Source organism: Mobula birostris, chromosome 19, assembly GCF_030028105.1.
Source record: "Mobula birostris isolate sMobBir1 chromosome 19, sMobBir1.hap1, whole genome shotgun sequence".
In the NCBI taxonomy this organism is placed as follows: domain Eukaryota; kingdom Metazoa; phylum Chordata; class Chondrichthyes; order Myliobatiformes; family Myliobatidae; genus Mobula; species Mobula birostris.
Window position 1 is genome coordinate 7172818 of NC_092388.1, and position 72089 is coordinate 7244906.

A 72089-nucleotide genomic window follows, 5' to 3' on the forward strand; every position below is an offset into this window, starting at 1 on the left:
ATTTGCATAATTTTTTCCTCAATCTTTGATCAAGCTTTACATCTCTTTGGTGAATGAACAAGTTGGATTACTCCAGTGAGGGAATTTGCCCAAAAAGACATCCAAAAATACCGTGGTTTTTTTTTCTAGATAAATCCTGCTCTAAATAAATTGATGGAGATATTTATTATTTTCTTTTCATTTTTAATTTTAAGGTTTTCCAGAGCTTGGAATGATAAACAGTAAATCAAAATAATGGATCTTTTTGATAAAGGATCGTATGCAGACAAGGTGTGGATTCAGTGTGAATATGAAGATTGCTTGAAATGGAGGCTTTTGACAAAGGAAGGTGCTGCATGTGTGGATTTAAGTTTGCCCTGGTACTGTGACATGAATAGTGATTCTAGCTTTAATTGCTGTTCTGTGCTTGAAGAGAGTTTCCCCAAGAAAAATGTATTCCACCAACATGGATTGAAACTTGTCTACTCACAACTTCCTGTGGGAAGTCTGGTTATAACAAAAGTGCCAGGATGGCCCAGGTGAGACACACCTCTGGAGTCAGGAGGTATTTTTCAAATTGCATACTTTTATTCAAAATTATACAGTGCTTCATGGTATACGCACAGTATTGAATGTTTCCTTTTAAAAGTCTGTCAACAATGTCAAAGCAACAAATCCTGAAACTGACTATATGGTTATTTCAGAAATGAAATTCATGGAAAATGGTTTGGGAAAGTTATGTGAAATTTGTAAAATAACATTTATCGAATTGTTGCTTTCTTACATAACATTGGGAGTAGTTTTTAAAGAGCTGTAGTTCTGATATATAAAAACAGTATTTCTACGAAAGCCGTAGGTTCAGTTTACAGATTTGTTGATGAGATGTGAGTTGTTAAGTTCGATGTAGATTTATAAATGGCTTAAAATGACATTGAGTTATAAATTCAGCTTGAACCTTGTCAAGTGATGCATTGGCACCAATGATGGCATAAATAAATTTAAAGTTTAGTTTATGGTTGGGTTGAGTTGTTCACCAATCTTGAGAATCAGAATCAGGTTTAATATCACTGGCATATGTTGTGAAGTTTGTTAACTTTGAGGCAGTAGTACAATGCAATACACAATAATATAGGAATGAAACTGTGAATTACACTGTATAAATATGTATATTAAATAGTTAAATTAAAATAAGCAGTACAAAAACATAAATAAAAAAAGTAGAGAGTTAGTGTTCATGATTTAAATGTCTATTGAGAAATCAGATAGCAGAAGGAAAGAAGCGTTCTTGAGTCACTGAGTATGTGACTTCAAGCTTCTGTACCTCCTTCCTAATGGTAACAGTGAGAAGAGGGCATGTCCTGGGTGGTGCGGGTCCTTAATATTCGGATGCCGCCTTTTTAAGGTACCGCTTCTTGAAGCTGTCTTGGATACTAGCTATGATGGAGATGACTAATTTTATCACTCGCTACAGCTTACGTCAATCCTGTGCAATAACCCTCCCATATCAGATGGTGATACAGACAGCTATAATGCTCTTCATGGTACATCTGTAGAAACTTTTAAGTGTTTCAGGTGACATTTCAAATCTCCTCAAACTCCAAATGAAATATAGCCACTGTCTTGCTTTCATTTTAGCTGCATTGGTATGTTGGGACCAGGTTAGGTCTTCAGAGATGTTAACACCCGGGACCTTGAAACTGCTCACTGTCTCCACTTCTGCTCCCTCTATAAGGATTGGTGTGTGTTCCCTCCTCTTACCCTTTCTGAAGTCCACATTCAGCTCCTTGGTCTTACTGATGTTGAGTGTGAGTACTGATGTTGTTGCTGTGACAACACTCAACTAGCTGGTATATCTCACTTCTGTATGCCCTCTCATCACCATCTGAGATTCTGCCAACAATTGTATCATCAGCAAATTTATAGATGGTATTTGAGCACTTAAGTAAATTGGAGAACTAACCATCAATTACCCGAGCTACTCATTTTCCAAATTATTTCTAGTTTAGTTAAATGGATATGAGGTTTAGACCAGTGATGTATTTTGGAAAAATAAGGCCATGGAGAAATTTGTAAAGAGGAGAATTTTAAAATTGAGACGCTTGTGTGGAGCCAAATGTTGATATTCAGCATGGATAGTGGCAGAATCAAATTTTGTTACAAGGGTGGAAATAGGTGTTCATAAGTGTTGGCACAGACATGTGAACCAGGAGCACAAAATAATCTGCAGATGCTGGGGTCGAAGCAACACTTACAACACGCTGGAGGAACTCAGCAGGTCGGGCAGCATCTGTGGAAAAGATCAGTCGACGTTTCGGGCCGGAACCCTTCGTCAGGACTGTAGAGGGAAGGGGCAGAGGCCCTATAAAGAACGTGGGGGGAGGGTGGGAAGGAGAAGACTGGTCAGTTCCAGGTGAAAAACCAGTAAGGGGAAAGATAAAGGGGTGGGGGAGGGGAAGCAGGGAGGTGATAGGCAGGAAAGATGAAGAAAGAATACGGGAAAACACAATGGGTAGTAGAAGGAGGTGGAACCAAGAGGGAGGTGGTAGGCAGCTGGGAGAGGGGGCAGAGTGAAATAGGGATAGAGGAAGGGAGGGGGAGGGAATTACCAGAAGTTGGAGAATTCTATGTTCATACCAAGGGGCTGGAGACTACCTAGACGGTATATAAGGTGTTGCTCCTCCAACCTGAGTTTAGCCTCATCATGGCAGTAGAAGAGGCCATGTATGGACATATCTGAATGGGAGTGGGAAGCAGAGTTGAAGTGGGTGGCTACTGGGAGATACTGTCTGTTTTGGCGGACGGAGCGGAGGTGCTCGATGAAGCGGTCCCCCAATCTGCGACGGGTTGGCGGACGGAGCGGAGCTGCTCAACGAAGCGGTCCCCCAATCTGCGTTGGGTTAGGCAGAGTTATCTTGAACATTGGCAGCAAAGCTGCAAAGAGGCTGGTTCCAATTCTCATGTTTGCTGGGGATAGAAGGGAGTATGATAGAATAGCTGGCCAGGCTTGTCTACTGGATCAAAGGCAATGGCTTTTTCGTTATTTATTTGGAGGATATTTCTAAATTTCCAGCACTTGAGGGCAGGTGAGCCGTATGTCTATTTTGAAAGAGTGCAAGAAACAACAGGGGTGATAATGCATCTTTACAACAAAACAGGTCATATTAGATTTAGTAATGACTAATTAACACTATTCATTTAACAAATAGTTCACAATTATTTATTTAATCTATGATTGAATTCAGTTTCATATTTGAAAGGAGAAAATGTGACAGTCACTAAGATTGGATAAGACTGACTAACATAATCAGACTGGACAAATTTGTAATGGGTAAAATGACAATAGTTCAGTGAGAGAGAGGCAAAAGAGATCCTCATGTTCATTAAAATCAGCTTACCCTGTAAAGAAGCTGTTCAGAGTTGCAAAAGGCAAGATTATACTTTTTAAAAATTGGCACTGGATTGTTTTGGGCAGTCTTGATGTAGGATCTTCAACCTGAAAAGTTAACTGTTTTTTTCCATAGATGCTACATGATGTACAAGTGTTTATGATATCTGTCGTCTGTTGTTCTTTAATTTGCAAGGTAGATTTAGTTTGGAGTTGAAACTTGCTGCATTTGAATTTCTCAGCTATTTTGTTCGGAGAGAAAAGTTGGTTAAAATTAAGTGCAATATATTTCAAGGATTTTTAGACTATATTCTTGACATACTTAGCAGATTTTTTTCCCCAGTGCAAGCAATTCATACTTGCTGTGGTTACCCACAAGGAAATGAATTTCAGTGTTGTATATGGTGACATATACATTTTTTGATCATAAATTTACTTTCAACTTTGAACTATATAAAATCAAGCTTACTTCACAGGTTGGTTAGAGTAAGGATGGCAACAGGTGTGTATGCAAAATAGGTTTTTTAATGAAGAGCTTAAAGGCTCAAATTCTACCTCAACTTTTAAAATAAAATTGAGGAAGAAGATGAGTACTACTATTTCATTTACTGAACAAGTTAATCACTTAAATAGTGCAAGGATAAGACAGCGTGAGGGAAAGCAGGTTCAGCATTGCCTACTCATAGATGAAATTTTAGGTCTCCTGGAGAGAAACAAAATCTATTTTGAATTAAATATATATTCAGATGAATATGCTTGCAAAATCGAACTTTATTCATTATTTTTATTGGCTACGTAGCATCAGAAAAAATGAACATAGTTCGTACCAATGGTGCAGTGCTAGCCAGAGCGCACCGGAGTGCATCCGGTACATCTTTAAGAAAAAAGCCGAAATAAACAAGCTAATTAATTAGGTGCCGCCCAGGGTGATTTGAGTATCTCAGAAACTGCTGATCTCCTGGGATTTTTACGCACAACTGACTCTGGAGTTTACAAAGAATGGTGCCAAAAACAAAAAAAAATCCAGCGAGTGAATGTTCTGTGAGCGAAAACATCTTGTTAAATCCACTCGCTGGATTTTTTTTTGTTTTTGGCACCATTCTTTGTAAACTTCAGAGTCTGTTGTGCGTAAAAATCCCAGGAGATCAGCAGATCCTGAGATACTCAAATCACCCTGGGCGGCACCTAATTAATTAGCTTGTTTATTTCAGCTTTTTCTTAAAGATGTGCCGGACGCACTCCGGTGCGCTCTGGCTAGCACTGCACCACTGGTTTGCAGTGATTATGCATTATACAAATATTTTCCTGTAAAGATTTGGACTCGAGTAATTTGCATCCTTTTCCAAAATATTATTGCTTCAATTTGGCACATCAAACTGAAAATTGCTTTGATACCATTGCCACAAGCTGGTCTCAACCATAATTCGAGGAGCATAATCTATTTCTTTACTTCATTCTAAGATGCAGAGTGAATGATAAATATTTGGTTGTCTTTCTGAAGTGTGAATTTACTCATTCATCCATATACAAAGCTTGATGTTGGAAGTGTTTGGTTGCATGCAATGTCAACCTTATTTGCTCACAATTAACTCTTATTGAAAGAACTGATCCATGTTATTAGTTGGAGAGATACATTGTTACAAGGCAGGAACCATTTGAAAAGAATAAGTCTCAAAATTGGGAGTGAATCATAATTTGAAATAGCAAATAAGAAAGAGAGAGTCATCGTTGCAAGGCAGAAGCCATTTGAAAAGAATAAGTCTTGTTGGGAGTGAGTCCATAAGACATAGGAGCAGAATAGGCCATTTGGCCCATTGAGTCTGCTGTGCCATTCTCTCACCGCTAATTTATTATTTCTCTCAAACCCATTCTCCTGCCTGCTCACCGTAACCTTTGATGCCCTGTTTAATCAAAAACCGATCAACCTCTACCTTCAATATACCCGAAGAACTGGACTGCACAACTGTGTGTGACAATGAATTCCTCTGATTCACAACCCACTGGGTTAAGAAACTTTACCTCATCTCTGTTCTTAATGGATGTACCTCAATTCTGAGGTTGTGCCCTCTGGTCCTGGATTCCTCCACTATAGAAAACATTCTCTTCACATCCACTCTATGCCTTATAATATTCGATGTTTCAATGAAATCCCCTCTCAATGAGTTTCCCCAATCTTCCTGTCCTTCTGCAGATACACTGCTTCCTCAATACTACCTGCCCCTCCACTATCTTCATATCATTTGCCAACCTGACCACAAAACTATCAATTCCATTATCCAAATCATTGACATATAACATGAGAAGAAACGGTCTCAACACCAACCCTTGCAGCACACCACTAATCACTGGCATTCAGAAAAAGCGCTCTTTATTCCCACCTTTTGCCTCCTGCCAGTCAGCCAATTTTCTATCCATGCTAGTATCTTTCCTGTAATACCACGGACTCTTATCTTGTGAAACAAGATCATGTGTAGCACTTGTTAAAGGACTTCTGAAAACAAAATAAGCAAATCCCACTGACTCTCCATTGTCTATCCTGTCTGTTATTTCTTCAAAGAATTCGAACAGATTTGTCAGGCAAGATTTCCCCTTTAAAAAACCATGCTGACTTTGGCCTATTTTGTCATGTGCCTCCAAGTACCCTGAAACCTCATCCTTAATAATAGATTCCTACATCTTCTCAACAACTGATGTCAGGCTAACTAGCCTATAATTTCCTTTCTTCTGCCTACCTCTATTCTTATAGAGTAAAATGATATTAGTGACTTTTCAGTCTAAAGGCAGGAATTTCGCAGGAGAATGGGATTGAGAAGAATAATAAACTAACCATGATGGAGTGGCAGAGCAGATTCAATGGGCCAAATACATTAATTCTGATCCTATGTCTTATGGGCATTAATTCTGATCCTATGTCTTACGATCCTATATCTTGTGTGGGCCCGTGGCCAAGTGGTTAAGGCATTGGACTAGCAAGTTCGAGCCCCAGCCGAGGAAATGTGTTGTGTCCTTGAGCAAGGCACTTAATCACGCATTGCTCTGCGACGACACTGGTGCCAAGCTGTATGGGTCCTAATGCCCTTCTCTTGGACAACATTGGTGTCGTAGAGAGGGGAGACTTGCAGCATGGGCAACTGCTAGTGTTCCATACAACCTTGCCCAGGCCTGTGCCCTGGAGAGTGAAGACTTTCCAGATGCAGATCCATGGTCTCGCAAGACTAACGGATGCCTTTTTTATGTCTTATGGTCTTATGTTTACAAAATGAGGTATAACATTTTTCTAAAGAGGAGAAAGACCTCATTACAGCATGATATGCAGGCTGGGGTCAGGAAAGCAGTAGGATGGTGTGAGATTCCCCTTTTCAGATGATGCCCTGTTTATATATTGAGGAAAAAATGTCATGCTGAAAAAAGAGAGGAACAGTATAATAGTAAGTAGCTTAACTTTACTTGGGCATTTAAAATGTTTATTAAATAAATGTAAAGATTGTCAGAGGAACAAATATTGCCTCCCAGGTGCCAGGGTCAGGGACGTCTCGGATCATGTCCACAACATTTTGGAGGAGGAGAGGGTGCAAAGATAGCATGCAGTCAGACTATCAGGAAGGGCAAGCAGATGATAGACAAATTTGCAGCCAGCAGGGGTGTATCAGTGCATTAGGGATACAGAATCAAAAAGGGTAGCAAGTACGGTACTCAAACTATTATATCTCAATGCACATTGTAGAAGAAATAAGGTGGATGATCTTGTTACACATACTGATTGTTAGGTATGATATTGTGGCCATCACTGAATCATGGCAAAATGGTTCCGGAGGACTGGAAAATTGCAAATGTCACTCCACTCTTTAAGAAAGGAGGGAGGCAGAAGAAAGGAAATTATAGACCATTTAGGAATGACTCAATGGTTGGGAAGATGTTGGAGTCAATTGTTAAAGATGAAGTTATGGAGTATTTGGTGAAACAGGGCAAGATAGGAGAAAATCAGCACAGTTTCCTTAAGGGAAAATCTTGCCTGACCAACCTGTTGGAATTCTTTGAGGAGATTACAAGTAGGATAGATAAAGGGGATGTAGTGGATGTTGTATATTTGGATGTTCAGAAGGCCTTTGACCAGGTGCTACAGATGATGCTACTTACCAAGTTAAGAGCCCATGATATTACAGGAAATTTACTAGCATGGTTAGAGCATTGGCTGATTAATAGGAGGCAGCAAGTGGGAATGAAAGGATCCTTTGCTGGTTGGCTGCCAGTGACTAGTGGTGTTCCACAGGAGTCAGTGTTGGGACTGCTTCTTTTTATGCTGTATGACAATGACTTAGATGATAGAATAGATGGTTTTGTTGCCAAGTTTGCAGATGATACAAAGATTGGTGAAAGGGCAGGTGGTGTTGAGGAAACAGGAAGGCTGCAGAAGTACTTAGGCAGATTAGGAGAATGGGTAAGAAAGTGGCAAATGAAATACAATGTTGGAAAATGCATGGTTATGCTCTTTGGTAGAATAAATAAATGTTCAGATTATTTTCTAAAAGGGGAGAAAATCCAAAAAATTGAGATGCAAAGGGACTTGGAGTCCTTGTGCAGAATATTCTAAAGGTTCACTTGCAGGTTGAGTCACTGGTAAGGAAGGCAACTGCAATGTTAGCATTTGTTTCAAGAGATCTAGAATATAAGAGCAGGGATGTGATGCTAAGGCTTTATAAGGCACTGGTGAAGCCTCACTTTGAGAATTGTGAACAGCTTGGCCTCCTCATTTAAGAAAAGATGTGCTGGCATTGGAGAGGATTTAGCAGAAGTTCACAAAGATGATTCTGGGAATGAAAGGGTTATCATATGAGAAATGTTTGATGGCTCTGGGCCTGTACTTGCTGGAATTTAGAGGAATGAGAGAGGATCTCATTGAAACTTTTCAAATGTTGATAGGCCTAGACAGAGCAGATGTGGAAAGGATTTTTTCCTATGGTGGGGGATTCAAGGACAAGAGGGCACAGCTTCAGGAAAGAGGGGCGTTCATTTAAAACAGAGATGAGAAGATATTTCTTTAGCCACAGGGTGGTGAATTTGTGGAATTTATTACCACAGGCAGCTGTGGAGGCCAGGTCGTCGGATGTATTTAAGGCAGAGGTTGATAGGTTCTTGATTGGCCACAGCATCAAAGGTTACGGGGTGAAGGCCAGGGAGGGAGCTGAAGAGGCAATAAAAGGATCAGCCGTGATTGAATGGTGGAGTAGACTGGATGGGTCAAATGGCCTAATTCTGCTTCTATATGTTATGGTCTTATTTGTATTGTTATTGTTTACCACCAAGCCGAGTTATATTGGATTTCTTATGATTAACAGGAATTTATGTCTCAATGGGTTTTTTAAATTTCCATGATTATAAACTTATGTTATTGACCATTAAACCATTATTGAACGTACTTCTGTGAATATAGTTGGTCTTCAGGCTTTAGTTTCCCTATACCACAGTACTATTTAGTTCTACTTGTATAATTTCATGTTGTTAAATAGTTAACTTTACTTCATCAGATGGCCTTCCATCCTCTGTACCGAAGGTTTGACTGGAGAATATGTAATATATGACAAAGATGGTTATGTGGAACAATATCATACAGAATTCTTGGGAAAGCCACATACCAGGTCTTGGATTTCAGTGGGACAAGTTGAGCCTTATTACACAAGAGGCAAATTGGTAAGCGAATGTCTGAAATAAATTTAAATTGTAGAAACCTCAAAGATTTACTTTGTTTGGACAGTTATCTTACCAAATTTCAGTATCAGTTATATTGTGTACTAACTTTGGCATCCAAGACTTACACAGATTAAAATTTTGGAGTTAATATCTTTCAAAGTTGTTTGTATTGTTCAAATTGAATAGAATGGATGTTGGAAATCCAAAACAAAACAAAAAATGTTGTAAGTGCTCAAGATGCCAAGCAACATCTTTGGAACTCTAGCTAAGTGTTTACTTCTTTACTTCTGCTCTGTTACTTTATATCAAATATCAGAAGAGATTTCAGAGATGCTATTTAAAATATGTAAAGTTCATGCAATATCTCACCATTTTTATTGGAATTAATTTTGACATTAAAATACATATTTTAATGTCAAGTTACAATTTTTATTTTCATTTGCTATTTTGGATAAAGATTCAAGGCAGGTTTGTTTGTTTATTTATTTAGTGAGTGATTGAAATACAATGTGGAATAGGCCTGGCCCTTTGAGCCATGCTGCCTGGCAACCCCCGCTTTCACCCTAGCCTATTCACAGACAATTCACAATAACCAATTAACCTGCTAACTGGTATGCCTTTGGAATGTGAGAGTAAACCGGAGCATCTGAAGGAAACCCATGCACGCCACAGGGAGGATATATAAACTCCTTACAGATGATGTTGGAATTGAACTCCCACGCCCCTTGTTGTAATAGCATTGCACTAACCACTACGCTATTGTGGCATTCGGTAAATACGAATTGGAAAGAAGAGAAAATGGTTAAATCTTTAAACATGGTTAACAGCTATACTAGTCAGGACAAAAAAATCTTTCAGTGTTCATCTGTATGAATATTAAAATGCCACATCAAAAAGGGAAAGTCAGTAAGGAAACGGGTATCCTTGGTGCTTAAGAATGTCGACGTGCACTTATTGCCAAACAAAGAACTGTATTACTCTTGATGATCCATTGTCCATATTCCTTATGCATCTTTGAAAGGAAAAGTGCAAAGAATATTTTCCAAAACAGTTTATTGATTATAAAAAAGAACAATCCCTCATACTCCTGATCAAATGTTAAGTAATTTATCAGCTTTATATATGGAGACCTTTGCTGTAGGAAGATTCTTTTGCAGTAGACACCTGTTGGATGATTTGCGCCCATATCCTCATACCCCCATGTGTTTGCATGTCAGGTGCACAGAAGACATAGAAAGACCATCATGTACTTTATGATTCACACAAGTCCTCAAATTTCTTCCACAAAATTTGATCTAGAACCAGGAATCACTGTCTTAAATTCAGGGCTGTCCATTCAAAATTGCAATAAAAGAAATTTCTGCATGTAGCATATGATAAATATTTGGAATTCTCTATGCCAAAGGGCTGTGGAGTGTCTGTTGCCGGATTACTCGAAGTAGGGATCAATAATTTCTGGCTATTAAGAGAATGAAATATATCCACATGCTTGGTTAAAGAGGGACAAGAGGCAGAATGAACTACTTGAGCTTCTAGCCTTTATAACCATATGTTTAAACATAGTCCACAGACAAAATTTATACAATAAAATATATTGGATCTTTTTGTTTTGGTTCCCCTGCCTATCATGTTATTGTACCCCCACTAAAATTAACTTTATCAATTCTCTTTTAAGTTTCTTTTTCCTTTTCAGAAAAACATTTGCATTTTTTCTCGCAAACAACAGGAATTCTGCAGATGCTGGAAATTCAAGCAACACACATCAAAGTTGCTGGTGAACGCAGCAGGCCAGGCAGCATCTCTAGGAAGAGGTACAGTCGACGTTTCAGGCCGAGACCCTTCGTCAGGACTAGTCCCTCGGCCTGAAACGTCGACTGTACCTCTTCCTAGAGATGCTGCCTGGCCTGCTGCGCTCTCCAACAACTTTGATGTGTGCTGCATTTTTTCTCGTTTTTTGGAGTTAACTTGGCAGTAATCAGTTCAAATAATGATATCTCTTATATATCTTAACTGTTGCTTTTGAAATTGCTGTTCAACAGTCTTTCACCGTAACCATCTTGCTTGTATTTAGATGAGTCTAGCAGTTATTTTCTGAATCTTTGTGAAGCATGTGTGACTTTTTTGTTAAAAAAAATCCAGAATCTTGTCAAAATTCTTGCAAGAAAACTTCTATTATTATATATTCTTTATATCTGCAGGCAGAACACTTCAAAAGATCCACACAGTGGTATAAAAGTGCATTGGAAGAAGCAAGAATGTTGTCAGAACTTACAATTGAAGAACGACTAAAAATGTGCAAGCTAAGCAATGATGGTACATATACATAGTCATACTTTATTGATCCCAGGGGAAATTGGTTTTCGTTACAGTTGCACCATAAATAATTAAATAGTAATAAAACCATAAATAATTAAATAGTAATATGTAAATTATGCCAGGAAATAAGTCCAGGACCAGCCTATTGGCTCAGGGTGTCTGACCCTCCAAGGGAGAAGTTGTAAAGTTTGATGGCCACAGGCAGGAATGACTTCCTATGACGCTCTGTGTTGCATCTCGGTGGAATGAGTCACTGGCTGAATGTACTCCTGTGCCCAACCAGTACATTATGTAGTGGATGGGAGACATTGTCCAAGATGGCATGCAACTTGGACAGCATCCTCTTTTCAGACACCACCGTCAGAGAGTCCAGTTCTATCCCCACAACATCACTGGCCTTACGAATGAGTTTGTTGATTCTGTTGGTGTCTGCTACCCTCAGCCTGCTGCCCCAGCACACAACAGCAAACATGATCGCACTGGCCACCACAGACTCGTAGAACATCCTCAGCATCGTCCGGCAGATGTTAAAAGACCTCATTCTCCTCAGGAAATAGAGATGGCTCTGACCCTTCTTGTAGACAGCCTCAGTGTTCTTTGACCAGTCCAGTTTATTGTCAATTCGTATCCCCAGGTATTTGTAATCCTCCACCATGTCCACACTGACCCCCTGGATGGAAGCAGGGGTCACCGGTACCTTAGCTCTCCCCAGGTCTACCACCAGTTCCTTAGTCTTTTTCAGATTAAGCTGCAGATAATTCTGCTCACACCATGTGACAAAGTTTCCTACCGTAGCCCTGTACTGAGCCTCATCTCCCTTGCTGATGCATCCAACTATGGCATTCATATTGCATTCATATTGCAATTTTACTAATGGTGAACATTAAGAATCTGGTACAGGCTAAATTATTTAGTATTGTCCAGCGAAGCTTTGATATATCATAGTCCTGGGAGGTAATTGATAATGATGCCCTTAGACTTTTTTTTGACATCTTGCCCTGCTCTGTTGCGACAACAGTGCCACATTCTTTTTCAGCAACTCTTTCCGCTGAACTATAACTTACATAAACAAAGCACCTTTGCAACTTAAGGAATAAATGAAAATGAACTGCTCACTGAGAACTGATTGGTTACATTCCTATATACATACAGAATTTTTTAAACTATACTATTCTTGCTTCCAATATTCATAAGATACAAATCCTGAAATGTATTTAAATAAAGGTAAACTGCTGAAGAAAAAAAACTGAGATTAATACCATAATTAGCAATTCATTGATGTTGGCAATGCCAGATCAGATTGTTTAACCCACTATTTTAGTGTAAGCACTTTGCTAAAATATTCAGAAAATAACAAAAATAGTCACTCTCCACTTTCCCATGCTTTGTATTCACTTTTGTATTGAATATATTTCCCAATTCTGCCTTAAGAGAGCAAATGACCTTAGATCAGTTATTCCCTGTGATGGAGCATTCCATATTCAAAGTTCACGGCGTTTCACAAATTTGAGGGTTAAAGATTCACATTGCTTTTTGAAGATTTCCAGGAAGAAGTCTTCCGAAACAATTGTGTTTAAAAATTAAGGTGGTTTATAAAAATTCTGATGCAGGATTTTGACCCCAACAGATGTTATTCAACCTACTTAGTTTTATCTATTTTTGATATGGGGAAAAGTGTCCTGCCCCACGTAATTTTCTGCATCTCAGTCATGTTCCCCATTAACCTCCTCTGGTTCACCGAGAAAAGACCAAGCTTCTCCAGTCTCTCCTCATAACTGAATTGCTTGAACTCCTGAAATCTCTCAAGCACTATCACATCCTTCCTATATCTTTATGACCAGAACTGCATATAATACTCCAGTAGAGGTCTGACTAAGTTTTCTAAGTTGTTGCAAAACCTTTCCACGAATTGTATTTAATGCCTTGACTATTGAAAGGCAGTATCCTATGTTCCTTACTAACCATGTTATCTACTTGTAATGCTGCCTTCAACAATATATGGACTTGTACGCCAAGGTTTTTGCTTTCCTCAGTAGTCTCTAATATATTACCAATATATGCCTGAGCCTCATTAGTGCTTTCAAAATGCAACACCTCACATTTGTATGCAAGATTCAATATTACTTGGAATTTGCCTTCCTACTATGCACATATGGAAGAACCATCTGAATTATAGAGATCAGTAAATAGAATTAGGATGATCTTGACTCTGGGATGGAGATAGCGAAGTTTGAACAGTTTGCTATTCCTTGTGTAAATTGACTTTATTGCAGCATGGAGTTTGGACCTGAGGTGTAGGATTGAGATAAGGGTGAGTGCAATGAAAGCCAAGATTGACCCTGGTCAACACAAGGATTGGGTCTGTGATGGACTAAAGGCTTGAATTTCATTGTGTCAAAGGTGTTTTTCAGTGCTGCCAAGACCACCTGCAGCACAGACACCCAAAGATCTGAAACACACAAAAGGAAGAGGCATTATGAAGTACAAGAGCCAGCCATGGCTTTTTGAAGATCTCTACAGCTCTATCTTTAACATATACTGTATGTCCTTGATTCTATCTTACCTATGCAGTTTAATCTCAGTGCTACTCCAGCATGGCAGAAGTCTGATATGGAGGCCTTATCTTGCTTGTTATAACCTTATCTTCTTCAGAGATTCAAGGAGGGCATGCCAGAGAATCATGACCAAACGGTAATACCACAGAACACCCTAAAGGTTAACTTGCAGGTTGAATCAGTGGTGAGGAAGGCAACTGCAATGTTAGCATTCGTTTCAAGAGATCTAGAATATAAGAGCAAGGATGTGATGCTGAGGCTTTATAAGGCACTGGTGAGGCCTCACTTTGAGTATTGTGAACAGTTTTGGGCTCCTCATCTAAGAAAAGATGTGCTGGCATTAGAGAGGACTTAGAGGAGGTTCACAAAGATGATTCCGGGAATGAAAGGTTAGTATATGAGAAATGTTTGATGGCTCTGGGCCTGTACCAGCTGAAATTTAGAAGGACGAGAAGGGATCTCATTGAAACTTTGCGAATGTTGATAGGCCTAGACAGAGTAGATGTGGAAAGGATTTTTCCCATGATGGGGGATTCTAGGCCAAGAGGGGCATTCATTTAAAACAGAGATGAGGAGAAATTTCTTTAGTCGTAGGGCGGTGAATTTGTGGAATTTATTACCACAGGTAACAGGTTTTCCTGTCATTTGCCACAGGGAAAATCATAGCAAGGATCCTATTTATCCACTGATTCTCAGTGACTTAAGTTGCAATGAGGATTCCAAATACTAAGTAAGAGGTGCAACAATATTTGTACAATATTATAGGTACAGGAGCCTTAGGTCCCACACCACCAGGTTCAGAACAGTTATTACCTTACAACCATAAGGTTCCTGAACTGGCATGGATAACTTTACTCACCACAACTTTGAACTGATTCCACAACTCATGTTCTCATTATTATTTATTTATAATACACACACACATACACACACACACACACACACACACACACGCACACACATATATAGTAAATTTGTCTTCTTTTGCATATTGGTTGTTTGTCAGTCTATATTTATGTACAGTTTTTAAATAAATTCTGTTATATTTCTTTGTTTTCCAATAAATGCCTGCAAGAAAATGCATCTCAAGGCAGTGTATGGTGAGATTTGTGTACTTTGATAATATTAGCTTTTACTTTGAATATTACTTTGACTAGCCTATCTTGTGTAAGATTAGGAGCAGTCAACACATATCTCCATTGTACGAACCATGTATGTTGTGTGCTTTTTTTTTCTAGCGTTGAAGAAATCAGACAGCAGAAAGAGTAGAGAAATTGTGCGAAATAAATCAACTTCAGGGGAAAAAGAGAAAATGGTGAGCTCTTAGATAGGTACATGGATGATAGAAGAATGGAGGGCTATGGAAGAAGGAAGGGTTAGATTGATCTTGAAGTAAGTTAAAAAATCAGCACAGCATTGTGGGATGAAGGGCCTGCACTGTGCTATAATGTTCTATGTTCCATTTTCAAAGTTCTCTTAGTTGCTTGGAACTTCATGTTAGTATAAATCTCTTATAACTTTACAAATAAATGTTTGAAGAATTAATGCTACAGTGAAACCTATATACATACTGTATTTGTGTGAAAAATTAATTTCACTGAAGTTAAATAATGGCTTAAATTTTATTAACGATGGCAAAAGGATTGTGCTAGTTATTCAAATCTCTTATACTTGCCTGGAAGCTCTCTGTATACCTTTACACTGAAAGTCACTGTAGTTAGTACTTCTGGTACAGCACTGCCTCAACAGACGTTGGATTAGGGCCTTCAATTAATTTCTGGTTAGATGGGTGATTAATGCATATTGATATATTTAAAAACTTTTAGACTATGTTATTGGGGCTCTGCCAGCTGGTGGCGTAGTGGCATCAGCACCGGACTTCAGAGTGAAGGCTCCTGAGTTCGAATCCAGCCGGCTCCCTTGCACGCTTTCCAACCGTGCTGGGTTGAGCGTCGAGCTAGCAACTGGGCCTCATAAAAATAAGAAAGCCTGCTAAAAAAACACTGTCATGATAGCGTCCCAATGACTCCACCCAGAGTTAAGGGCTTTTTTCTTTCTTCTTCTTATTGGGGCTCAATCTACTATTTTCATTTGAAGCCTGGATAGGATTCTCAGTTCATGCAGGACTCTGTTCAGGGAGTAACACTACTACAAAATGATTGTTCTATCATGCCTATCAATGAAATTGTATTGGCAGTACAACATTAAAGTGTGGCTGAAAGATGTCAGGCTAAATCTGGAATGATACAATAGAAATGAGAAACTAATCCCATAAAATAACTCATTTTCATATGTGCGGTCCTAAATAAAACCAAAACTTCTAACTCAGTATTACCATAAATTGAGAATACTAATTAATTTTTAATGGAAAAAATTAGGTGAAAGACCATCAGAAGTCTAAAAGATGGATAAGACAACCTACATCAAGAAAACATAAAAGGTAAGTTGAAGCACATGAAATTGGATTAATTTTGATTATATAATAATAAAGGTAAAGGGTTAGAAATTGCTTACATTCAAAGTAGGTGTGCAATGTAAGGAAATATGGCACCCATCCTTGCTCATGTGAGTACAAGAAACATATGTTGCTGGGACCCCCATAGTACTAATAAGCCCTTGCTTATTACTCAGATTAATATGTATGCGTTTATTTGGGCCAGGTGGATGAGAAGATTGAGCAGTATTTCTGCCTTCTGCAGAGAGCAGGACCTGTTAAAGGAATCAGGAGGCTGAGGAAGTTGATCCCACCACATTACATCTAGAATGGCACAATTAAAAGGAGCTGCAACATTTGGATCTAGGTGAAAGGGAACAAAGAGAATTGTGACAATGGGTTATCTTACATATTTTGAATAAGTTTCATATAGCAGGCACTTGAAGTATTTCTCAATCAAGCCATTTATAGTTGATATTCTGAAAGTGTGAATAGTTTTACAGCCTTTTAAGGCTGGATTTTATTCTCTTGATGAGTTGAGAATGACCATTTTAAACAGTATGTGGGAATCCTGGAAGATAGTAAAATGCATCTATCAGAGTCCTTATAATCCACTCCTTTCACATTACTCGTCACTTGAGGTCTCATTAGGAATTAGCAATGGAAATGGGATAATAGCCCAAAACTTAAAGGTTCCCTTTTAACAATCATGTATTTTAGAATTGGGGATTGTATATTTTAGACATAGGACTCCAAATGTTAAAGTGCTTATTTTAATTATGTCATCCTAGATGTGATTGGGTGGGATCAAGTTCCTCAGCCTCCTTTTTTGATTCATCTATAAACCCTTGTATTCTTGTTTCTCGTATGGGCCCCAAGGCTGATGTCTGTGCTATGTTGTGCATGACAAAGTATACCATGACCACTTGGCTACTCTGGGAGAGTGTATATAGGCTTTGTTCAATCATTTTTAACAAGTTGAAAGATTGCTCTGTCATATACCAGCTTGTCATTTGTCATTTGTGGTGTTGCTCCTGGCTTCATTTGATGGGGTTCTTTTTTGTAATCATCAATCTCGTTTTCTGGTTATCTTGTATCAGAGGAACTTCCCTGCAGTTCTGCTGTAAAGTAAGAAGAGATAAGGGTTGGAGAATTATTCAGAATGACAATGTCATGACAATTACTGAGGAAACTTGTACACATTTGCATAAGCTTCTTTCTGTGGTGGACTCAGTTACATATTGATGACATGAAAACTGTAGCAGTTGCTGAACACTCTTCAATGATTTAGGTCTGCCTTAATTGGCAGATGGATGTATTCAGTAATATCCACACCTATTGGAAGCTGGCCATAGGCACAAATCCAAACATCTGTTCATTCTGATCAGCTGTGTTGCAAGGAAAGTGTTTGTCTTTGGCAACAAGCCAATGTGAGAACCAAAATCGGCAGATTCTCACTAGAGGTTAGGAGAATGATGGATGATTTATCTGAAACATACAGAACCTTTTTGTGGCTCAATAGGGTCATTGCAGAGGTGATGCTTCCCCTGGCTGGGTATCAAGAATGCAGTTTGAAAATGAGTTAGGCACTTAGGGCTCAGATTTGAAGAAATTCCTTTACCCATAAGATGGTGAATCTTTGCAATTTCCTTCCCAAGGGAGCCAAGAGGCTTACTTGCTGATCATGTTTAAGACAGGGATTGATGGGTTTCTGGATATTAAGAGAATCGAGGAATGTGTGGTTAGTGCAGCAAAGTAGCACAGGTAAAATATCATCCATAATTGAATTAAATAACAGAACAGGCACAAGGTGCTCAATGACCTACATCCATATTTGTTTCTTATATGCTTGTTTTCCAATGTCTTCCACATATGTAGTCAATCCACTGAAGTGTTTACAATGATTAGGTAACTTAGACATCAGGGACCTAAAGCATTACAAAAAGACTACTTGTTAAAATCCAGAAGGAACACCAGTGAACTTGAGTTCCTCCAGTACTTTTTGTGTGTTGCTTTGGATGTCCAACATTTAGAGATTTTTCTGTGTTTGTTATAAGCTTTCTAAATAAATCAAGTAGTATAATTGGTTATTATTCATTAATTATTGATGGAAATGGATTGATGACTTTGAAATTCGGTAACAACTATAAAATAAAAGGGTATTTCATATTATTTTGAACATATTTTAGATTTATACTTTATAACATACCAAATTTTCATGGATATGGTGTTACTTGTTATTTTCAGGAAAATTCGAAGGACTACACAGGAAACTTCATTAACAATTGGACAAAATGATATATTGGCATTGGCAAATGAAACCAATGGTATGTATCATTTTTGAGTATTAGCAAATAAAAACTAAAGATTGTGAAATTTATGAGGGTTTATTATTAGGTCTTTGGATTTTCATCTCCAGCTTCTCTTTTGGAGACAAGTCTCTGATTTTATATCTAATATCTAAATATTATTAAAGAGGAACCAGAGGATCAGAAAATCCTTCTCAAAATGTGACAAATCACATTATGAAAATGAGGATAGGGTAAAGAGAATTAATGAATAGACCCAGGTAAAGCATCAGGTAAACAGGCCATCCAGGCCATGCTCTGTTCTCGCAGCTGCCATCAGGAAGAAGGTACAGGAGCCTCAGGTCCCATACCATTAGGTTCAGGAACAGTGATTATCCCTTATCCAACAGGCTCTTGAACAGGAGAGAATAACGTCTCTCAACTTCACTCACCCCATCACTGAACTGTTCCCACAACCTATGGAATCTCTTTCAAGGACTCTTCGTCTCATGTTCTCGATATTTATTGCTTATATAGTCATTATTATTATTTTGGGTGTTTTTTGTACTTACAGTTTGTTTTCTTTTGTACATTGGTTGTTTGTCATCTTTTGTGCAGTTTTTCATTAATTCTATAGTGTTTCTTTGTATTTATTCTGAATGCCCACAGGAAAATGAATCTCAGGGTTGTATATGGTGACATATATAGTATATACTTTGAAAATATGAAGGGTGATTGATAAGTTCGTGGTCTAAAGTAGAACGACTCAATTTTAGAAAACCTAGCACATTTATTTTTCAACATAGTCCCCTCCTACATTTACACACTTTGTCCTGCGGTCGTGGAGCATATAGATCTTGGACCTCCAGAAAGTGTCCACAGCAGGGGTGATTGATAAGTTTGTGGCCTAAGGTAGAAGGAGATGAGTTATACAGCTCTCGTTACATGAGCATGCAGGTCAACTCTTTGAGTGATTATGCAGAAAGTTTGAAGTTAATAACTCATCAGTTAAAAACTCATCGGGGGGGCGATTGATAAGTTCGTGGCCTAAAGTAGAAGGAGATGAGTTACTAACTTCAAACTTTCTGTATAATCACTCAAAGAGTTGACCTGCATGTGCATGTAACGAGAACTGTATAACTCATCTCCTTCTACCTTAGGCCACAAACTTATCAATCACCCATCTGTGGACACCTTTTGGAGGTCTGAGATCCGTATGCTCCACGACCGCAGGACTAAGTATGTAAATGTAGGAGGGGACTATGTTGAAAAATAAGTGTGCTAGGTTTTCTAAAATTGACTCCTTCTACCTTAGGCCACGAACTTATCAATCACCCCTTGTAAACATACTTTGAACTTCAAAGTAAGCAGGTCAGAGTGTGGGAGTTTGATTAGAAAACTAACCAAAGTTTACTCCTAGATTTCATGCCTGGAATCAAAGTAGGTGGTTTAATTTTCATTCCATACAAGGCAGAATGGATAAAACCTGTAATCCTTTGCATTGGAACAGTAAGGATTGACCTTTTACTGTGAGATGTTTCCATTACTCAACTCTCAGTCTTAATAGAAAATCTTACCCAGAAATCCTTTTCCCCCCCAAAAAAAGTGCAATGCTGTTGAAAACAAAACTTAATGTGTAGTAGAGCAATATTATGCAAAATTACCGACCTTGGCATATGGCAAGAAATCTGCCTATATTCCTGGAAGTCACCTTTTCACACAAAACATGCCTTCTGCAGGCATTATTTTCAAATGGATTGATTGGCTTTTCTGAATCACCCTTCCATTTACTGTTGTTACAGCTTTCACATTTAGACTAGCAACACTCTGTTAAGTAGAAGAGTATTCCTGGTTTTGTGCATCCTCTTAAACATTGGTTCCTGAGTCTGCAGCTGTGAAGTGAGCCTGAAATTATGTTTAAGATCTATAGTGCGTGCTGAAAGTGACACAGTACAGCCTTAACCAGGACAGCCTGATGATGGTGTTCTAAAAATCTCACAATAGTGTATTGTGAACTTTATTAGAATTTAAAAATACCATTAGGATGACACACAATGCTGGTTTAATGGTATTAAAAATAAGAAATTACCTTCTGGTTCCTCTTCATTTCATAGTTAGTTTTTTCAGAACTTGTGATATTATATTTGATAATGTTTTCCTAATAGATAAATGAAATAGTTATATCTAGTGCATTTAATTCCTTAAAAAATTAGTGCATGTAACTCGTGTTTTGGTCTCATTTTATTCAATTTCATATTCATACCAACATAAGCACATAGCCCTCAAGCCTCATTGCCATTTGATGAAATCACGACTGATCTATTAATAGCTTCTACTCTATATTCTCATGCATTTGCACTCACCATTCACCTTTCATCCCAGTATATAATCTATCCCTACATATTCAGAGTTCCAAGGATTCATGACACCAGTGGCCTCTAAACCTGAGTTTTATCTAAGAGGAAACAACCTTGCCAGATCGACCCTGTCAAGACCCTTCAAGATTTAATAAAGTCCTCATTTCTGAACTCCAGCAGATACAGCCCTAAACTATCCAACCTTTCTTCAATTAACAAGGTATGCAATTCCTCTAGCAATAAATATAAACACCCTACTAGCTTTCCTAATTATTTGTCTTGGAGATTGGTGGCTGTGGATCCGGAGGTGACTGATGAGGCCAATCCGGGCCCTGAAGGCTCGCCCACATGTGGGACACAAGTGGGTGGGTGCTGTCGTGGCAGTGGATGCTGCTCGGGCCTTGCGCACAGCACGCTTTCGTTGTGCCTCAATGATGCGCCTGACTTCAGCTGCACGGGCTCCTGTGGTGATCTTTCTGTGCCAAGCTGGACAGTCGAGGGCAAGCGTCTCCCACGTGTTGATGTTGACACCCAGGCCTTTGAGGGACGCTTTAAGGCAGTCTTTGTAACGTTTCTTCTGCCCCCCAACTGAGCGCTTGCCCTGACACAGTTCTCCGTACAGCAGCTGCTTAGGCAATCGGCAGTCTGGCATTCTGACCACATGTCCAGCCCACCTGGCTTGGGCTTTCAGCAGGAGGGTGTAGGCGCTGCAGAGCCCAGCTCGTTCCAGGATTTCCGTGTGGGGGACTTTGTCCTGCCACCTGATGTGGAGGAGTCTGCGGAGACAGCTCAGGTGAAAGTGGTTGAGTTGTTTGGCGTGTCTGCTGTAGACAGTCCAGGTCTCGCTGGCGTAAAGGAGGGTGGTAAGGACCACTGAACAGTAGACCTTCAGCTTGGTTGTAAGGCTGAGTCCTCTCCGCTCCCAGACGTTCTCACGGAGTCTCCCAAAGGCGGCGCTGGCTTTGGCAAACCTGTTGTTGACCTCAGCGTCTATGTTCATTGCGCGAGAGAGTATGCTGCCCAGGTAGGTGAAGTTGTTGACTGCCTGAAGGTTCTGGCCCTTCACTGTGATGCGCAGCTCCTGGTATGGCTTTCCTAGGGCGGGCTGGTACATAACTTCGGTCTTTTTGGTGCTGATAGTGAGACCGAAGTTGTCGCAGGCTTGTGAGAAGCAGTCCATTTCACGCTGCATCTCCTGCTCTGTGCTGGCGTTGAGTGCGCAGTCATCAGCAAACAAGAAGTCTTTGATGACAGTCTCTCGCACCTTTGTAACTGCCTGCAGGCGCCTATCCAAGAGGCTCTTAAAAGACCCCATTGTATCCATTTCCACCACCGCCTCCAGAAAAGCATTCCACGCACCCACCTCTCTCTGTGTGAAAAACTTACCCCTGACAACCCCTTGGTACCGATTTCCAAGCACCTTAAAATTATGCCCCATTATGTTAGCCATTTCAGCCCTGGAAAGAAGCCTCTGGCTATCCACACAATCAATGCCCCTCATCATCTTATACACCTCTATCAGGTCACCTCTCGTCCTCTGTCGTTCTGAGGAGAAAAGGTCAAGTTCACTCAACCTATTCTCATGAGGTACACCCTCCAATCCAAGCAACATCCTTGTAAATCTCCTCTGCACTCTCCATAGTATCCACGTCTTCCTGTAGTGGGGTGACCAGAACTGAACACAGTACTCCAAATGGGGTCTGACCAGGGTCCTATATAGCTGTAACATTACCTCACAGCTCTTGAACTCAATCCCATAGTTGATGAATGCCAACACACCATAAGCCTTCTTAACAACACTGTCAACCTGTGCAGCATCTCAGTGTCCAATGGACACAGACTCCAAGATCTCTCAGATCCTCCACACTGCCGAGAGTCTTACCATTAATATTATATTCTTTCTTCAAATTTGACCTACCAAAAGGAACCACTGCACACTTACCTGGGTTGAAGTCCATCTGCCAATTCACAGCCCAGTTCTCTATCCTATCGATGTCCCACTGTAACCTCTGACAACCCACCAGACCATCCACAACTCCCCCAGCATTTATGTCATCAGCAAACTTACTGACCCACCCTTCTACTTCTTCATCCAGGTCATTTATAAAAATCACAAAGAGGAGTGGTCCTAGAACAGATCCCTGCAGAACACCACTGGTCACCGACCTCCATGCAGAATATGAACAATATACAACCACTCTTTGCCATCTATGGACAAGACAATTCTGGATCCTTGGATCGCATGCCTCCTTACTTTCTGCATGGGGAACCTTATCAAATGCCTTACTGAAATCCATATACACTACATCCACTGCTCTATCTTCATCAAAGTGTTTTGTTACATCCTCAAAGAATTCAATCAGGCTCGTAAGGCATGCCATGCTAACTATCCCTAATCAGATTATATCTTTCCAATTTCCCATAATTGCGGGTACCGCAAGGCTCAGTGCTGGGACTCCAGTTGTTTACAATGTATATTAATGACTTAGATGAGGGAATTAAATACAGCATCTCCAAGTTTGCGGATGACACGAAGCTGGGCAGCAGTGTTAGCTGTGAGGAGGATGCTAAGAGGATGCAGGGTGACTTGGATAGGATAGGTGAGTGGGCAAATTCATGGCAGATGCAATTTAATGTTGATAAATGTGAGGTTATCCACTTTGGTGGCAAAAACAGGAAAACAGATTATTATCTGAATGGTGGCCGATTAGGAAAAGGGGAGGTGCAACGAGACCTGGGTGTCATTATACACTAGTCATTGAAAGTGGGCATGCAAGTACAGCAGACGGTGAAAAAGGCAAATGGTATGCTGGTATTTATAGCAAGAGGATTCGAGTACAGGAGCAGGGAGGTACTACTGCAGTTGTACAAGGCCTTGGTGAGACCACACCTGGAGTATTGTGCAAACAACAGGAATTCTGCAGATGCTGGAAATTCAAGCAACATACATCAAAGTTGCTGGTGAATGCAGCAGGCCAGGCAGCATCTCTAGGAAGAGGTACAGTCGACGTTTCAGGCCAAGGCCCTTCGTCAGGACTAACTGAAGGAAGAGTTAGTAAGACATTTGAAAGTGGGAGGAAGAGGGGGAGATCCAAAATGATAGGAGAAGACAGGAGGGGGAGGGATGGAGCCAAGAGCTGGACAGGTGATTGGCAAAGGGGATACGAGAGGATCATGGGACAGGAGGCCCGGGGAGAAAGACGGGGGGGGGGGGATCCCAGAGGTTGGGCAAGGGGTATAGTCAGAGGGACAGAAGGAGAAAAAGGAGAGTGAGAGAAGGAATGTGTGTATAAAAATAAATAACAGATGGGGTACGAGGGGGAGGTGGGGCATTAGCGGAAGTTAGAGAAGTCACTGTTCATGCCATCAGGTTGGAGGCTACCCAGACGGAATATAAGGTGTTGTTCCTCCAACCTGAGTGTGGCTTCATCTTTACAGTAGAGGAGGCCGTGGATAGACATGTCAGAATGGGAATGGGATGTGGAATTAAAATGTGTGGCCACTGGGAGATCCTGCTTTCTCTGGCGGACAGAGAGTAGGTGTTCAGCAAAACGGTCTCCCAGTCTGCGTCGGGTCTCACCAATATATAGAAGGCCACATCGGGAGCACCGGACGCAGTATATCACCCCAGCCAACTCACAGGTGAAGTGTCGCCTCACCTGGAAGGACTGTCTGGGGCCCTGAATGGTGGTAAGGGAGGAAATGTAAGGGCATGTGTAGCACTTGTTCCGCTTACAAGGATAAGTGCCAGGAGGGAGATCAGTGGGGAGGGCTGGGGAGGACGCATGGACAAGGGAGTCGCGTAGGGAACGATCCTTGCGGAAAGTAGAGAGGGTGGGGAGGGAAAGATGTGCTTAGTGGTTAGATCCCGTTGGAGGCGGCGGAAGTTATGGAGAATAATATGTTGGACCTGGAGGCTGGTGGGGTGGTAGGTGAGGACCAGGGGAACCCTATTCCTAGTGGGGTGGCGGGACGATGGAGTGAGAGCAGATGTGCGTGAAATGGCTTCCCCTTTATCCTCAAACTGTGACCCCTTGTTCTGGACTTCCCCAACATCGGGAACAATCTTCCTGCATCTAGTCTGTCCAATCCCTTTAGGATTTTATATGTTTCAATAAGATCCCCCCTCAATCTTCTAAATTCCAACGAGTATAAGCCTAGTCGATCCAGTCTTTCCTCATATGAAAGTCCTGCCATCCCAGGAATCAATCTGGTGAACCTTCTTTGTACTCCCTCTATGGCAAGAATGTCTTTCCTCAGATTAGGGGACCAAAACTGCACATAATACTCCAGGCAGCATCTCTAGGAAGAGGTACAGTCGACATTTCAGGCCGAGACCCTTCGTCAGGACTAACTGAAGGAAGAGTTAGTAAGAGATTTGAAAGTGGGAGGGGGAGGGGAAGATCCAAAATGATAGGAGAAGACAGGAGGGGGAGGGATAGAGCCAAGAGCTGGACATCTGCTCTCACTCCATCCTCCTGCCACCCCACTAGGAATAGGGTTCCCCTGGTCCACACCTAGCACCCCACCAGCCTCCGGGTCCAACATATTATTCTCCGTAACTTCCGCCACCTCCAACGGGATCCAACCACTAAGCACATCTTTCCTTCCCCCCCCCCCCCCCGGCTTTCCGCAGGGATTGCTCCCTACGCGACTCCCTTGTCCATTCGCCCCCCCCCCCATCCCTCCCCACTGATCTCCCTCCTGGCACTTACCCTTGTAAGCGGAACAAGTGCTACACATGCCCTTACACTTCCTCCCTTACCACCATTCAGGGCCCCAGACAGTCCTTCCAGGTGAGGCAACACTTCACCTGTGAGTCGGCTGGGGTGATATACTGCATCCGGTGCTCCCGATGTGGCCTTCTATATATTGGCGAGACCCAACGCAGACTGGGAGACCGCTTTGCTGAACACCTACGCTCTGTCCGCCAGAGAAAGCAGGATCTTCCAGTGGCCACACATTTTAATTCCACATCCCATTCCCATTCTGACATGTCTATCCACGGCCTCCTCTACTGTAAAGATGAAGCCACACTCAGGTTGGAGGAACAACACCTTATATTCCGTCTGGGTAGCCTCCAACCTGATGGCATGAACAGTGACTTCTCTAACTTCCGCTAATGCCCCACCTCCCCCTCGTACCCCATCCGTTATTTATTTTTATACACACATTCTTTCTCTCACTCTCCTTTTTCTCCTTCTGTCCCTCTGACTATAACCCTTGTCCATCCTCTGGGATCCCCCCCCCCCCGTCTTTCTCCCCGGGCCTCCTGTCCCATGATCCTCTCGTATCCCCTTTGCCAATCACCTGTCCAGCTCTTGGCTCCATCCCTCCCCCTCCTGTCTCCTCCTATCATTTTGGATCTCCCCCTCTTTCTCCCACTTTCAAATCTCTTACTAACTCTTCCTTCAGTTAATCCTGACGAAGGGTCTCGGCCTGATACGTTGACTGTACCTCTTCCTAGAGATGCTGCCTGGAGTATTGTGTGCAGTTTTGGTCCCCTACTCTGTGGAAAAACATTCTTGCCACAGAGGGAGTACAAAGAAGGTTCACCAGATTGATTCCTGGGATGGCAGGACTTTCATATGAGGAAAGACTGGATTGACTAGGTTTATACTCGTTGGAATTTGGAAGATTGAGGGGGGATCTTATTGAAACGTATAAAATCCTAAAGGGATTGGACAGACTAGATGCAGGAAGACTGTTCCCGATGTTGGGGAAGTCCAGAACGAGGGGTCACAGTTTGAGGATAAAGGGGAAGCCTTTTAGGACCAAGATTAGGAAAAACTTCTTCACACAGAGAGTGGTGAATCTGTGGAATTCTCTGCCACAGGAAACAGTTGAGGCCAGTTCATTGGCTATATTTAAGAGGGAGTTAGATATGGCCCTTGTGGCTAAAGGGATCAGGGGATATGGAGGGAAGGCTGGTACAGGGTTCTGAGTTGGATGATCAGCCATGATCATACTGAATGGTGGTGCAGGCTCGAAGGGCCGAATGGCCTACTCCTGCACCTATTTTCTATGTTTCTATGTTTCTATAAATCCTGCCTCTCAGGATCTTCAACTTGACCACCCACTTAAGTCAGACTCACTGGGTTGTCTCTACTCCCTTTCTTGAAAAAGGGAACAACATTTGCAAACCTCCAACCCTCCGGTACTTCTCCCGTCCTTATTGAGAATGCAAAGATCATCAGAAGAGGCTCAGCAGTCTCTTCCCTCGCTTCCCACAGTAGCTTGGGGTATGTCTCATCTGGTCCCAGTGACTTATCTAACTTAATGCTTTTCAAAAGCTCCAGCACATCCTCTTTCTTAATGTCTATATGGTCAAGTGTTTCAATCCACTGTAAGTCATCCCCACAATTGCCAAGGTCTTTTTCCCTGGTGGATACTGAAGCAAAGTATTCATTAAGTACCTCAAAAGGACAGCAATTATACCAGTGCCCAAGAAGAGTAGTGAGAGCTGCCTTAAAGATTATCGTCCAGTAGAACTCACATCTACGGTGATGAAATGCTTTGAGATGTTGGTCATGGCGAGAATTAACTCCTGAATCAGCAAGGACCTGGACCCACTTTAATTTGCCTATTACCACAATAGGTCTATGGCAGATGTAATTGCAAAGACTCTTCATGGGGCCTTAGATCATCTGGACAATACAAACACCTATGTCAGGATGCAATTCATTGACTATAGCGCAGCGTTTAACACCACCATCCTAGAGTCCTTATTGAAAAGCTATAGAACCCGCGCCTCTGTATCTCCCCCTGCATTTGGATCCTTGACTTCCTAACCGGAAGGACACAGATTGATAATAACACCTCCTCCTTACTGATGATCAACACTTGTGCACCTCAGGGAAGTGTGCTTAGCCCACAGCTCTACTCTCTCTATACCCATGGCGCTGTGGTTAGGCATAGCTCAGGGGCCATTTATAAATTTTCTGATGATACAACCACTGTTGGCAGAATCTCAGATGGAGACGAGAGGACATATAGGAGTGAGACATACCAGCTAGTTTAGTGGTGTCACAGCATCAACCTTGCACTCAATGTCAGTAAGACCAAAGAACTGATTGACGACTTCAGAAAGGGTAAGACAAAGGAATACAAACCAATCCTTATAGAGGGATCAGAATATCTCTGAGGATCTAACCTGGTCCCAACATATTGGTGCAGCTATTAAGAAGGCAAGACAGCGGCTATATTTCATTAGAAGTTTGAGGAAATTTGGTTTGTCACCTAATGCACTCGAAAACTTCTACAGATGTATCATGGAGAACATTCTGACAGGCTGCATAACAGTCTGGTATGGGGCGGTGTGGGGTGGGGGGGGGGGGGTTGCTCCTGCACAGGACAGAAAAAAGCTACAGAAAGTTGTATAATTAGTCAGCTCCGTCATCGGCACTATCCTCTGTAATATTCGAGACATCTCCAAGGAGTGATGTGTGAAAAAGGCAGTGTCTATTATTAAGGACAGCCATCACCAGGACATGCGCTCTTCTCATTGCAACTGTCAGGAAAGAGGTACAGAAGCCTGAAGGCACACACTCACCGATTCAGGAACAGCTTCTTCCTCTCTGCCATCTGATTTCTAAATGGACATTGACCCATGAATACTACCTCACTTTTTAATTATTTTTTTGCACTATTTTTAACTGAACTCTTTCCTATACACATATATACTTACTGTAATTGATTTCTTTTTTTATTTATCATGTATTGCATTGTACTGCTGCTGATAAGTTAACAAATTTCATGACATCTGCCAGTGATATTAAACCTGATTCTGATTTTGATTCCTCTTCCCTAATAATATGGGGATTACTTATAATGTGCTCCTGCTTCTTTATTTTTCTTAACAAAATGAACTATTTTACATTTTTCCACATGATACTCCATTTACCAGATCTTTGCTCAACTTATTTAACATAATTTTATACTTTGCGGCCTCCTGACTGCTTACTTTCTGACATATCATGAGTCCCTAGCCAATTTGGTAACCTTGGTGCCCTCATACAAGTCATTGATGTGAATCTTGAGAAGTTTACAATTCGTTTTACAGTAGCTTATCAGTCACAACCAATCATTTATGCCTTTTTTACTGCCAGCCAATCTTCACTCCATGCCAATATGTTACCTCTGGAAATCTGGTGATTCATCTTTATCCACAGCATGTTACTTCTTCAAAGAAATGTTTTTAATTTCTCATAGGAAATTAACACTGAGCCCCATAGAACATGTTGTCAGCATAAGTCTCTTATCATTAAAATTTTATGGTATGAAAGGAGGTTGCTTGGCTCCTTACACCACCCAAGAATTGGATCCAAATCCTCTTTTTGGGGAAATTATAGGATTCTGTGACAATAGATTACTTCGGTGGATTACATCTGCTCATGCTTATTATCAATATCCTATTATTTTGTATTCCATTGCCTTGTTTTCCTTCCCCCAAACGTGTTACCTCATGCTTCTCTCAGTGGATTATGTTTCATTGCCCACTGAACCAGTTTATTATTTCTTCCTATACCTCAGGCTTATCTCTTCATTGTTAATCACACAGCTAGTTATAGCATGAGCAAACCTTTTAATCATGCTTCTTGAATGTAAGTCTAAGTTGGTTACGTGTACAAAAATAACAAGGATATTAGAATTGAGCCCTGTGGAAAAACATTGCAAATAACCTACTGGTCATATAGGCAACTGCCAATGAATCAATTTTGAATCCAACTTGCCACTTATTCATGGATCTCCTGGGGTTATCTATTCTGATCAATCTGGTCTTGTAAATTTATGGTCTTATTAAAGGCTAGTTTAATTTTGTAATCCTCCTTATCTAAAAAAAGCAATCATTTTCCTTTATATGATAGCAATGTTTTAAAAGCATTTAGACAGACATGTGAACATAGAGAAAATGAAGGGATATAGACTATGTACAAGCAGATGGAATTAGTATAAATTGGTATCAGCCATGTGAGCCTGGACAAGCTAAGCTGAAGAGTCAGTTTCTGTGTTATACTTTTCTTTTTTCTATGAAATATACACCAAATTACTTCATTAAAGTATTATACCTGAAAATGAAAGAATGCATGTCACATCAAACTTAACATGCCATTGTCAGATTCTCTATTCCCATCAATATGTTGTCCTCTTCAGATTTATGCATACTGACCCAATTAAGGAGAGCTACCTCTGGAGGTTCCAGATCAGCACACAGCCAGTTATAGTCACAGAAACTCAAGAAATTCTGCATATACTGGAAATTCAGAGTAACAGAGTAAATGCTGGAGAAACTCAGCAGGTCAGGCAGCAACTATGAAAAGGAATAATCAGTCGAATTTTTGGGCCAAAACCTTTCATCAAGACCTACTGAGTTCCTCCAACATTTTTGTGTATTACTACAGAGTTACAGAAACTATTGTAAGATTATCTTCAGCTAATCAGTAAAATGGAGATAGGATGACCACTTGCCATCAAGATCACTACTTCCTTAAGTCTTTCTGTTTTTATTTCCTTCTAGATTAGCATAATGATCAGCTGATACCTCAACCAAAATACTTTTCACACATGCATTACAACAAAGATTGATATCAGTCAATATTGTCAAGATCTTAATTTCCTTTTCCACAGAATAATAAAGACAACAAGCAGACAAAGTCATCACACTAAGTTAAAGTTGTAAGAGTCAATGATGGCAACCAAATGATCATAGGGATAGCAGTGCAGAGCCAGACCTTTGCTAACAGAATTTGGTACTGTCATCAACATGATTATGCACTGTGAAATCTCCGAATCTACCTCCTGATGCCTCGGTGCTTGCAGACATTGTGGTAAATTAAAGAATGCCACAGTGAGGTAATTCTGACTGGCTTCTATGTATGAATGTCAGTTCATAAACACAAGACATTACAAAATACATTGAATGATTTTGTGAGCGTGAGAACACTGGGCATAGCGGTGACATGCTTTATCAACTTAGGAAACTCTCCCTGTAATTCTTATAGAGACTTATTTCTAGTTTGGCAGTTATAAACCAGAAGACAGGTATTTTCTAACAAAAACTTCATTTCCTGCCATTACGTTGACTTGCTTTCTTTTTGTTGGGACTTCTTCCTTTCATATAATTTAGGAAAAGGTGAGAAGTGCATGAAAAATGCATACAGTCTTCTGTAAGGATTGAACAGTATTTATCAAGATATATTGCATGGTTTGTTCCGGGATTGTGCCAAATGTGAGAAAGAGCTTTCTATACATAGTTTATTAAATTCAAGTCCTATGCGTGAGCCTAATATTTGTCTGCAAATACTAATTAATTTATGCTTTGTCACTCATGTGGAGGTGATGGCCTGGCAAAATTTATTATAATGTTTCACAATAAAATGCAATTACTCATGGAATTAAATATTTTTAAAATGAAATGCAGTTAACAGTTAAAAATACAAAAACAATTCTTATTTTTATCCATACTCTTGAATCATCCTCATATGTGCATTTTATTCAAATATATTAGTACAAGCATATAGATATTCTATTGTCATATAAGATTAAATCAAAATCTTTTTCTTCAGATATTTTGCAGGCAGAAAATTTATTGCAGGATTTGGAAAAAATGCTGAAGCAAATTAATGATTCTGACAAACTTGCTCATTCATTTATGCTAGAAAAACAAGATGGAGGCAAAATTCAAGGCCAGAAAAACAAGGTAGGTTCACAGTATACATTACAAACCAATAAAACATCCTCGGACAGATATTTGAGTTTGGTTACACTGGACAACAAAGATTTTGCTTCCTGAATACTTTTGGCTGTATCTTATGGACTTTGGGCTGCTATCATGAAAATCACCTTGAATTTTCCCTATCGCTCTCCGTTTTAAAAAAAATTGCCTTTATTTGTTATTTCAATTCATAATTCAAGTTAAATAAAATGTTGCCCATAATGTCAGCTGAAAAATTTTCTGTCTTATCCAGGCATGCCTGGGCATGCTTAGGTAGGGTGGATGCTGCACGGCAGGACAGGTTTTAGAAAGGCTATAAAAGCAACTCACACTCACCGTTCTATGCATTGCGTTTATAACTATATCGGTTTGTGCTCATGTTGATGCATGTGGTCTACATGCTTAGCATATTGTATGTACTCATTATAATAAAGTAATTGTATTTTCAGGAGTATTTGTGATAGCAAAATGTCTCACCAAGTTGCCACAGCCGCGATACTTTCTATTGTATTTGTGACAAGTATACACTTAAATCTCAAAAGACAAAGCATGACTCCTCTTATTAAGAAAACCTATGAGCTCTACTTTGGTTGTAAAATTGGCAACCAAAACAAAGCCAGGGCATCTCATATTTGTTGCACAACATGCACTGTTGATCTTAGAGTGTGGCTCAGAGGTACTCGGAAGCCAGTGCCATTTGTTGTCCTGATGATATGGCGCGAGCAGAAGGATCATGTGACAGACTGCTATTTCTGTATGACCAATGTGTCTGGTTTCTCTGCTAAAAACAAGATATCTATTGAATACCCCATTCTTCATTCAGCCATGAGACCTGTGTCGCATAAAGATAGTCTTCCAGTACCAAGACATGGAGTCTAGAGGAGGCAGATGAAGAGACCATAATGCACGAGCCAGGAATGGAAAGCAACACGGTTACTTATATGTTGAATGAGCCTCATCTGATAACTCAATCTGAGTTTAATGACCTGGTCAGAGACTTGGGTTTGTCAAAGGCAAAAGCAGAATTATGTGGTCACCAGGCACAAAAACTTATCTGAAGGATTTCAATATTTGAGTCAGACGTTTCCCAGAATTACTGATGTCAAGATTTAGGAAGGAATTTTTGTTGGTCCACAAATCAAACAATTCATCAATGACAGGCAATTTGAAGAACTTCTAATGGGACCGGAGAAAATCGCATGGAAGACATTCAAATATGTTGTTGAAAATTTTCTTGACAACTACAGAGCACCAGACTATGTGCAGCTGGTTAACAATATGCTTTGAGCATACAAAGCCATGAAGTGTAACGTGTGTGCAAATCATGGCACTGTCAGTGACGAACATGGTGAAAGGTTTCACCAGGACATTGCGATCATGGAGAAATGGTATCAGGGCAACTGGAATCCATCAATTCTGGCTGATTATTGTTGGCACTTTAAGTGAGAAGCCTCAGGATGAGTACAACTGGAAATCACTTTTAGCTTACTTGGACTATTGCAAAGCATCAGCACTGTTATGCAATTAAATGCATTACAATCAATAAAAGTTGATTTCTGGTTTCTCCAAATTTGGGTGTGATGGAAGTAGGCTGACATTATATTTGTATTCAGCTTCAAGTGCTCTATCATAACCACAAAACTTTTCTGGCGGAGCAACACTTTTAAAAAAAAATTTGCTCTCCAGTGTTATTAGGGATAAACAGAAGCAAGTACATTAGATAAATTTACTCATCTCTTGCCTTGCTGTTCCATCATTGAAATACAGTCTCAGAAGGCAAGTATAATAGGTAGCTGATCCAATGATAACTATTCACTATAAACAACTGATGACTCATTACTCTCTTAACTAACTTTATTTATCTAAGATTTGTTATTGTCTACTGGATGTCTCTTTATTTGATTAGTTAGTCATTCTCAAAGGGATCATTGCAACTTGCATTAAAAATGTGGGTTATTTGATTTGATATCCACATAAACTGCTTTTGAGTTTATGCTTTATAAATGTTTGTTTGATTAAAGTTTCATTCATACTTAATGTATTAGCTATCATTTGAACTGGAATAGACAATAGACAATAGACAATAGGTGCAGAAGTAGACCATTCGGCCCTTCGAGCCTGCACCGCCATTCTGAGATCATGGCTGATCATCTACTATCAATACCCGGTTCCTGCCTTGTCCCCATAACCCTTGATTCCCCCATCCATAAGATACCTATCTAGCTCCTTCTTGAAAGCATCCAGAGAATTGGCCTCCACTGCCTTCTGAGGCAGCGCGTTCCACACCTCCACAACTCTCTGGGAGAAGTTGTTCCTCCTCAACTCTGTCCTAAATGACCTACCCCTTATTCTTAAACCATGCCCTCCGGTACTGGACTGTCCCAGCATCTGGAACATATTTCCTGCCTCTATCTTGTCCAATCCCTTAATAATCTTATATGTCTCAATCAGGTCCCCCCTCAATCTCCTTAATTCCAGCGTGTACAAGCCCAGTCTCTCTAACCTCTCTGCGTAAGACAGTCCGGACATCCCAGGAGTTAACCTAGTGAACCTACGCTGCACCTCCTCCACAGCCAGGATGTCCTTCCTTAACCCTGGAGACCAAAACTGCGCACAATACTCCAGGTGTGGTCTCACCAGGGCCCTGTACAAATGCAAAAGGATTTCCTTGCTCTTGTACTCAATTCCCTTTGTAATAAAGGCCAACATTCCATTAGCCTTCTTCACCACCTGCTGCACTTGCTCATTCACCTTCAGAGACTGATGAACAAGTACTCCTGGATCTCTTTGTATTTCTCCCTTACCTAACTCCACACCATTCAGATAATAATCTGCCTTCCTGTTCATGCTCCCAAAGTGAATAACCTCACACTTATTCACATTAAACGCCATCTGCCAAGTTTCTGCCCACTCACCCAGCCTATCCAAGTCACCTTGAATTCTCCTAACATCCTCATCACATGTCACACTGCCACCCAGTTTAGTATCAGCAGCAAACTTGCTGATGTTATTCACAATGCTTTCCTCTAAATCATTGACGTAAATCGTAAACAGCTGTAGTCCCAATACCGAGCCCTGTGGCACCCCACTAGTTACCACCTGCCATTCCGAGAAACACCCATTCACTGCTACCCTTTGCTTTCTGTCTGCCAACCAGTTTTCTATCCATGTCAATATCCTCCCCCCCAATGTCACGAGCTCTGATTTTACCCACCAATCTCCTATGTGGTACCTTATCGAATGCCTTCTGAAAGTCAAGGTACACCACATCCACTGGATCTCCTGCGTCTATCTTCCTGGTTACATCCTCGAAAAACTCCAATAGACTAGTCAAGCATGATTTGCCCTTGGTAAATCCATGCTGGCTCGGCCCAATCCTATCACTGCTATCAAGATATGCCGCTATTTCATCTTTAATAATGGACTCTAGCATCTTCCCCACTACTGATGTTAGGCTAACAAGGCGATAGTTCTCTGTTTTCTCCCTCCCTCCTTTCTTAAAAAGTGGGATAACATTAGCCATTAGCCAATCCTCAGGAACTGATCCTAAATCTAAGGAACATTGGAAAATGATCACCAACGCATCCGCAATTTCCAGAGCCACTTCCTTTAGTACCCTAGGATGCAGACCATCTGGACCTGGGGATTTGTTAGCCTTCAGTCCCATCAGTCTACTCATCACCGTTTCAATCTGTTTCAGTTCCTCTGTTACCCTATGCCCTTGGCCCATCCGTACATCTGGGAGATTGCTTGTGTCTTCCCTAGCGAAGACGTCCAAAGTACTTATTAAATTCGTCTGCCATTTCTCTGTTTTCCATAACAATTTCTCCCAATTCATTCTTCAAGGGCCCAACATTGTTCTTAACTATCTTCCTTCTCTTCACATACCTAAAAAAACTTTTGCTATCCTCCTTTATATTCCTAGCTAGCTTGCATTCATACCTCATTTTTTCTCCCCGTATTGCCTTCTTAGTTAAGTTCTGTTGCTCATTAAAAATTTCCCAATCATCTGTCTTCCCACTCACCTTAGCTCTGTTATACTTCTTTTTTAATGCTATGCTATCTCTGACTTCCTTTGTCAACCACTGTGGCCACTTTCCCCCCTTTGAATCCTTCCTTCTCCAGGGGATGAACTGATTTTGCACCTTGTACATTATTCCCAAGAATACCTGCCATTGCTGTTCCACTGTCTTTTCTGCTAGGATATCCGACCTGTCAACTTTGGCCAGCTCCTCCCTCATGGCTCCATAGTCTCCTTTGTTCAACCGCAATACTGACACTTCTGATCTTCCCTTATCCCTCTCAACTTGCAGATAAAAACTTAACATATTATGGTCACTACCTCCTAATGGCTCCTTTACTTCAATATCACTTATCAAGTCCTGTTCATTGCACAACACTAAATCCAGAATAGCCTTATCCCTGGTCGGCTCTCGTACAAGCTGCTCCAAAAATGCATCCCGTAAGCACTCTACAAACTCCCTATCCTGGGGTCCAGTACCAACCTGATTTTCCCAGTTCACCTGCATGTTGAAATCCCCCATAACTACTGCGACATTTCCTTTGCCACATGCCATTGTTAACTCCCTATTCAACTTGCACCCAATATCCATGCTACTGTTTGGGGGCCTGTAGATAACACCTAATAGGGTCTTTTTGCCCTTACTGTTCCTCAGTTCCATCCACACTGACTCTACTTCTTCTGATTCTATGTCCCCCCTTGCAAGGGACTGAATCTCATTCCTCACCAACAGGGCCACCCCACCCCCTCTGCCCACCTTTCTGTCCCTTCGATAGCACGTATACCCTTGTACATTCAATTCCTAGGTCTGATCCCCCTGCAGCCATGTCCATGAATATGAGAACAATTGCAAATTGTAACAAATCAATTTTTATATTATAAACTTCTGGCTTGAAGAATAAGATTTAAGAACCAATCCTTTCGACAACCAACTTTTACTTAACCTTCAGTGTAATATATCTGCAAGTACATTACAGCTGTTTAATTCTTTTCTTAAACAGAAGAAAACTTCTTAAATTAAGAAAATCTATATAATATTAATGTTTAAAAATAGTAATAATTTAACTTTGGTATGAGTGCAGCATGTAGCACAAGTAAAAAGGCAATTTTTCTCTGTGATGGCATCTTAAATCAATCGTTTATTTATAGCTGGGAATAAAATAAGATGCAATTTGCATTCTCATTAAGTTATAATTAGCTTTATTATTGGTTATATAAATTAAAGACCTTTGAAGATAATTTCTGGTGGGTGTATGCAATTTAGAATTAGTACGCTCACACAGTGTTGGAGGAACTCAGCAGGTCAGGCAGCATCTATAGTGATGGATAAAGAATCAATGTTTCAGGTCTCCATCAGGACTGGAAAGGAAGGGGGAAGAAGCCAGAATAAGAAGATGTGGTGGGGGGGGGGGGAATGGAAAGAACTACTAACTGGAAGGTGATAAGTGAAATCTAGTGAGGGGGAAGGTGGGTGGGGTGCAGTGAGATACTGGGACGTGATAGGTGGAGAAGGTAAGGAGCTAAAGAAGAAGCACTCTGATAGGAGAGGAGAGCAGACCATAGGAGAAATACCATCTATAAATTTGCTGATGATACAACCATTGTTGGTAGAATCTCAGGTGGTGACGAGAGGGTGTACAGGAGTGAGATATGCCAACTAGTGGAACGGTGCCGCAGCAACAACCTGGCACTCAACGTAAGTAAGATGAAAGAGCTGATTGTGGACTTCAGGAAGGGTAAGGCGAAGGAGCACATGCCAGTCCTCATAGAGGGATCGGAAGTGGAGAGAGTGAGCAGCTTCAAGTTCCTCAGTGTAAGGATCTCTGAGGATCTAACCTGGTCCCAACATATTGATGTAGTTATAAAGAAGGCAAGATAGTGGTTATACTTCATTAGGAGTTTGAAGCAATTTGGAATGTCAACAAATACACTCAAAAACTTCTACAGTTGTACCGTGGAGAGCATTCTGACAGGTTGCGTCACTGTCTGGTATGGAGGGGCTACTGCACAGGACCAAAAGAAGCTGCAAAATGTTGTAAATCTAGTCAGCGCCATCTTGGGTACCAGCCTACAAAGTACCCAGGACAGCTTCAGGGAGTGGTGTCTCAGAAAGGCAGCGTCCATTATTAAGGACTTCCAGCACCCAGGGCATGCCCTTTTCTCACTGTTACCATCAGGTAGAAGGTACAGAAGCCTGAAGGCACACACTCAATGATTCAGGAACAGCTTCTTCCCCTCTGCCATCCGATTCCTAAATGGACATTGAATCTTTGGACACTACCTCACTTTTTTTTAATATACAGTATTTCTGTTTTTGCACTTTTTAAAAATATGTAATTGATTTACTTGTTTATTTATTATTATTGTTTTATTTTATTTATTATTTTTTCTCTCTGCTAGATTATGTATTGCATTGAATTGCTGCTGCTAAGTTAACAAATTTCACGTCACATGCCAGTGATAATAAACCTGATTCAGATTCTGATTCTGAATGGAGAAGGAGCACCAGAGGGAGGTGATAGGCAGAATTCTGGCTAACCAGAATGAGGAATTTTAAAGTTCAAAGTAATTTTTTTATATCAAAGTACACCTGTGTCACCATACACAACTAAGAGATTCATTTTCTTGTGGGCATTCATAGTAAATATAAGAAACACAATAGAAGCAATGAAAGACCACCAGGACAGACAAAATACCAATGTGCAAAAGACAACAAACTGTGCAAATACAGAAAAAAAGAAAAACAAAAGTGCTTGAAAGTCAGTCTTTCAATGGGAACAGCTTGAGTGAAATGAATTTATAGGGAGAGAAGGGGGAGGGGAAGAGGGAGAAATTACCAGAAATTGGAGAAATCAGTGTCATTCAGTCAGCTTGGAGGCTACCCAAACGGAATATGAGGTGTTCTTCTCCAAACTGAGAGTGCTCCCATTGTGGCAGTAGAGGAGGCCACGAACCAACATGTCAGAATGGCCACCGGGAAATCCTTTGGATTTTCAGCATCTGTAGAATTTGTTGTGTGTAGAATTAGTATAGCTTGAATATGTCACAAAGAAAGTTAATGTTTCATATGGTGTTATTTATTTGAATTATTTTGTTGGAAGATATTGCAGTACTCTCATCACATTCCAGATCACAGAACATTAATTCTCAGTTTCTGTTTTGTGCTGCAGTTAAGAGGAGGATGCTTTCTTATCAAAATCCTAAGCATGAATATAAAAAGTAATGATAATGATTTTGTTGCAGTGGCAGCAGTCTTATTACTAAATGGTGAAGGAGGTTATTACTAAAACAACATTGAATTCCATTTCAATACCGCTAGTGGTTTCCAAGACATTAAACCAAATTCCAATGCCCAATATCAAAATCTTCTGCCATTTATAACAATAACCTTTCCTAAAAAGATATATATTTGGAATTATTAACAGAAATTAACAATGGTTTTAGAGCCTCTCAATTGAAGGAATCTCATTACAGCCATAACAGGATGGTGTTGCCTTCCCTTAACCTTCAGTGACATTCCCATTGTTGAGAGACCCACCATTGATATACTGGGGGTTTCCATAGACCACAAATGTAAGCGGACTAATCACTTAAATACAGCTGATCTTCTGGAGTTGGTCCGAGGCTGAATATCCTGCAATGAGTGAATCATTTCATAATTGGCCAAGGAAGAAGTCAAAAATGCGCACGCATGTGCTCCACTTGCGTGAATTAAAGTGATGCCTAAAATAAAAAGACAGAGTATTGTAACCAAAATTAAAACCAGAAAATGCTCTACATTTTCTGCTTAAATAGAATCTGTGGAGGCAGAAACAGAGTTAAACTTTCAGCATGATGACTGTTTTGCCAATAAGTCAGTGTAATTTAAACTGATGATTCGTATCTGCATGAAAAAGTGAGCACTGAGGAGGATATAAAAATCTACAAATTCATAGAACATAGAACATTACAGCTCATTACAGGCCCTTCAGCCAATGATGTTCTGCCAAACTTTTAACCTACTCTAAGATCACTCTAACCTCTTCCTCCATTTTTCTATCACCAATGTGTCTATTTAAGAGTTTCTTAAAGCCCCTTATGTATCTGCCTCTACCACTACCCCTGGCAGGGTGTTCCACACACCCACCACTCACTGGAAAATCATATAGGCTAGTTAAGCAGAATAATCAGTATGTAGCAGATGGTGTATAATGTGGCAAAGCAAGAGGAAGAACAAAAACAACAAAGTAATTTTTCATTCTTGAAAAACTAATAAATATTTGAATACAGTGGGATCCTGGTATGTTAATTTAGAAGATTTAAAATGTAATTGTGCAAAAAAAAGAAAATGGTGTGTTAACACTTTTACATTATGAAAATGGAAAATGGTATAATAAGGCTGTAGGTCATAGGAGCAGAATCAGGCCATTTGGCCCATTAAGTCTATTCCACCATCCTTTCATGGCTGATTTAAATCATAAGACATAGGTGCAGAATTAGGGCACTTGGCCCATCAAGTCTGCTCTGCCATTCTGTCATGGCTGATTTATTATCGCTCTCAATCCTATTTTCCTCCTTTCTCCTAGTAACCTTTGTGACCCTTACTAACCAAGAAACCATCAACATCCTCTTTAAATGTATTCAATGATTTGGTCAAAACAGCTATCTTTGGCAATGAATTCCAGATTCACCGCCCACGAGCTAAAGAAATTCATCCTCATCTCTGTTCTAGATGGATGTGCCTCGATTCTGAGGCTGTGTCCTCTGGTCCTAGATTCACCCACTATAGGAAACATTCACTCATCTAGGCTTTCAACATTCAACAGGTTACAATCAGATCCCCTCATTCTTCTAAACTCCAGCAAGTACTGGCCGAGAGCCATCAAACACACCACAGGTGTTAACCTTTTCATTCCTGGAATCATTCTCATGAACCTCTTCTGGACCTTCTCCAATGCCAGAACATCTTTTCGAAGATAAGGGGCCCAGAAATGCTGACAATACTCCAAGTACAGTCTGAGAAATACATTATAAAGCCTCAACATGATATCCTTGCTCTTATATTCTAGTCCTCTTGAAATGAATGTTAGCATTGCATTTGCTTTTCATCCCACTGACTCAACCTGTAAGTTAACCTTTAGGGAATCCTACATAAGGACTCCCAAGTCCCTTTGCACCACTGATTTCCGGACTTTCTCGCTGTTCAGAAAATAGTTCGCCTTCATTGTAAGAGATTTAGCGTACACAAGTAAGAAGGTGCTGCTGTGTATGTAGGAGTTTGGGGAAACATCATTTGGAGAACTATGTACCTAAAGAAGGATACATTTGCCTTGGAAGCAGTATAGTATAGATTTGCTAAATTGATTTCCCAATGAAAAATTGAGTAGAATGGAATGAACATATTGAGATATCTAAAATTCTGAGAGAGACAAAACCTAAGAAGCCATTTCCTCTAACTGGACAAATTAAAAATTGGTGACATGATCTCAGTATAGGGAACTGGATATTTAGAGTTGAGGTGAAGAGAAATTTCCGATTTAGAAGTTTGTAATTCCGTGGAATTCTTTGCCTCAGATACCATGGATGCTCAGTCAGTAGGTGCTTTTAAGCCTAATGTAAGTAGATTTTTGTACATAAAGACTTTTAGTGATATGAGAATCTGGTGGGAAAATGAACTGGAAACACAACTATGATCTTATTAATTGTTGAGCAGGTTTGAGGGACTCTGAAGCCTGTGCTTGTCTTACTGTATAATCACAAATGAATGTAAATCAATTTTTTTGTTGATTTTAGCATTTATGTAACATTCTGTTTGATCAATCAAGTTTTTTTTTCAGTTATCCAACTGGAGTGTGGCAGCTTCTGAAGAGATAGAACTGCTGGATTTCACTGGGGCTGAAGATTGCACTGTTATAGATGGAATAGAATTCAGGACTGGGAAGTACATTGAAGAAATCGCAAACCAGCTGAAAGAAATTGATGTAATCATGGCTGAGATGGAAGGTTATCTTTAATCTAATTTCTAATGTTTTCCTCTTTGCTAAAGAGCTAAGTTTATTTAATTTAACTTAATTTACTCTTTCCATTTTGTGAGTTTTGTAGCACATAAACCTGGTTATGGTTTCATTGACTACAATTTTAAAAATAGTTAAAGTAGTTAGTGGTTTGATTGTTTTGTTTCTTGAAATAAATATCATCTTTTATACCATTCCTTCTCCGTGTCGACATGAGATCCTTCATGCACTCCCAAGGATATCCTCATTTGCTATACTATTCCAAATTATAATAAAACCTTATTGTTATGTAATAGCACACAACTATAAATCTTGTTAAAATATTTATTTTGACCATGTTTGCAACAATTTATTTTATTTTGTTAATTTTTTTGTTAATTGTTCAGTTTTGAATGCTGTTTGCTTACTCGTGGCACAATTAGAGATTGTGAGATTGTGAGGTTGGGAGGTTTGCTCATGCTATTGGGGAGGATTTAAACTAGATTTGCAAGGAGTGGGAACCAAAGTGAAGAGGCAGAGGATGGGGCCATTGGCATACAAGTAGAGATAGTTTGTAGGGGGTTTGTGAGGAAGGATAAGCAGATGATAGGGCAGAGATGCACTCAGCCATGTGGTTGGAGGTGTGTCTATTTTAATGCAAGGAGTATCATAAACAGGGTGGATGAGCTTAAGAGTGTGTATCAAGACGTGGAACTATGACATTGTGGCCATTACAGAGTCTTGAATGTCTCAGGGGCAGGACTGGCTGTTGAGTTTGCCAAGCTTTAGATGTTTCAAAAAGCACAGGGAGGGTGGCAAAAGACGTGGGGGAGTGGCATTACAAATCAGTGATATTATCACAGCTGCAGAAAAGCAGTAAGTCATGGAGGGATTGTCTACTGAGTCATTGTGGGTGGAAGTCAGAAACAAGAAGGGGGCAATAACTCTACTTGGTGTTTTTTATAGACCCCCCCAATAGTAACAGAGACATCGAGGAGCAGATAGGGAGGCAGATTCATGAACGGTGCAATAATAATAGGGTTGTTGTGATGGGTGATTTTAACTTTCCTAATATTGACTGGCATCTCCTTAGAGCAAGGAGTTTAGATGGGGTGGAGTTTGTTAGGTGTGTTCAGGAAGGGTTCCTGATGCAATATGCAGATAAACCATCTAGAGGAGAGGCTGTAGTTGATCTGGTATTGGGAAATGAACCTGGTCAGGTGTCAGATCTCTCAGTGGGAGAACATTTTGGAGGTAGTGATCACAACACTATCTCCTTTACCATAGTGCTGGAGAATGATCAGAGCAAACATTTTGGGAAAACATTTAATTGGGGTAGGGGAAATATGATGCTTTTAGGCAGGAACTTGGGGGCATTAATTAGAAGCAAATGTTCTCAGGGAAATGCACAGCAGAAATGTGGCAAATGTTCAGGGAACATTTGCATGACGTTCTGCATAGGTATGTTCCATTGAGGAAGGGAAAGGATGGTAGGGTAAAAGAACCATGGTGGACAAAGGATGTAGAAAACCTAGTTAAAGAAGGAAAGCTTACAAAAGGTTCAAGAAACTAGGTGCTGTTAGAGCTCTAGAAAATTGGAAGGGTCCCAGGAAGGAGCTCAAGAATGAAATCAGGAGAGCGAGAAGGGGCCATGAGAAGGCCTTGATGAGTAGGATTAAGGAAAACCCCAAAGCATTCTACAAGTATGTGAAGAGCAAGAGGATGAGCCGTGTGAGAATAGGACCAATCAGGAGCCAAAGTGGAAACGTGCAGAGGAGGTAGCGGAGGTACTTAATGAATACTTTGCTTCAGTATTCACCAGTGAGAAGGGCCTTGGCAATTGTGGGGATGACTTACAGCGGACTGAAACGCTTGAGCATATAGACATTAAGAAAAAGGATGTGCTAGAGCTTTTGAACCGTATTAAGTTAGGTAAGTCGCTGGGATCAGACAAGATATACCCCAGGCTACTGTGGGAAGTGAGGGAGGAGATTGCTGAGCCTCTGGCTATGATCTTTGCATCATCAACAGGGGCAGGAGAAGTGCCAGAGGACTGGAACATTGCAAATGTTGTTCCCTTGTTCAACAATGAGAGTAGAGATAACCCAGGAAATGAGGGTTAGTTAGGTTAGACTAGTGAGTCTTTCTTTAGTGGTAGGCAAGTTGTTGGAAAAGATCCTGAGAGGCAGGATTTATGAGCATTTGGAGAGACATAATCTGGTCAAGGATAGTGAGCATGGCTTTGTCAAGGGCAGGTCGTGCCTTAAGAGCCTAGTCAAATTCTTTGAGGATGTAATAAAACACATTGATGAAGTTAGAGCAGTGGATGTGGTGTATATAGATTTCAGTAAGGCAGTTGATAACGTTCCCCATGCAAGGCTCATTCAGAAAGTAAGGAGGACTGGGATCCATGGAGACCCTGTTTTGTGGATCCTGAATTGGCTTGCCCACCGAAGGCAAAGGGTGATTGTAGATAGTTTATATTCTGTATGGAGAATGGTAACCAATGGTGTTCCACAGAGATCTGTTCTGGGACCACTCCTTTATGTGATTTTTATAAGTGACTTGGATAAGGAAGTAGAAAGGTGGGTTAGCAAGTTTGCTGATGACACAAAAGTTGGGGGTGTTGTGGATAGTCTGGAGGGTTGTCAGAGGTTACAGCGAGACATTGATAGGATACAGAACTGGGCTGTGAAGCGGCAGCTGGAGTTCAACCAAGATAAAGTGTGAACTGGTTAATTTCAGGAGGTCAAATTTGAAGTCAGAATATAATATCAATGGTAAGACTCTTGGCAGTGTGGAGGATGAGTGAGATCTTGGGGTCCGTGTCCAAAGGACACTCAAAGCTATTGCACAGGTTGACAGTGTTGTAAAGAAGGTTTATGGTGTGATGGCCTTCATCAATCATGGGATTGAGTTCAAGAGCCGTGAGGTAATGTTAAAGCTATATAAGACCTTAGTTAAACCCCACTTGGAGTACTATGTTCAGTTCTGGTCACCTCATTACAGGAAGGAAGTGGATGCTATGGAGAGAGTGTAGAGGAGATTTACAAAGATGTTGCCTGGATTGGAAAGCATGCCTGGTGAGAATAGGTTGAGTGAACTTCGCCTTTCTCCCTTGGAGTGACGGAGGATGAGAGGTGTCTTGATAGAGGAGTATTTGATGATGAGAGGCTTTGATCGTGTGGATAGCCAGAAGCTTTTTTTCCCAGGGCTGAAATGGCTAACACAAGGGGGGATAGTTTTAAGGTGCTTGGAAGTAGGTACAAGGGGGATGTCAGAGTAAGTTTTTCACACAGAGAGTGGTGGGTGCATGGAATGCACTGCCAGTGACGGTGGTAGGGGTGGATACAATAGGGTCTTTTAAGAGACTCTTAGGTATGTACATGGAGCTTAGAGAAACACAGGGCTATGTAGTAGGGAAATTCTAGGCACAACATTATGGGCTGAAAGGCCTGTAATGTGTTGTAGATTTCTATATGCTATGTCCTATGTTCTATTGGTAAGTATGACTGAGTCATGACTGAAAGAAGGTCATAGTTGGGAGTTTAACGTCAAAGGATATACTTTGTGTCAAAAGGACAAACAGAAAGTCATAGGCAGTGGTGTGGCTCTATTGGTAAGAGATGGAATTACATTCAAGAGCAGGGAGGTCATGCTGCAACCATACAGGGTACTGGTGAGGCCGCACCTGGAGTACTGTGTACAGTTCTGGTCTCCATACTTGAGGAAGGAAACACTGGCTTTGGAGGCAGTGCAGAGGAGGTTCACCAGGTTGGTTCCAGGGATGAAGGGGTTAACCTATGAGGTGAGATTGAGTTGCCTGGGACTATACTCTCTGGAATTCAGAAGAATGAGAGGAGATCTTATAGAAACATTCAAAATTTTGAAAGGAATAGATAAGATAGAAGTAGGAAAGTTGTTTCCATTGGTAGGTGAGACTAGAACTAGGGGGCATTGCCTCAAGATTCAGGGGAGAAGATTTAGGATGGAGATGAGGAGAAACTGTTTTTCCCAGAGAGTGGTGAATCTGTGGAATTCTCTGCCCAGGGAAGCAGTTGAGGCTTCTTCACTAAATATATTTAAGATACATTTAGATAGAATTTTGCATAGTAGGGGCTTTCTGTATGGGGAAAAGGCAAGTAGATGGAGCTGAGTTTACGGACAGATCAGCCATGATCCTATTGAATGGTGGGGCAGGCCCGATGGGCCAGATGGCCTACTGCTCCTATTTCTTATGTTTTTATATACATCTTTAGAAAGAGGTGGCATAGGGTCAAGGAATGTTGAATCTTTGTGGGTGGAGTTAATAAACTGCAAAGGTAAAAACACCATTATGGGAATCATACTGTATATAGGCCTCCAAATGGTAGCCAAGATGTGGGGTTGAGATTGCAAAGTTAGCTGGAAAGGGCATCTAAAAAGGGTAATGCCACAATTGTAATGGGGGACTTTAATATGCAAGGGGATTGGGAAAATCAGGTTGGTGTTGGATTGCAGAGAGGTATTTGTTAAATGCCTATGTGATAGCTTTTTAGAGCAGCTTGTGCTCGAGCCTACTAGGAGAAAGACTATCTTAGATTGGGTGTTGAATAATAACCCAGATTTTATTAGTCCATGTAACATAAAGGAAACCTTAGGAGGCAGTGATAATAATATAATTCAATTCATACTGCAATTTCATAGGAAAAAGCATAAGTCACATGTATCAGTATCACAATAAAGAGAATTACAGAGGCATGAGAGAGGAGCTTGCCCAGGTAGATTGGAGGGGGATACTGGTAGGGATGATGGCAAGACCGAGGTCGTTGATGTTTCTGGGAATAGGTCACAAGGATGAGGATAGATTTGTCCCACAGAAGAAGTTCTCAAATGGCAGGGCTAGGAAAACGTAGCAGACAAGGGAAGTTAAGGACTGCATAAAAGCCAAGGAAAAGGCAGATAAGGCTGCAAAAGTAAGTGGGAAGCTGGATGATTGGGAAGCTTTTAAAATCCAACAAAAGGCAACTAAGAAAGCTATAAGAAGAGAAGAGATTAAATATGAGGGCAAACTAGCTGATAATATAAAGCACGATACTGAACATTTTGTCAGGTATATAAAGAATAAAAGGAACATGAGAGTTAATATTGGACCACTGGAAAATGATGCTGGTGAGGTAGTAATGGGGACAAGGAAATGGCAGATGAGCTTATTAAGTACTTTGCATCTGTCTCTACTGTAGAAGACACTAACTGTATGCCAGAGATCCGTGAGTTTCAGGGAGCAGGAATGAGTGCTATTGCTATTACAAAGGAAAAAGTGCTAGGAAAACTGAAAGGTCAAGGTGGGTAAGTCACTTGGATCAGATGGACTACATCCCAGCATCCTGAAAGAGGTTGCTGAGGAGATAACTAATGCATTGGTCATGATCTTTCAAGAATCACTTGATTCTGGCGTGGTCCCAGAGGAATGGAAAATTGCAAATGCAACTCCACTCTTTAAGAGGGGAGGAAAGCAAGAGAGAGGAAATTACAGGCCAGTTAGCTAACCTCAGTGGCTGGGAAAGTGTTGGAGTCCATTAAGGATGAGGTTTCGGGGTACTTGGAGACTAATGATAAATTCATTTACTTAGATTTTCAGAAGACATTTGATAAGGTGCCTTACATGAGGCTGCTTAACAAGATAAAATCCTATTGTGTTACAGGAAATATACTGGCATGGATAGAGGAATGGCTGAGAGGCAGGAAGCAGCGAGTGGGAATACGGGGGGCCTTTTCTAGTTGGCTGCTAGTGACTAGTGGTGTTCCTCATCGGTCAGTATTGGGACTACTACTGTCACATTGTTTGTCAAAGATGTGGATAGTGGAATTGATGGCTTTGTGGCAAAGTTTGCAGATTATACAAAGGTAAGTGGAGGGGTAGGTAGTGCTGAGGAAGCAATGCGATTGCAGCAGGACTTAGACAAATGGGAAGAATGGGCAAAAAAGTGACAGATAGAATACAGTGTTGGGAAATGTATGATAATACATTTTGGTAAAAGGAACAATAGTGCAGACTATTATCTAAATGGGGAGCAAATTCAAGCATCGGAGATGCAAAGGGATTTAGGAGTCCTCGTGCAAGACTCCCAGAAGGTTAATTTACAGGTTGAGTCTGTGATAAAGAAGGCAAATGCAATGTTGGCATTTATTTGAAGAGGAAAAGCAAGGAGATAACGCTAAGGCTTTATAAGACACTGGTCAGGCCACACTTGCTGTATTGCCAACAGTTTTAGGCTCCTTATCTCAGAAAGGACCTATTGTCATTGGAGGGAGTCCAGAAGTGGTTCACGAGGATGATTCCAGGAATGAGGAGTGTTTGGCAGCTTTGGGCCTGTACTTACTGGAATTTAGAAGAATGCGTGGGGAGCTCATCAAAACCTACCGAATGTTGAAAGGACTAGATAAGTGTGATGTGGAGAGGATGTTTCTTCTGGTGAGAGTATCCGGAACTAGAGGGTACAACCTCAAAATGGAGGGGCGACCGTTTTGAACAGAGGTAAGGAGGAATTTTTTTCGGCAAAAATTGGTGAATCTGTGGAATACTCTGCGACTCCCATTGGTATATTCAAAGTGGAAATTGATAGATTCCTGATTGGTGGAGGCATCAAGGGATATGGTGCAAGGGCAGGTGTATAGAGTTGAATGGGATCCGGGATCAGCCATGATGAAATGTCGGAGTGGACTCGTTGGGCTGAATGGCCTAATTCTGCTATTATGTCTTATGGTCTTATGGTCCACTTTTATTGTTTGCACTATCTTTTTCTCTTTCTTTTTTTTCTTTGCATGTTGAGTGTTTGACGGTCTTTTGTTTTAATAGGTTCCGTTGGGTTTGTTTTGTAGCAGTCTGTAAGAAGTTGAATCTCAGGGTTGTTTAAAGTATACATACCTTGATAATAAATTTACCTTGACTTTGATTTTGACTCTTCAAGTGGCACACTCTCTGGCTTTTCATGGTTCTACACATATGGTTGAGTTTGATTTTTTGAAATAGCTCTTCGTCCTGGTGTTTCATTATCTGCAAAGTTAACAGGTTGTACAAGGTTCTTTTGTTGTTCCGTTTAATTGCATATGCTCTGTATGCTTTATTTTCTTAGGGAACAGTAAGATGGAATTTGATTGGGGGGGGCTAAAAATATAAGCTTGAAATTTCATGAATGCATTCTCTGGTGTTTTTAATTTTAAGCGTATTTGGCAAGTTCATCCAGAACTGAGCATAATATTCTTAGAATATGTCCATATTGTGCATTAGAGCAATCAGTCAAATCAAGTATGATGATCTCTAAGGGGTTGACTTTTGGTGGGTCTTCAAGTTGCTCTCATGTAACACAGCTCCCTCTTAAACAGATTTCCACCAGGTGTATCTATCGAGTGTAATGTCTTCATAGATTTTAGATGTAATGTCCTTACAGAATACATGACTATTTTGATTCAAAGACCAGAAGAATTAGGAACAGAATCAGACTTTTTGGCCCATCAAGTCTGCTCCGCCATTTCATCATGGCTGTTGCAATTTTCCTCTCAGCCCCAATCTCATGCCTTCTCCCCATATCTCTTCATGCCCCAACCAATCAAGAATCTCTGCTTTAAATAAACATAAAAAGTTGGCCTCCACTGCTGTCTGTGACAAAAAAATTCTACAGATTCACTGCCCTCTGGCTAAAGAACTTCCTCCACATCTCCATTTTAAAAGGACAGCCCTCTATTCTAAGGGTGTGTCCTCTGGTCTTAGACTCTCCCACCGTAGGAAACATCCTCTCCACATCCACTTCATCAAGGTCTTTCACCATTCTATAGGTTTCAGTGAGGTCACTTGTTACTCTTGTGAATTCTAATGCATACAGGCCCAAAGCCATCAAAAGCTCTTCATATGACAAGCCATTCAATCCTGGAATCATTTTCATGAATCTCATTTGAACCCATTCCAGTTTCAGCACATCCCTTTGAAGATAAGGGGTCTAAATGTGCTCACAATATTCCAAGTGAGGCCTCACTAGTGCTTTATAAAGTTTCAACATTACATCTATGCTTTTATATTCTAGTCTTCTTAAAATGAATGCTAACATTGCATTTGCCTTCCTCACCACAGACTCAAGCTGCAAATTAACCTTTCTGGAATCCTGCACAAGGACTCCCAAGTCCCTTTGCACCTCAGTATTTTTTGGTATTTTCTCTCCATTTAGAAAATAGTCAACCCTTTTATTTCTTCGACCAAACTGCATGACCATACATTTCTCAACTCTGCATTCTATTTTCCATTTTTTTGCTCATTCTCCTTACTTATCTAACTCCTGTCCATCAATTTCATTATCCAAATCATTGACATATAATGTAAAAAGAATTGGTCCCAACACAGACCCCTCTGGAACACCACTAGTCACAGATAGACAGCTAGAAAATTCTCCCTTTATTCCCACTTTTGCCTTCTGCCAATCAACCACTGCTTTATCCATGCTAGAATCTTTTCTGTAATACCATGGGCTTTTAGTTTGGTAAGCAGCCTCATGTGTGGCACCTTGTCAAAGGCCTTCTGAAAATCCAAGTATACAACATCAACCAGTTCTCCTTTGTATATCCTGCTTGTTATTTCTTCAAAGGATTCCAAAAGATTTGACAGGCAAGATTTTCCCTTGAGGAAACCATGCTGACTATGACCTATTGTATCATGTGCCGCCCAGTACCGTGAGACCTCATCCTTAGTAATCGACTCCAACGTTTTCCCAACCACTACGATCAGAGTAACTAGCATATAGTTTCCTTTCTTCTGCCTCTTTCCCTTCTTGAAGAATAGAGTGACATTTGCAATTCTCCAGTCTTCCAGAACCATTCCAGAATCTAGTGATTCTTGAAAGACCATTACTAATGCCTCCCTGATCTCTTCAGCCACCACTTTCAGAACTCTGGGATGTATGCCATCTGGTCCAAGTGAATTATCTACCATTAGACCTTGCAGTTTCCCAAGAACCTTCTCTCTAGTTATGGTAACTTCACATATTTCATGCCCACTGACAGCTGGAGCTTCCACCATACTGAAGTCAGTGTATAACTCCAGATCAGCGTCTTCAAAAGAACCCTGAAAAGGAAAAAAACTGATATTAAAGATAGAAAGAGAGCTGTTTTACCCTCTTACTTAAGAATGCTGAGGACTCGATCCAAGATATCCCAGACCCTGGCACCCGAGTGGCAACATACCATCCAGGATTTCGCCCACAGAACCTTCTGTCTGTTCCCCTCACAAATCCCTTACCACCATAGCATGCCCTCTCCCCTTCCCTTCTGAGCCTCAGAGGCAGACTCTGTGCCAAAGACCCAACCACTGTGACTCTTCTCTGTTAGGTCATCCGCACCCCCCCCCCCCCACTGACAGTATCCAAAGTAATATACCTTTCGATGAGGGGGATGGCCACAGGGTTACTCTGCACTGGCTCCTTAGCCCTTTTCCCCTTCCTGACTGTCACCCAGTTTCCTGTGTCCTGCACCTTGCGTAAAATTACCTCTCTTTATGTTGTATCTATCACCACTCCAGCATCCCGAATGATCTGGAGTTCATCCAATTCCATCTCTAACTCCTTAACGAGGTTTGTTAGAAGCTGCAGCTATATGCACTTCTTGCAGTTGTAGTCATCCCTGCCTTCCCACATTCTGCAAGAGGAGCATTTCGCTATCCTGCCTGTCATCCCCACTGTCCCTTGCTGAGCAGATATGAAGAGAACGAAAAATCTTGAGCTTTCCTTTCCTTTACTTTCTCTGAGTGAAGCCTCCCTTTGCTGACATGTCAAAGCTAAAGCCTCAAGATCACCACTCTGACTATGTACACTCAAATGACGGCCGCTGCGACAATGGTTGCTGCGCTTTAATTTGCTCTAACTAATCAATCCCAGACACTGACTGGTGGCTGGTCTATTACACTGCCGCAATGTGCTGCTGCTGCTGCTGCTGCTCCCTTTTATCCTCAGCCAGTAGACCTGATTGAAGTACCCTCCTCTCCAAACTTCTAATGTCCAGATTACCCACTGGTCAAAACTCTTATTACGCTGCCATCATCCACTCCTGCCCTTTATCCTTGGGCTGTGGACCTGATTAAATTCCCCTCCTCTCCAAACTACTGATGTCAGGATGGGCCACTGGTCAAAGCTCTGTTACGTAACTGGAATACAAAATTGGGTTTTTGCATCCAGCATGGAAATATGCATGTATAGGCAGTATTTTGCTTTGTAAATGCCAACCTGAATATTGAAATAAGTCTTTGAGGTCAAAGTTACCCTATTCTACTCACAGTTTTAAATCATGGTACATATCAGATTTTGACCATTCAACCCTCCTGATCATTCAGCCCATGTGTTCAGCAGGCATCTGAAAATGTTAATCCCATCTTCCTGTATTTGGCCCATAGCTTTCTATGCCTAGGTCAACATTCCCTCTATTTTTTTTCACAGCTGCGCAGACCATCCATTGCTCTGAGGAAATTTTTACATGACCTAAAAACTACATGGCACTCTAAATGACTTTTTTTTGTTCTAACAATTCATTAATCAAAAAAATCTTATTAATGATTTTTTTGATCGATTACTTACCAAACAAGTTAGAATATAGAATTTTTCACATCAAGCAATCTCAAGCCACAACTCACAAAACATGTAAGTGATAGCAGACAGTCAAAGCAACTGACAGGCACAATGGCAAAAGTAAAATGTTTTGATGAGATGGCATCAGCGTTCAGCTGTGTTGCAACATCCATGGTCAACCCTGACTAATGGAGGGCCTCAGAAGTATTTAACATTTTAATTGTTTATTAGTATGTGTGGGGTAATGAACATATTTACAGTGAAAATAACTCCCATATAAATTGGTAATTGAATAAAAGCAATACTGCAAACATAATTTTAAAATATTAGCTTTCTTTATTCGTACCTTTCTTCCCCACAACTGTAATATCTCATTGAACTTATTAAGCTTGCAGATCCCGTAATCAAATCAAAACTCAGCAACATTGAGTAGAATATTTTGCAGACTAAAAGAATGGACCAAGCTATAAAACAAGACCAACGTAGTCTACAAAATCCAGTGTGGGGACTGCAGCAAATATTACATCGGCCAAACTGGGAGGAAACTATTCACAAGGATCCATGAACATAAACTGGCTGTAAAGCAGCATGACCAACACTCCCTAGTCTATAGCCATGTAGATCAAGAGTACAAATTGGACTGGACAGCAAAGTTTCAAAGGTTCAAAGGTTCATTTATTATCAAAGTATACAACTCTAAAATTCTTCAATTCTCCGGGTAGCCATGAAACCAAGAAAGAAAAGAATGGCAGCACGATCATCAACCCCAAAATCCCACCTCCCCACATAAAACCCAAACAAAAATAGAATAGGAACATCAATCCCAAATCCTTCCTTCTGCACAAAAAAAATGAACAAAATGGATCAGGCACATCGACCCCCAAATCCTTCCACCCGCACAAAACAAAACGAGAAGACCAGGTGAGAAAACGCAGAATATAAAAACTATATGACTGAAAAAAAGAGTCTATAGTCTCAAGTCTGAATCCAAAATGCAGAAAACAACCTGGGCACACTCTCCAGGTGCAGCAGCAGGCTCACACCTCTCTGGTACAGTGCAACCGATCAAAAGGCAAGCAGCTGGCACTCACCCTCTACACTCACTTTGATGCTTCAATCTCCCTTATCGCTTAATTGGCAAACAATGGGAGCTTTAATTGGTGAAATGGAGCCAAACGTCAGCTTGCACCCCATCCTACAGCCTGCCTGCTACAAAGTTCGCGCACGCTGCCTATGCTTCCCAGAATTGGAATCCTCTCGGAGACTGTGGAGCACTCGAACACCCGAACGATCTGCAAACCTGCACTCGCCTTGATTTTTCAATCGCCCTCGTTGCTTTAATTGGTGAACAGTGGAAGCTCTAATCAGCGAAATGGGTCAAACATTGGCTTGCGCACCATCCTGCAGCATTCTTGCCACGAGTTTTTCTCATGCTGCCTCTGCTTCTTGGAATGCTCTTGGAGATTGCAGAGCACTGAAGCACCCAAATGATCTCCAAACCACAAAACAGAGGCTCTACTAGTTCCAGAATCACATTCAAGATGAGAATCAAATGTAAAAAAAAAGTGAAAAAGATGGTTTCATGATCTATCCAGAAATTGTTGATCAAAGGAACGTTGTACGCAAGTGCCATCTTGAGCTGAAGTCATGGTGTAAGTCAACACATGGTATGCAAGAGAATTCCTAGAAGTGTGGTTTTCAGTTAAGAATTTTGTAAACAAACATGTAGACCTTGATCTTATTTACATGCCAATGCTTGCAAAATTCCAGGCCACAACACATGAAGTTCGACACATAGCGAATCAGCGATAAGATTTCCTCTTCACATCACAAATGAGTTTGCGAAATGATGTCCAATCAGCTGATTGATAAGTATATAAAGGCCAAATATTCAGAGGACATATCACAATCAACAATGCACTGATGATGTCTTCTCATATGGTGATGAAACGTTTGTAAGTAAATTGCCAAGATTGGAGAACAATTCAACACAAATTCAGCAATTTCATCCCATGCCATTGGGCTTCATGCCAAGTTCAGGACAGGAGCAATATACTTAGATTTGCCAGCTGAAGTCTGTCAAGAAGTTTGGGTTTCCATATTTGCATTGGAGCCCTGCATTTACTCACATTTATGGAGGTAAGTGCCACAATTCATTTCACGCCTGGTAACGTTTATTGATGAGGTTTGGCCAATAGAAGTTAGTTTTATGCTATATTTCTAATCATCTGTTTTGCGTTGAGCCAATGATTTTGATATAATTAAGTATGGATTGCAACAATGGGGTTCTGATATTTTTTAATCCTGTCTACAAAGCACAATATGATATGAAAATTCTGACATTACCAGAGAAGTAATCTCAGCAAGCATGAGATATTAGGTGTTAACTGAGAATACAGAGCTATAATCTTACTTTTGGGCATCTGCTCCTATACATTGATGACACAGTGCTCAATCTTCACAACGCTGCTTTGTCCTGACTATTTAAATGCATGTTACACTCACATACTGAATATTTCCAGCATTTTCATTTCAATTTCATGTTGCGCGTATCTGCACATTTTTTGCTTTCTCAAATGCAGATAGTCTGCTCATTTGACCTTATTTTTCTCAGTGAAGAAATTTGTGATTTGATTCTGATTAGATGTACGAAAGTAGAAAATTAGCCCCTTGTTGCAACAGTAATAGAGTCATAGAGCACTATAGCACATAAGCAGGTCCTTCAGCCCATCTATTCCATGCCAAACTGTAATTCTGTTGAGTCCCGTTGAGCCACACCCGGACTATACCCTCCCATCCATGTACTTATCTAAATTTCTCTTAAATGTTGAAATCAAACCCATATCCACCACTTCTGCTGCAGCTTATTCCATACTGGCACCACACTCTGAGTGAAGAAGTTCCCATTTGTGTTCCCCTTAAATATTTCACCCTAACCTATAACCTCTAGTGCTAGTTTCATCCAACCTCAGTAGAAAAAGCCTGCTTGCCTTTACTTTATCTACACCCCTCATGATTTTGTATACCTTTTTATTGCAAGATTGTTTTCTCAACACCACACCCACAAAATACATGCTTCCTAGCAGAGTTGGTAATACAACTTGCATACAATTTTTATTCATCAACTTTTATTATTTAAATGAAGTGATGTGGAACATCAGTTAACACAAAGGATTATTTTGGCTAATATATGGGTTTTAGATTGAGAATATATTGGGAACAATATTTCCTTTGATAACACTTGTTCCTAACATTTCCTAAGTAGTTACAACTTATCTAAATTGAAGACTTCACAGGATGTCACAATTAAATTCTAATGAATGATTTGGCATTACAAGCTTTTATAATCAGGATGAGATTTATCCACTCAGGTTTTTTTTGTCTACGTCCAATTGTGCAATTCCATTATTTCTTGCCACTTGGTGTTGCACATACATTGTGAGTGCAAGATTTTAGGGTAGGGTTTCCAACCCAGGGTCCATGGACCCCTTGGTTAATGGTAAGAATCTATGGCATAAAAAAGGTTGAGAATCCCTGCTTCAGAAGATGTGAGGGATTACTTCTGATAGCTGTCCATGGGATTTCTCTTTATATTGCTTCTACAATAATAGTGAGTCTGTGGAATTCATTGCCACAGGCAGCTGTGGAGGCCAAGTCTTTATGTATATTTAAGGCAGAAATTGATAAATTCTTGATTGGTCAAGGCATGAAGGGAAATGGGGTGGGGGTGGGGTGGAGGCAGGAGTTTGGGGCTGAGAGGAAAAATAGATCAGCAATGAAGAAATGGTGGAGCAGACTTGATGGGCCCAAAGGCCTGATTCTGTTCCTACTTCCTATGATACAAAATAGTCATGTATTCTGTACGGACATTACATCTAAAATCTGTGAAGACATTGTACTCAGTAGATACACCTGGTGGAAATCTGTTCAAGAGGGAGCTGTGCTACATGAGAACAACTTCTGCTGTGTTGCAGAGAATAAGCAGCAGCTGCAAAAGGAGAGACTGAACAAGCAAAAGACCCAGCTTTTCCCACACTGCACCAGAATATGTGGATCCTTCAGCAAAATGGCCGACTTCTGCTCCTATATCTTATGGTCTTATAATAACCAATATAGCACTTCGGCTGTTCCACATTTCTCATAGGGAGGATATTGCCCATCACATGTTAAAGAGTGTGAGATAGAACTCTATTAAAAATGCAATAAATTACACAACTTAATGATTGGCCAAACAGGGAAGTTGAATAATATCACTTGTTTTAACTCCAGGACAATATTAATCTTCCAGCACTCAGATGAAAAGTGACAAGAACTCACCCAGGCAAGATATAAAGATAGCAGATCTGGAACAAATTTAGATTAGGGATTTCAATAATGCTTTCCTTAAGTTACATGACTAGTAAATTATTTTGTGGATGATTTGAAGTAACAACATTCTGCAGATATAGTTCACTCAACATTTGGTAGCCCCATGCCTGCTTTATCAACTTTATGCAGCCTTTGTCAACTTAATTAACCTGATTATTTTCAAGATTCAAGTTTATTTATCATATATACAGTGAAACATACTGGACAGTGAAATGTGTTGTTTGTGTGAACAACCAACACACCTGGGGCCACCCATAAGTTTGGCCATGCATTCCAGCGCCAGCATAACATGCCCTTAACGTTCGACCAAACAACACGGAACACAACAAAACAGAACGCAGCAAGAAATAAAACAACAACAGCAAAACAAACCTCTTTCCTCTTTTCCTTCCACCCAACGCATTAGTCCTCTAACCTGAAGACAGGCCATCTTCTTCAGCCTCCAGCGAACTCAGTTTTGGAATTGGATGCACTGACATTGGGCCTTTGGCTATCCCAGCAGACTTGCAGAGATTCACAAACTACTGGCCAATAGGCTTTGACTTCCTAGCTTCCAATTTGATCCTCGGCTTCGACCCTTGGACTCACTGATCACCAAATATTAAGCCTTGAACTCCGGGCATGTCAATGACAGGACCCTGAACACTAGCCCCTGAACTTCGTTCTCACCAATTCGCAAACCCAGGGTGTCATTGGACCTGATTCCTCTTCCTGTCCACATGGAATTCCAACTCTGGAGCCTGCTGGCAACTCTTAGTTTGCAGAGTTAGAGCAAGCTGTTCCATGTAGATGACATATTTCAAGTACAAGTGGATGAAATACTCAGGATTGGACCAAAATCATGAGAGGTGTGCATCATTTAAAGCTGGCCAGCGGTGCTTTAATATAGCTTGCAATTCTTCAATAGGAGATGCTTTGCCGTTTTAGCCAGTGGCTGTCTTTATGCTGTAACTTTATCTACTTTGGAAAATAATAATGCATTATATAAGAGAGTGAGCTCCAAAGTGTTTTAACATTACTCTGGAAATTTTGGATTTAGACAGGAGAAATATGAGGCACAGATCCTTAGTGTGTATTATTTTGGGAATGATGAATTGCAGTGGTATATAACACATGCACATAAGTTTCACTCAGCTCCTTTCTACCATCAGGCAGCAGACTCTGAAGCATAAAAACAAGAACAGTCAGGGTGGGAACCAGTTTTTTCCCTCAGGCCATTGGGCTTCTGAACTCCCTGCTGCATCACATTCAAAGTGTCACTGGTTGATCTGTTCTGTACTTTACAATGTTTAATTTATGCACTTTGTTTATTTATGTGTAATTCATTTGTAGATTGTATCCTTACTTTCCTAAGTCATTGTGTGCTATGTGTGTTATGTGTAAATGTCTTCTTTGACGGGATACATGCATATAGTTAAATGACAATAAACTTGAATTGACTTGACTTGACTTGACTCATTTACCTGCTCAATTAGAACACAGGGGAGTACAGTATGTAAATTCTCTGCTAAACAGTAGGAAGTTCTCTTTAGTACTGCATTTGTCCACAGTAAAATTAAAACTCTGCAAATGCTGGAAATTAAAATGTGCTGAAAATTAAAGGAGCTTAGGTATGGAACTAATGCAGTAAGATGAATATTTGTATCTTGTTTTTCTTTTTAAAAACAAGTAATCATAAATTCTGAATGTAAATGTAGAAAAATTAATCTGAGAGCTGTATATGGTGACATAGAACACAGAACATAGAAGACCTACAGCACAATACAGGCCTTTCAGCCCACAAAGCTGTACTGAACATGCCCTTACCTGAGAAATTACCTAGGGTTACCCATAGCCCTCTATCTTTCTAAGCTTCATGTACCCATCCAGGAGTTTCTTCAAAGACCCTATCGTATCTGCCTCCACTACCGTTGCCGGCAGCCCATTCCATGCACTGACCTCTCTGCATAAAAAACTTACCCCGACGTCTCCTCTGTATCTACTTCCAAACACCTTGAAACTGTGCCTTCTCATGCTAGCTATTTCAGGCCCGGGAAAAAGCTTCTGACTATCCACACGATCAATGCCTCTCATCATCTTATACACCTCTATCAGATCACCTCTCGTCCTCTGTCACTCCAAGAAGAAAACACCAAATTCATTCAACCTATTCTCATAAGACATGCTCCCCAATCCAGGCAACATCGTTGTAAATCTCCTCTGCACCCTTTTTATGGTTTCCACATCCTTCCTGTAGTGAGGTGACCAGAACTGAGCAAAGTACTCCAAGTGACATATATGTAGTTTCATAACAAAAGTACTTCGAACTTTGAATTTTAAGTATAGATAGAGTAAATGCAAGCAGGTTTTTTTCTCCTCAGAGTGGGTAAGATGAGAATTAGAGTCAAAGTCAAAGTAAAATTTATTATCAGAGTAAAACATATCACCACATACAACCCTGAGATTCCTTTTCTGCAGGCATACTCAGAAAATCTATAGAACAGTAACTGTAAATGGTGAACATCAGGAACTGTTAACTGTAAATAAACTGCGCAAATGCAGATATAACGAAATAGCAATAAACAATGAGCATGAAATAACAATATAACAGAGAACTTAAATGAGTGTAGTTGTCCCCTTTTGTTCAAGAGCCTGATGGTTGAGGGTAGTAATTGTTCTTGAACCTGGTGGTGCAAGTCCTGCAACACCAGTATCTTCTACCTGATGGCAACAGTGAGAAAAGAACATAGCCTGGGTGGTGAGGACCTTTGATGATGGATGCTGCTTTTCTACGGCAATGTCTCATGTAGATGTGCTAAATAGTTGGGAGGGTTTTATCAGTGATGTACTGGGCTGAATCCACTACCTTTTGTAGGATTTTCTGCTCAAAGGCATTGGTGCCCCCATACCAGGCTGCAATTGACAATAAACTGGACTGGTCAAAGAACACTGAGGCTGTCTACAAGAAGGGTCAGAGCCGTCTCTATTTCCTGAGGAGACTGAGGTCCTTTAACATCTGCCGGATGCTGCGGAGGATGTTCTACTAGTCTGTGGTGGCCAGTGCTGTCATGTTTGCTGTTGTGTGCTGGGGCAGCAGGCTGAGGGTAGCAGACACCAACAGAATCAACAAATTCATTCGTAAGGCCAGTGATGTTGTGGGGATGGAACTGGACTCTCTCATGGTGGTGTCTGAAAAGAGGATGCTGTCCAAGTTGCATGCCATCTTGGTCAATGTCTCCCATCCACTACATAATGTACCGGGTGGGCACAGGAGTACATTCAGCCAGAGACTCATTCCACCGAGGTGCAACACAGAGCGTCATAGGAAGTCATTCCTGCCTGTGGCCATCAAACTTTACAACTCCTCCCTTGGAGGGTCAGACACCCTGAGCCAATAGACTGGTCCTGGACTTATTTCCTGGCATAATTTACATATTACTATTTAACTATTTATGGTTTTATTACTATTTATTATTTATGGTGCATCTGTAACGGAAATCAGTTTCCCCCGGGATCAATAAAGTATGACTATGACTATGACTATGCAACCAGCCATCACACTTTCCACCTCACATCTATAGAAGTTTGTCAAGGGTTTTGATGTCATGCCAAATCTCCGCAGACTCCTGAGGAAGCAGAGGCACTGTCATGCTTTCTTTGCGATAATATTTATATGATGAGTCCAGGACAGGTCCACTGAGGTAGTGACACCCAGGAATTTAAAGTTATTGACCTTCTCCACCTCTGATCCTCTGATGATTATGGCTCATGGACCTCTGGTTTCCCTCTCCTGAAGCCTACAATCAGTTCCTTGGTCTTACTGATATTGAGTGAGAGGTTATTGTTTCTACACCACTCAGCCAAGTTTTCAATCTCCTTCCTGTATGCTGATTCATCACCCCCTTTGATACAGCCCACAACAGTGATGTTGTCAGTAAACTTATGTATGGCGTTGGAGCAGTACTTAGCCACACAGTCATAGGTGTAAAGCAAGTAGAGCAGGGGGCTAAGTACACCCCCCCCCGCAGTGCTTCTGCGCTAATGGAGATTGTGGAGGAGATGTTTTTGCCTATCCAAACTCACCGGATTAAGGTTATAGGTTAAAGGTAAAGGGTAAAATATTTAAAGAGGATCTGAGGGGGAGCTTCTTCATTCAGAGTGTGGTTTAAGTGTGCAACAAGCTGCCAGTGGAAGTGATTGATGAAGATTCAGTTGCAATATTTACAGCATAAGACATAGGAGCAGAATTAGGCCGTTCAGCACAACGAGTCTGCTCAGGAAATTTGGATGGGGTATGGACAGCTTTTGTCCATGTACAGGTAGCCAGGACTAGGGAGAAAACCAGGCTGGCATAGACTAAATGGGCTGAAGGGTCTGTTTCTGTGCTGTAGTGGTCTACTGTAGGACTCTAACTACTCTTCAGATGAGGTGCATTCTGAAGAAAGATGGAGGTAGAATTGCTGCAGGGGAGAGTACAGGCAGGATTCACTGGAATGTCTCTTAGATGAGAGAAACTGCTATGGTTCTCCTTGGACACGAGGAGGGCCTGTTCCGCACTTAATCTTTAAATACAATAAAATAAAATAGGTGAGTATGTTAGACATTTAGCCACATTGATTTGGCATTGACGCTATCAAGTTAAGGTTTTATTCTCCCGCTGACACTCCTGCTTAAATTTAAACAGAGCAAAAGTTATAGGGAGAAGGTAGGAGAATAGGTTTGCGAGGGAAAGTAAATCAGCCATCATGGAATGGCAGAGTAGGCTTAATGGACCAAATGGCCTAATTCTGTTCCTATATCTTATGGTCTTATGGTAATTCTGTTCGTATATCTTATGGTCTTATGTGTGAGCACGTGGCCAAGTGGTTAAGGCACTGGACCAGCGACTTGAAGGTCGTGAGTTCGAGCTCCGGCCGAGGGAACGTGTTGTGTCCTTGAGCAAGGCACTTAATCACACATTGCTCTGGGACGACACTGGTGCCAAGCTGTATGGGTCCTAATGCCCTTCCCTTGGACAACATTGGTGTCATGGAGAGGGGAGACTTGCAGCATGGGCAACTGCTGGTCTTCCATACAACCTTGCCCTGGAGAGTAAAGACTTTCCAGGCGCAGATCCATGGTCTCGCAAGACTAACGGATGCCTTTATTTATTTATGGTAACTTCTGAACAACATTGTCTTGGTATACAAGCCAGCTGCTCTTAAGCCCAATATGTGGATTCCTCTTAGAAAAATAGGAAAGCTTAGGTTTATTTGTACACGTACATTGAAACATCAAAATGCACTGTGAAATGTGTTGCTTTGCATCAATGACCAACAAAGTCCAAGGATGTGCTGGGGAAGTGTTGCCATACTTCCAGTGCCAACATAGCATGCCCAGAACTCATGAACCTTTACTACCCAGTACATCATCCTTGGCAGATGGCTTGATTGTGAGAATAATCTGAATGAAAACTGAGTATCTGAGTATGCTAAACTATTTAAATCAGAAAGAGAGAATGGGAAAACATTCTCATATGATGATATTTCTTCCTGAGGTGTTCAGAAAAAAGCCTCCACCTCAAAGAGCAAACACTTGGAATATCTGTAGTTCAGTAAGATCACCCTTAATTATTCTATTGAGTACTTCAACTTGAAAGCAGAACAAAGACCATGTTCTTTCTGCAGGCCATTGTGGCAATGACTTTTTATGCATTAAGTAACAGATATTTGTACCACCATGCTTTTGTAGTGTACTTTTGAATCAGTGAAGTTACTGGTACCAACAGTTCAAAGAGAATTTAATTTCCTCTTGCCAGAGAGAAGCAGTTCAAGTGAGACTCCAAATGCATTCACATCTCTTTGTGGATTTCCTTATTAAATTTTAGGTATTCTGCAAACAAAATGTGTGGCATAGTGGTGTAGCAGATAGTATTGGTGCTTCAGAGTTTGAGCAATCTAGGTTCAATCTTGATCTCTTGTGCTGATTGTGTAGAGTTTGTACATTCTTCCTATAACTGCATGGGTTTCCATGTGTTCTAGTTTCCTCCCATATTGTAAATGACGCATTATTAACACACGAAATTCTGCAGATGCTGGGAATCTTGAGCAACACACACAAACAGCATCATCAGCTAGTCTACGTGATGATACCAAAAATCAAAGCCCGGAAGACAACCTGAAGTCTAGAGGTCAAAGCCCAATGGCCAAAGGTAGGAGACTGGAAACTGGAAGCCTGGGGTAGGAGAACTGACTGCATTTGTGCAAGGGTGGAAGGGAAAAAAGGAACCTGTTTTGCTGTTGTTGTTTTGTTTATTTTATTTTTAATTATTTAGAAATACATTGCAAAACAGGCCATCCTTCCAACAAGCCACCCTGTCCAGCAATCCACCTATTCAACCCTAGCCTAATCACAAGACAATTTACATTGACTAATTAACCTATTAACCGATATGTCTTTGGACTGTGGAAAGAAACTGCAGCATCTGGAAGAAACCCATATGCTCACTGGAAGGACATACAAACTTCTTTCAGATGTCATCGGAATTGAACTCCGAACTCCAACTCCCTGAGCTGTAATAGCATTGTGCTAACCATTACTTTACTATGGTTCACTGGTGTGTTCTGTGTTGTTATGCTAAGCATTGTTGGCATGCTGTGATGGCACTGGAACATGCAGCGACATTTGCTGGCTGTCCCCACCACATTAGTCTGTGTTGGTTGTTAATGCAAACAAGGCATTTCATGTTATGTTTCGATGTTCGTTTAATGAATAAATGAATCTGAGTTTTAAAAGCTGGAGGAACTTAGTAAATCAGGCAGCATCTATGGAGGGAAATTAACAGTTGATGTTTAGGGCCAAGACTCTTCATCAGGACTGGAAAGGAAGGGGACAGAAGCCAGAATAAGAATGTGGAGGGAGGGAAGGAGTACAAGCTGGTAGGTGATAAGTGAGACCAGGTGGGGGTGAAGGTGGATGGCAGAGGGGATTGAAGTGAGAAAAAGGGGTGGAGATTGACGAAAGAGATAAAGGACTGAAGAATTAGGAATCTAATAGGAGAGGACAGTGCATCATAAAAGAAACGGATGGAAGAGGGGAACCAGAGGGAGATGGGGAGAAAAGAAAGGATGAGAGGGTAACTTTGTCTTTCTTTTTGTAGTCATTCAGCTGATGATTATTCTCTATTTCAAACTTGTTGGTATCTTTAATTGTTCTCACTCAACCACATCTCATTGTACTCATCTGAGAGAAGTGTCACGGTCCTGATCGGTTATTCCCTGGGTCCCTTTAAATTTACTTTGTGTTACAATCAGGACTGTTGACTCCTTGTTTTTCCTTAATTCATTGTTTCCCTGTGTTTCTTAGGCTCTGTAATTAAAGGCACTTGAGTTTCAGCTGAACAAGCAGTATTTAGTGTCGGGCTTACAGCTACTCGGCGCTAGATCGTCATCGGATGTCACCAAAACAAGCGCGAGCAAGTCACCCTGCCAGAACGAGCCAAGTTACATCACTGGAGCTACTCAAGTCTTCTCCCTGAAGCGAGTGTCAGTAAGTCACCTCTCCTCGCTGGAGCCAGCCTGTTAAGTTACCTTGCCTGATCGAGCCACTAAGCTACCTCGCCTGAGCGGATCCATCAAGTTAACCCGCCGGAGTGAGACTAGAGCTGCTGTCTGTAGTTCCTGGGCCATGCCAAGGGCTGGCCACTACTTGGAGCCATTTCATGTCAATGTGTTCTCTTCGTGTTCTCATCTCCACTGAGTAGATCCAGCCATTTGCTGCTATTCTGAGTTGGAGAATCCTGTCTCTCAGTGTTCTGTGTCCTGCGTCTAAAGGGAGAGTCCCGGCTCTATGTCCTGTGTCCAAGGAGGAGCCCCAGCTCAGTGTTCCATGTTCTGTGTCTAAGAAAGGTCCAGGCTTTGATGTTCCAAGTTCCAAGTCCAGGTTTCAGATGTTGCGAGTTCCAAGTCCAGGCTGTGGTGTTCCGAGTTCCAAGTTCCAAGTTCCAAGCCCAAGTCTGAGTCTAGCCACGCTTATTCCTGCATCTGTTTTGCTCACTCCTTGATCTCCCTCTGAACAATCCTTGCTTCCCTGCTTTCCTAGTAATGATTAATAAGCTCTATTCTTGTTAATGCTACAAAACATGTTTGTGTCTTGCAACACACATCAAAGTTGCTGGTGAACGCAGCAGGCCAGGCAGCATCTGTAGGAAGAGGTGCAGTCGACGTTTCAGGCCGAGACCCTTCGTCAGGACTAACAGGAAGGCCTTCAGTTAGTCCTGACGAAGGGTCTCGGCCTGAAACGTCGATTGCACCTCTTCCTACAGATGCTGCCTGGCCTGCTGCGTTCACCAGCAACTTTGATGTGTGTTGCTTGAATTTCCAGCATCTGCAGAATTCCTGTTGTTTGTGTCTTGCATTTGGGTCTACCCAGTGCTCTGCACTTGTGACAAGAAGAAGAAAATTCCAACAGATTTCAGAGAGTAGTTCATTCAGTATTTTCTGAATGAACTACTCTCTGAAATCTGTTGGAATATTCTTCTTCTCCCAGGTGAGTACAATGAGGTTTTTGAATTTTTGACAGAAGGACATCACCTGTAAGTTTTGGATTTCAGTTGCAATGTTATCTACTCCTGAGATGTTGTTATCTTAAAGATGTGAAAAGATTTTCTCAATTCCTTGTATGTAAGGAGTGGTGATAAGGCTGACAGAATGCATTGCTGCTGGATGGAGTCAATGATGCTCACATCTAGGACAGCATTGCAGTTCAGGAAACCTTTGAAGTGTTCCTTCCAGTGGGTATTGATTGCCTCACTGTTTCTGATGAGGTCTTCTCCCTTCTACCCTCATGGTGAGTGGGACCCTGGGTGTTTGGACTATAGATTGTTTCTGCAGTACTAAAGAAATCTTGTTGGTCATGGCTGTCAGTGAGTTGCTGCACCCCCTGCAATCTCTATCCACTAACTGTTCTTTAGTGCATGGGTTTTCTAGAACATAGAACAGTACAGCATATTAAAAACTTTTCATCTCACAGTGTTGTGCTGAATATTTAACTTACTCTAAGGTCAATCTAATCCCTCTCTCCCATATAACCTACCATTTTTCCCTTCATCCTTGTTTCTAAGTGTCTCTTAAATACACCCTAATGTACTTGTCTCTACCACCACACCCACAGTGCATTCCATGTACTTACCAATCTCTGTGTAAAAAACATACCTCTGACATCCTCTCTATCAGTCAGTCAGTGGGTGCCGTCACGAATCCGGGGTTGGCGGCTATGCACCTCCATCTTTTTCGATCTTGCGCTTTTTTTCTGGCCTCAGCATAGACTCAACCCAGTCCATTGCCTCACATTATCGTACCAAGTGGTTTGCTGCCTTCCTCTTTCCCTCTTTCCTTCTATCATCCCTTCCAATAACAATTTCTGCAGCCCACCACCTCTTAACCAGTGCCTGGCATATTCCAGCTTCCTTTTCTGCACATTCTTCAGCAGCTCCTTTTCTCTCCTTACTCTCTTCAACACTTCCGTATTACTGACCTTCATCACCCATCTAATTTTCTGCATTCTCCTTAAACACCACATTTCAAATGCCTCCAGTCGTCATTGCGCTTCCTTGCATAAGGTCCACGATTCGACTCCATACAACAGACTGCTCCAGACGTAGCATTTCCAAATTCTACAATGCAGCTCAAAGTCTAACCTCTTGCCACACAGCACGTCACTCAGGCTCCAGAACATTGATCTTGCAATCTCAATTCTTCATCTAATTTCTGTATCACATTTCCCATCCTCTGTGACCATCTGTCCCAAGTACACAAACTTCTTGACTTGCTCTATGCCTACGCCGTTAATTTTGATATTGATTTTGGGGACTTCTTTCTTCCGTGATACTACCATCATCTTCATCTTTGCAGCATTTATTTTCATTCCAAATCATTCTCCTTCAGCATTTATCTTATCTACTATTCTGAGTAACTCATCCTCAGCCTCGGCTAACAACACTGAATCATCTGCATACCTCAAGTTTTTCACCGTCACTCCACCAATTTGGACACCAGCTTCATTGTTCAACATCCTGAAGATTACCTCTGAGTAAATGTTAAATAGTAAAGGGGAGATAATGCAGCCCTGGTGAACCCCTTTTTGGATCTCAACTTCCGGTGAATTCCCACCGCTAGTTCTTATTACTGCTTTCTGATGCCAGTACAGACTCGCAATCAGTCGAACATCTTTCCCATCCAGCCCCAGTGAGTTCAGGCAATTGACCAGCTGTTCATGATTGACTCGGTCAAAAGCTTTTTCATAATCCAGGAAGCACATATAAATGTCTTTTTTTCTCTAGACCTCGTTCCACATCATTCGCAAATTGAAAATCCCTTCACGGGTGCCCTTACCTGGTATAAATCCGCTCTGGCACTCATTAATTTCATTAAGAACTGTCCTTTTTATTCTGCTTAGAAGTATTAATAACAAGATCTTGGAGGCATGACCTATAAGACTTATAGTTCTAAAGTCTGAGCATCTCGTGCTCTTACTTTTCTTTGGGATCATGACAAACTCTGACACCACAAAATCTGTTGGCCACTTTCCTGTTGAGTAGATTGTATTGCAAAGCCTTGTGATCTCCTCAACCTCCGAGTTGCCAAGGCATTTCAACATTTCAGCTATAATACCATCTACACCACAAGCTTTACCAGTTTTTAACTTTCCAATGGCTGCTCTTACTTCCACTACCAAAATTTCCAGACCTTCTGTGTTCTTCTCACTCGCTTGATCATTTCTAGCATTGTAGTACAATTCCCTAATGTATTCCATCCATCTACTTTCCACCTTATCATTCTCAAAGAGTATGTTCCCGTCCATGTCTTGAATAATGCCAGTCCTTGATTGTTTCTTGTTCCTGTTGGTCATCTCTGCAATCTCCCTGTGTATATCCCTTGAATGATGCAACATGTCCATGGTCTGTATCTTTTCACACCATTTGATAAACCATTGTTCTTTAGCTTTTGCTCATTCTGCTCTTATTTGTTGGTCCAATTTCTTGTACTTAGATGTGTCCTTCTTGTGCTTCCTTCTCTCTTCCGTGAGCTTCAGAATGTGATCCTCTCTATACTTTCCTCCAATCACCTTAAAATGATGCTCTCTTGTATAACCTTTGCCGTCCTGGAAAAAAAAGGATTAACTCTCCACTCTATCTATGCCTCGTATCATCTTATACACCTCTATCAAGCTGCCTTTCATTCTCCTGTGATCCAAAGGGAAAATCCCTAACTTGCTTAACCTTTCGTCATAAGACATGCTCCAGTCAGCATCCTGGCAAATCCCCTCTGCACCTTTTCTTAGTATTTTGGGGCTCAATGGAGAAACTAGAATTGATTAGGCGGTGGTCAGTCCAAGATTCATTGGTGTGTGTGATGACCCAAATGATGAAAACATCCTCATCCTGACGAAGGGTCTCGGCCTGAAACGTCGACTGCACCTCTTCCTACAGATGCTGCCTGGCCTGCTGCGTTCACCAGCAACTTTGATGTGTGTTGCTTGAATTTCCAGCATCTGCAGAATTCCTGTTGTTTGCGTTTAAAAACATCCTCATGGTCTCTTGCTTTGGATTATGATATAATCCAGATGCAAGTTCTTCTGGACATAATGGGGTTATTCCCATTATGTCTTGAGTTTCTAATGTCTCTATTGAAATGAGGGGTTCCTTATGACAAGGTTATGCTCCAAGTATTTTGTAGAAAAAGGATCGCATTGAAGATAGTCTTCCCTATTCCTTCCTTGGTGGTAATGTCTCACTAAATGGGTGTGTCCCGAAGGGCCCATACTGTGTTGTACTGTTCTATATTCCCATACAGTCACTGAAGTTTCCTTGGAAGTTTAGCTCCTCTGCCAACCTGCAGCACTTGAAGTTCTTAATGTTCTTAATGTTCAGCATTGTCTAACGATCATAAAAAAACATTAAAGAAGACAAAAATACCTTTGGTTGGCCCTTGAGAGGCAGCTGCATGCGAACATACCACTATCTTACTGGAACTATCATGTAAATTCAGAATTAATCCTTGAACATTTCACAGGCAAAAATACATAGAAACAATATAAATATGGAAACCACCTAGTTTCCAATGAATTAGGAAGGTTAACAGAAAAAAATACTGATTTAACATTAAGGCCTCATAAGTATTCAAAGGTATGAAATCACCTCGCTCTGAACTGATTTCACAATCTACAGATTCATTTTCAAGGACTCTACAACTCATGTTCTCAATATTACTTTTTTTTATTTTCACTATTTGTCATCTTTTGCACATTGGTTGCTTGTCAGTCTTTATGTATAATTTTTTTCATAAATTCTATTGTATTTCTTCATTTTCCTGTAAATGCCTGCAAGAAAATGAATCTCAAAGTAGTATATGTTGATATATAGATACTTTGATAATAAACTTACTTTGATTTGAATTTAATTGAACTGACTTCATTTCTTACATCCTTCACATACATGAGGAGTAAAAATCTTTACGTCTCTGTCTAAATGTGTAATGTGTAATCATAGTAATTTATAATAATTTAAATAAATTGAACAGTCAATGTAACATAGTACATTCAAATCAGTATGAGTTAATCATTCTGATGGCCTGGTGGAAGAAGCTGTCCCAGAGACTGTTGGTCCTGGCTTTTCTGCTGCGGTACCGTTTCCCGGATGGTAGCAGCTGGAGTAGATTGTGGTTGGGGTGACTCAGGTCCCCAATGATCCTTTGGGCCCTTTTTACAAACCTGTCTTTGTAAATGCCCTGAATCATGGGAAGTTCACAACTACAGATGCACAGGGCTGTCTGCACCACTCTCTGCAGACTCCTGCGATTAAAGGAGGTACAGTTCCCATACCAGGCAGTGATGCAGCCAGTCAGGATGCTCTCAATTGTGCCCCTGTAGAAAGTTCTTAGGATTTGGGGGCCCATACCAAACTTCCTCAACCATCTGAGGTGAAAAAGGCACTGTTATGCCTTTTTCATGACACAGCTGGCGTACAGACCATGTGAGGTCCATGTATGGCTTTGATTTTGAATGTAGTACCAAACAAACAGACTTGACACAGAACCATAAGCATGAATTGAATGTTGAAATGGGTGAATATAGAAATGGGATCAAATCCTTTCTGTTTATCAGACACTAAAGAGAAGAAAAAGACAAAGTATTTCTATGAGATCTTTAACACGAGGAAATCTGCAGATGCTGGAAATTCAAGCAACACACATAAAAGTTGCTGGTGAACGCAGCAGGCCAGCAGCATCTCTAGGAAGAGGTACAGTCAACTTTTCAGGCCGAGACGGTCTCGGCACGAAACGTTGACTGTACCTCTTCCTAGAGATGCTGCCTGGCCTGCTGCGTTCACCAGCAACTTTTATGCGGGTTCTATAAGATCTTTGCTGTTTCATGGAGTCATAGAAAGTCATAGAGCACCACAGCACCATAACGGGTGTGAAGAAGTTTCTTTCAGGTACCCTTTAAATATTTCACCTTTCACCCTTAGCCTATGACATCTAGTCTAGTCTCACCTGACCTCAGTGGAAAAAGTCTCCTTGTATTTACCCTAAAATACCCCTCTTAAACTTCACACTGAATTCAACTGAAAATGGATAATCAATAGGAACAAGAAAATAAAATAATTAATGGAGTCAAAAATATAATGAACTTTTTCTACTTGAAGAAGCTCATGAGATTTCTGTGAGGAAATTTTTAGCAGGGCAATAGAAGTTGGTAGAGAGGAAAGAATCAGTTTTTTGTAGAACAGTTCATGATGAAATATGCAATAACATTATAGTGTATTTATAATATCCATAATGTACTATTTGTTAGCTTACACAGAAAAGGGATCTTCCAATGACTGACTATTATTTGAAAAACATTAGGATGTAGCTGAGAGTGAAATAAAACAGGTTAGTCTCACCTGAAATAAAGAAAATGGAAAATAAAAAAATAAAGGTATACCACTATTTTCTATTATGCTTTAAAAGTATATCTACATGTTTGCCAAGAAAAGTATTAATGTTTTGATGAATATACAGTATAAATTAAGCACAAAATTCTTGAGGCTTGATTAACTACTTCAAACTTTAACTCTGTCTTCCTTTTATTATCAGGGTATTTTCTATAATTCATATCAGACAAATAAAATTTGTTCCATTATTGGATTTTCCTGTAGCATGCTTTGTCTCTAAGTATGTTGGGCATCTTACAGATCAAAGGAACTGTTTTAAGAAATGCCAAGAATTGTTTTCCTATAGAGATAGGTGTGGGAAATTAGACAGAGGCTTCATGCAATTAATGAGTATGTTTAATAAATCATCAGACTGCTTACTTGATATCACACATGTCCTAGATGAATAGGCACAAATCGGTAATAGATAGAGGATCCAAACTGTGAGGAGAGCTCCTAAAAGTCAAGCTACAGTCCCACAAAGGTAATTGCAAACTAAAAAAAAATGAAATTCACAATTCCTTGTCTTTTATTCCACCACAGTTGAAATGATAAAATGTACGATAGCCAAAAATAATTTAGCCTGTATTGTTACTCTATATTGTTCAAGGACAGATTGAATTAACTTGTGAATAAATGTCAAACAATAAATAAATTGAATAGTAAGTTTGGGATTTCCTCTGTGAGTTCTCCAATCTATTTTATGGCAAATGAAATCAAACCAGTATGTCTGCAAATTGAGTTGAGAAAGTGGAGACTACTCCCATTGCCATATTTGGTCTGAACATATCGGGGTTATGACAGTGAGGGATGAAGTGGAAAAAATCAGAAGCTGCAGACGAGAGTGAGGCAGAGAATAAATATGAGTTGAATGATTGAAGAAAGGAAGGCATGATAACTTAATTAAGAATAATTGGTATTTCTTTGGGCTCGTAGGTGTGTCCTCTAATAATCATTCAAAATCCATCAGGGAAGAATAAACTGTCACCATACTGTACAATCTGTGTTAACTCATGATGTTGAAGTGTATTTTGAAGCGATTGCTGAAAATTTCCTGGCAGTCAAAAAGAGATAACAATAGTAAATATATGGAAGATCCTCAGCAGAATATTAAATGAGTTTATCAAGAAAGATAAAGATGCAATAGGTCAAATTGATATGAGAACAGCAGGGCTGAGTGGTGTTTTGTGGCTACAAGGTCACATGACATCTAAAATGGCATTCATACTTCAAACATTACTGACAAGAAGTGTGCTGGAAGCTAGATTTATAAAAGGGTTAGTGAGCTTGTTTGAAACATGCTGGCAGAATGTAGAATAGACAGATCATGACATCAATCAACATGCAGTGCTAATTTGAAGTTTTGGCCTTAAACTTGCATTCAGATCCAGAATCAGAATAAGGATCAGGTTTAATATCACTGACATGTCATGAAATTTATTGTTTTCTAGCAGCAGTACAGTGCAATACATAAAAAACTAAATTTACAATAAGAAAAA

At 40.7% G+C, this 72089-nt stretch overlaps 1 protein-coding gene across 1 annotated transcript; it reads left to right on the forward strand.

Annotated features, from left to right (window-relative positions):
• The first annotated feature begins 234 nt into the window (after positions 1 to 234).
• On the forward strand, positions 235 to 41730 carry LOC140212287 (zinc finger CW-type PWWP domain protein 2-like). The gene is made up of 8 exons (XM_072282987.1): positions 235 to 518; positions 8890 to 9052; positions 11251 to 11365; positions 15162 to 15238; positions 16302 to 16363; positions 18605 to 18684; positions 31568 to 31701; positions 41554 to 41730. The coding sequence occupies exons 1-8, from the start codon at positions 235 to 237 to the stop codon at positions 41728 to 41730; spliced, it is 1092 nt and encodes a 363-aa protein (XP_072139088.1).
• The last annotated feature ends 30359 nt before the right edge of the window (positions 41731 to 72089 follow it).

Excerpts from the sequence above, each read along its gene's own strand:
- LOC140212287 (XM_072282987.1), top strand. The coding sequence starts at position 235 with ATGGATCTTTTTGATAAAGGATCGTATGCAGACAAGGTGTGGATTCAG. Across the intron at positions 519-8,889 it reads AAAGTGCCAGGATGGCCCAG|ATGGCCTTCCATCCTCTGTA; the intron begins GTGAGACACACC and ends TTACTTCATCAG. Across the intron at positions 9,053-11,250 it reads ATTACACAAGAGGCAAATTG|GCAGAACACTTCAAAAGATC; the intron begins GTAAGCGAATGT and ends TTATATCTGCAG.